Source organism: Neofelis nebulosa, chromosome 1 (assembly GCF_028018385.1).
Source record: "Neofelis nebulosa isolate mNeoNeb1 chromosome 1, mNeoNeb1.pri, whole genome shotgun sequence".
Lineage (NCBI taxonomy): Eukaryota > Metazoa > Chordata > Mammalia > Carnivora > Felidae > Neofelis > Neofelis nebulosa.
Genome location: NC_080782.1, coordinates 138468118 through 138540206, shown reverse-complemented (window position 1 = coordinate 138540206; position 72089 = coordinate 138468118).

The following is a 72089-nucleotide window of genomic DNA, read 5'->3' as shown; positions in this document are numbered from 1 at the left end:
TCTTAGGCAAGTTTTGCAATTTTATATTCCCATCAACAGTTCTAAGACTGCCCATTTTCGCATACCTGGTCTGTCACTGAGCTTAGTTACCCTTTCATATCTTTTCTACAGTTGTGTTACCTGCTTTCCTCTCCCTAAAAAAAAATAGACAACTTGCTTTTTTTCATGTATTTCATTGTGACTGAGGTTGGTATCTTTGAAAATGTTGGTCATTAAAAACCAAACAAAACATGTTCTTGATCATTTTATGAGGTACAATATTTTTGTCCTTGGTTTTGTTTTTTAATTGGCAGAGGTTCTTATCAGGGCCCTGGGTGGCTTAATAATTCATTGATTTCTGCTCAGGTCATGATCACATGGTTTGTGAATTCGAGTCATGAGGCTCCGCGATGACAGTGCAGAGCCTGCTTGGGATTCTCTCTCTTCCCCCCCTCACCCCCCACTCATGCTCGCATGCTCTCTCTTTCAAAGTAAATTAAAAAAAACTTAAAAAAATTAGAGTTCCTTATGGATTTACAGAATTAAGCAGTGCAGATATGTTGTTAGCTCATGTTCATGTATCCTTGAGCTTTTTGTCATACTTAGAGCTGCTGTGTGTGTGTGTGTGTGTGTGTGTGTATCCATGCTGTTCAAGACTTTGATCTTTTTATGTAATTTAAATGCATTATTTGTAGAGATTCTTCTTTTCATTTAATTCTTAGAAAGGGCTGTGTCACACCTCATTCATTCATTCATTTACATTTTATATCAATATTTTCAATGGTTTTACTTGGATTTAAAATAATATTAAATCTGGAAATAATTCTTATGGTAAAGATCCTTGGAATTTGAAAGATAACGGAGTAATTTTTTATATATTTTTTCTTCATTGATATATTAGGGAGGAAAGCCTTTAGAGTTGTGCCTCTAAATGTGGTTTTAGCATAGGTTCTTGGCAGATGCACTTAATTGGGTCGGGGAATCTCCCTTCAGCTCCTATGGACTTAAAATTTTTCTCACAAGTGGATGTTGACTTTTGTCAAATGGTCTTCGTCCATCTGTTGAGAAAATAATGTCATTGTTCTCTTGTGTTCTCTTACTGTAATGAGTTACCTTCATAGTTGAAAAGTTAAGCCCAACTTGGATTCCTGGGATAAAATTCACTAGGTTATATTCTATTAACTGATGTATTGCTTAATCAAATTTGCTCATGTTAAGGGTTTTTACATCTTTGCTTATGAGGTAGTATGGTCTGTAGTTTCTTCCTCTTTAGAAATGTCTTCGTCTGACTTTGGTATCTAGCTAATGCTGGCATTATGAATATTGGTAAACATATTTTTACATTTATTTTCTGAAATACTGTGAGTGAGGTTGATATGATTTCTCAAATATTTGATAGAAATCACTAGGGAAACCATCTTAGCCATTTTTTGTTGTTGTTGTTGTTGCGTGAATGTTTTCATTTAATAAAGAGCTACTCATATTTTCAGTTTCTTCTGTGTCAGTTTTGGTAAGGTGTGTTTTTTAAAGAAATTAGCCTAATTCACAAATTAGCACTGGCTTAATTTTTTTTCCTTTTCATACATGCTGGATTTGTGGTGATGTGTCTCTTTCATGCTGAACATTGTTATTTTGATTTTTCACCTTCTTTCCTTCATCAGTCATTCTAGGGGAATATAATTTTATTAGTCATTTTAAAGAACCAATATTGGCTTTGTTATTTTTTTTTCCCATTGACTGTTTTTTTCTTTCATTTATCTCTTCCACTTCCATTTAATTTGTTCGTGTTTTTTTCTGTTTTCTTAGGATGGGTCTTATTTGAAACTTGTTTTTAAAACCATAAGCTTCACTCAATGTACTGTTTTTGTTGAATCCCACAAATGAGCACATAATGTTTCCATTGCTTTTCATCTCAACATATAATCTAATTTTGCTTGTGATTTCTTCATTGACCTATGGGTTGTTTAGAAATATGTACCTTGATTTCCACATACTTGGAACTATGCTAGAATGCCCTTGCTACTATTTTCTAATTTACTTTCATTGTTGTTGGAGATCATATTCTGCCAGATAGCAAATGATGATTATTGGAGTTTTTATGCTCAGGACACGGTTGAACTTGAGTCTACCATATGCTCTTGAAAAGAAGGTTGCTGTATGTAGTGTTACATAAATGTCATTTACAGTATTGTTGGTTGATAATTTTGTTTAAATCTTTGGTAACTTCTGTACTTTTCTGATCAATATTGAACTATAATTGTGGATTTTTCTGTCTCTTCATTTTTGTCATTTTTTGCTTTATGTAGTTGAATCTGTTAGTAGGTGCATATACATTTAGATTTATTTTTTTCTTGATATATTATCTTTCATCAGTAAAATACCAGCATTATCAGATATCCTCTTGTTATCTTTAGTAATACTCTTTGCCCTTTTTTTGTAATGCTCTTTGTCTTAAGTCTACTTTATCAATACTTTATCAATAGTCACACTAGTTTTATTATGCTTACTATTTGCATGGAATATTCTCTCCAACATTTTATTTAACAACTCTCTGCATCTTTAGAGAATGTCTTTTATAGAGAGGATAATAGGTAGGTCTTTTTTGTTCTTTATCCATTTTAACATTCTCTGCTTTTAAATGGAATATGTAGTTTAGTTATATTTTAGGCAATTATTGAGATTTATGATTTTAAACTATTTGATTCTTGTTGGTATTTTGTTTTTATTTTAGTCCTGATTGGTTAATTGACTCCATTTTATTTTTTCTAACTTTTTGGCTATACTTCTTGGTAAGTTCCCATTGCTTTATTTCAAGATTAACATATGTATAATTATTATGATTTACTTAAAATTAATATTGTACTATTTTACTTAAAGAACCATACAATAGTATAATTATGTTCACATCTATCCATTGTGCAGTTAATGACATATTTTAATTCTACATCTAATATGATCTCTCACAATACAATATTATTATTTTTCTCTCAAACCTTTGCGTTTAATACAATTCAAAAATGGAAAAAATAGATAATCTTTTATGTTTTCCAATATGCTTATATTTCCAGTGCTCTTGTTTCCTTCCTGTGGGTCTGAATGTCAGCCTGGCATCACATCCCTTCAGCCTGAAGAGATATCTTTACCTTTTCTTGTGGTTTAGGTCTACTGAGAACCAATTTTCTGTTTCTGTTTTAAAATGGTCTCATTTAACTTTGATTTTTGAAGGTTATTTTTGCTGCATATGCATGTATGAGTTTACACATTTTTTTTCAACACTTCAAAGTTGTTATTACGCTGTTTTTTTTTCACCTCCATCATTTGGATGACAAATAGCATGCCTGTCTATATTCTGTTGCAAGTAATTTCTTTTATCTTCTCAGATTTTAAAATTTTATCTTAAAAGATAAAGAAAATATGTGCCTATGTCATAGGTTTTTTGTTTTTACTGTTTGAGGCTTGATGAATTTCTTAAATCTGAAGGTTGATATTTTTAATTGAACTTTCCATATTCTCAGCCATTATTTTCTCATAAGATTGTTTATATTACCTTTTGGTTTTTCTGGGACAACAATGAAATGTACCAAACTGCCATTGTCCCAGAAACCTCAGAGTCTTTGCTTATTGTCTTCCATCCTTTAACCTCTGTTCTTCATATTGAGTAATTTTTAGTGATCTGTCATCAAATTTATTGACTCTGTAATATGCAGTCTCTTACCCTCTATTAACCTTTTTAGTTAACTTTTTACATCAATTTATTTCTTTTTTTATGGTTTCTGTTTCTCTGCTGATATTTCCTTTCTGTTAGCTCATTATGTCTTTAACTCCTTGATAGTACTAGCTATTAAGCCCCTTTCTACTAATTCTAACCTCTATGTCATCTGGAAGTCTGTTTCTATTGACGATTTTCCCCCTTTAATGTAAAATTTATTTTTTACAGCTCTTGTCAGATTACAGAAAAATTGAGAGGAAGTATAGGGAGTTGCCATAGATCCATGCCCTACACATTTGCAGCCTCCCTCACTATGAATATCTTGCATCAAAGCCTTAAATCTATTGCAGTTGGTGTACCTGCCTTGACACATGACTAACACCTGAAGTTCATTAGGGTTCATTTCTAATATTCTACTTTTTGGGAATTTGAACAAATGTATAATGACATGTATCCATTACTGTAGTGTTATACAGGGTAGTTTCAGAACCCTAAAAATCCTCTATGTTCCTTCTCTTCATCCTTTCCCCAACCCCACCCCCTAGCAATCCCTAAACATTTTTACCCTCTCTGTAGTCTTGATTTTCTTCAGAATGTCATATAGTTGGAATTACGTCGCCTATAGCCTTTTCACATTGGTTTCTTTCATTTAGTAACAGGCATTTAAGTTTCCTCCATGTATTTTCATGGCTTGATAATTCATTTCTTTTTAGAGATGACTATTTCATTGTCATGCTGTACCATAATTTGTCCAATGAGCTACTGAAGAGCAGCTTGGCGGCTTCCACAAGTTTTGAGAATTATGAATGAAAGTGTTACAATGTTTATGGAAAGTCTTTCATGTGGACATAAGTTTTCATTTCATTTGAGTATGTACCAAGGAGCACAATTACTAGATCATATGGTATGAGTATGTTTAGCTTTGTAAGAAACCACCAACATGTATTCCAAAGTGGCCATACAATTTTGCAATCCCATCAGCAATGAACAAGAGTATCTGTTGCTCCCTTTCCTTGATAGCATTTGGGGCATCTTGGTGTGGATTTTGGCCATTCTGATAGGTGTGTAGTGATATTTCACTGTTGTCTTAATGTCTATTTTCCTTATGACTTACAATGTGGAGCACCTCCTATGCTTATTTGCCATCTGTATGTCTTTTTTGATGGGTTGTCTGTTACGGCTTTGGTCAGTTTTTTGAATTAGATTTTTATTTTCTTACTGTTTGAAAAATTCTTGGTATATTTTGGATTGCAGTCTTTTTTTCAGATGTGTTTTTACAAATATTTTTCTCTTGTATGCAGCTTCTCGTTCTCTTGAGATTGTCTTTTGCAGAGAAGTATAAATTTTAATTTACACTTACTAATTCGTTCATGGAATTCTTTCATGGAATATGCCTTTGGTGTTGTATATAAAAAGTCCTTGCTAAATCCAAGTTTATCTAGATTTTCTCCTATGTTCTCTTATAGAAGTTTTATAGCTTTAGGGCACCTGAGTGGTTCAGTTGGTTAGGCATCCGACTTCGGCTCAGGTCATGATCTCATGGCTGGTGAGTTTGGGCTTGCATTGGACTCTGTGCTAAGAACTCAGAGCCTCAAGCTTGCTTCACATTCTGTCTCTGTCTCTCTCTGCCCCTCCCTGCTCATGTGCTGTCTGTCTATCTGTATCTCTCTCAAAACAAATGAACATTAAAAAATAAAAAAAAAATTTATAGCTTTGCATTTTACAGTGAGGTCTATGATCCATTTTGAGCTCATTTTTCTGAAATGTGTAAGGTCTTTGTCTAAATTGATAATTTTCCTCTTCACTCCCTTCCTTCCTGCCTTCCTTCTTTTCTTTCACATGAGAATCTCCAGTTGGTTCAGCATCATGGCTTCAAAATAGGATCTTAGAGCCCCTGGCTGGTTCAGTTGGTTGAACATCACACGCTTGATTTCCACTCACAGTGGTGAAGTCAAGTCCTGCATTGGGATCTGCACTGAGCTTGATTTTTCTCATCAGTTTTTTAGTATTCCTTACATAGACCTTGTATGTATTTTGTTAGAAATATACCTCAGTATTTAATTTTTTGGGGTGCTAATGTAAATAGTATTTTTTTATTTTACATTTCAGTTGTTCATTGTTGGTATATAGGAAAGTGGATGACTTTTGTATATTAATCTTCTAACCTGAAAACTTGCTGTAATCCCTTAATTTCCACATTTTATTTTTCTTAATTCTTTGGTATTTCCTACATGTATGATGAATGTTGTCTGCAAATAAAGACAGTTTTATTTCTTCTTTTCTTATCTGTATGCCTTTTATTTCTTGTTCTTGTCTGATTACATCAACTAGCATTTCAAGTACAGTGTTGAAGTGGAGTAATGAGAGGGATATCCTTGCCTTGGTCTTAGTATGAATAGGAAAACTTCCATTTTCCTACCATTAACTGTGATGCTAGCTGTAGATTTTTTTTTCTTTGTATATGTTATTGACAAAGTTGAGGAAGTTCTCTTTTATACTTAGTTTGCTGAGAGTTTTTATAATGGGTATTGGATTTAGTGAAATGCTATTTCTGTACATATTGATAGTATCATGCAGTTTTTCTCCTTTAGTCTGTTCATGTGAAGAATGACATTAACTGACATTAATTTTTAATTTTGAGCCAGGCTTGCGTACATGGGATAATTCTCACTTGGTTATGATGTATAATTTTTTAACACATTGTTGGATTTGATTGACCAATATTTTGTTGAGGATTTTTACGTTTATGTTCATTAGAAATAATGGTCTGTAGTTTTCTTAGTTTTCTTTTAGTATCTTGGTCAGGTTTGGTATTAGGATAATGCTGGGCTTATAGAATGACTGAGGAAATATTCCCACTGCTTCAATCTCTAAAAGAGATGGTAGAGAATTTGTATAATTTCTTAAATTTTTTATAGATAAAACCAGTGATGCCTCTGAGCCAAGTGCTTTCTCTTTTGGAAAGTTATTATTGATTTAATTTCATTAATTGATACAAGCCTATTTATATTGTCTGTTTCTTCTTGTGTCAATTTTGGCACATTTTATCTTTCAGGGAATTTATTTCATCTAGGTTGCTAAATTTGGTACATAGACTCGCTCATAGTAACTTTTTAGTATGAATGAGACCTGTAGTGATGTCCCCTCTTTCATTTTTGATTTTAATAATTTGTGTCACCTCTTTTTCTCTTAATCTGGCTGTAGGCCTATCAATTTTACTGATTTTTGTTTTTAAAGAACTAGATTTTGGTGTCATTGATATTTTTCCCCTAATGAGTTTTTGTTTTCGATGTTGTAGACTTCTCTAATTCTTATTATTTGTTCTGCTTGTACTTAGGAGTTGATTTGTTCTTCTTTTGCTAGTTTCCTAAGATTGAAGCTTAGATTATTGATTTAAAATTTTTGTCTTTTCTAATATATGCATTCAGTGCCATAACTTTCCCACTAAACACAGCTTTCACTGAATTCCACAAATTTTGGTAAGTTGTATTTTTATTATCATATTTTAGGTTTTAAAATTTCTCATGAAATTGCTTCTTGACCCATGTTTTATTTAGAAGTGTGTTTAGTCTCCAAGTATTTGGGGATTTTTCCAGCTATCTTTCTGTTACTAATTTCTGCTTTAATTCTCTTGTGCTCTGAAAAGCAGACATAGTATAGTTCCTATTCTTTTAAAGTTGTCAAAGTGTGTTGTATGGCCCAGAATGCGGTTTATCTTGGTGAACATTCCAACTGAGCTTGAGAAGAAGGTGTGTTGTGATGATTTTTGGGTGGAGTGCTATATCAATGACAGTTACATCCAGTTGATTGATTATGCTGTTAAGTTCAACTCTGTCCTTACTGATTTTCTGCCCACTGGATTTGTCTATTTCTGATTGAGTGTATTGAAGTCTCCAACTATCATAGTATACTCATTTATTTTTCCTTGCAATTCTATCAGTTGTTGCCTCATGTATTTTGACACTCTGTTGTTAGGCACATACACATTAAAGATTGATAGGTCCTCTTGGAGAATTGACCCCTTTATCATTATATCATGCCATCTGTATCCCACATAACTTGCCCTGTTTTGAAATCTGCTGTGTTAAAGTACTGTAGCTACTCATGCTGTCTTTTAATTAGTGTTATCATAGTATGTATTTTTCCATCCCTACTTTTAATCTATATGTGTCTTTTATATTTAAAAAGGATTTCTTACAGATGGCATGTAGTTAGGTCTTATTATTTGATTCACCTAATAATCTTTTAATTGGTGTATTTATACATTGGCATTTGAGGCAATTGTGAATATTGTTGCATAATGTACTGACTGAAAGGAACATTTGTAAACAGGCTTTTAGTAATTATATTGTCCTATGACAATGTCTAGGGTTTTTAGGGCATCAGTGGCCCTGGGCTCTGGACTCCACAAGTGCCTGTCAGTTTTTTCCCAGACTTAGGTGGAACCAAATGACTAGAGGGTGCTGGAGCTTGGTAATTCCCTTCCTCCATGCAGAAGGTAGAGGGATTTTCCTTGCATATTTTCTTTAACACGTGTAGAAGGCTAGAGCCAGCTGGAGTTGGGTGTTTTCTTCCCCTAGGTTAGTTAGCCTCTGACAAAACTCCAAAAGGTTCTTCTCTGGTAGATAGTTTATTTTAAGGGAAGGTCTTATTAAGAGTTACAAAAAACTCTGGTATATTTAAAAATGACTTCTCCCCCCTTCTTCTGCCAGAAGCCCAAGAAGATTTTTCTTGAATATTTACTGTGAAAACCTGGTAGGGTTCCAGGACATAAAACTCACTGTGGGAGCCCCCCACCCCCTGATTTTTATTTTTTTAAATCCTCAGTCTTGTCTACACTCAGTCTCTGGAGATTCATTAATTATAGTTGAGTTTTCCCTTCCTCAGCACTGGCTCCCATGAAGATTTCTATTTGTGGGTTTTCTGCTCTAGTAAGTTGTGATTCTGTATATCCATGTTTGTCTGTCCTATATTCAGGACAGCAGTTTGTCCTATGACCTCGCTTTGGTGATGGATCTAAGAAGCGTTGTTGATTTTTTCAGTCTGCTCAGCTTTTTACTTGTTAGGATGGAGTAGAGACTTTTAGGTTCTCCACACACTAGCCTGGAAACAGGAAGTCCTCTGTTGACTATTTTATTTCTTAATTTTGCGCCTTATTTTCTTTTCTATTTCTATCCAGTAGTTTTTTTAGTACAAGCTGGAAATTATAATCGTACATTTAAGGGAGAGATGTTGAGTTTTCTTCATGCAGGCAGTCGAATTCCTAGCACGTCTTCTTGGCCTTTTTAGGTGTTGTTTTGTGATATGCTTGTGTGTGTCCATTTGGGTTTTGCTCTTGATCGTAAATCCCAGTCCTACTGTAGACTGTGGTCATGACTCATGCATGACCTTTTGTGGTCTCAAATGCACATCTACCATGGTCAGGGAGTTCTTTCTATTCTGGTGTGGCCAGAACTTGAACATGTTCTAGTTCAACTAGAACTGCAGAACTTCATGCTACTTTGCTTGGGCGGCATTTCTTGTCCCATGGTCCAGAAAGGGATCTAAAGCAGGAAAACAAGGTAACAGGGGGTTCACCTGGTCTCTCTTCTCAGAGATCACAACTTTGGGCTGCCTGTTGGTGGATTCCTAAGAACAATTGCCTCATAGATGATGGTTTTACTCTTGTTCAGTGAGAGGGTATGGTTGATACCTTCTCTTCCGTCTTAGGTGAACGCAGAAGACTCACATATTAGCTTTACCGTGTCTTAATACCTGTTACAAAGGCATTTCTCTGTGTTCTCCCAAACATTATCATCACTTTGGTTTTTTTGTGTGTGGATATTATATGTATTACTCTGGGTAACTTTGCTGTGTTGGGACACATTCTATTGGGACTTGATTGGGACAGTATTAAATTTAGGCTTAATTTAGGGATAATCCACATTTTTTCCAATATACTGTAAACTCTAAGAAAAAGTATATCTTTACATTAAATCCAATTTCCTTTTATGTTCCTCACTTTTAATAATTGTGTAAACATACATTCTACACCTGTAAGTTCATTATAAAATGTATTATTTTTGTTGCTATTGTGGATAAGCTTTATTGTATTTTGTACATCTCCATTATCTGTATGAAATAAGTAGTTTTTGTATTTTAACTCTAACCAATTCTTTTGATTTCTCATTTCCCCCCTAGTTTTCTAGCTTATCATCTTAACCATCTAGGTTTAAGCAATATTTTTAACTCCACATTTCAAATATACTTTAACTTATTTATCTTGTCTGATTATAGTAGATAGTTCTTCCAGAATATTGTTATCTAAAGGCATTCTTGGGGTGCCTGGGTGGCTCAGTCAGTTAAGTGCCAGACTTCGGCTCAGGTCATGGTCTTAAGGTTCGAGGATTGCATCTGGCTCTCTGCCATCAGCACGGAGCCCACATGGGATCCTTTGTACCTCTCTGTCTCTGCCCTTCCCCTGCTTATGTGCTCTCTCTCTCTTTCAAAAATAAAATAAACATTAAAAAAATTAAAACATTCTTCCTATCACCAATTTAAAAAAAAAACTTTTAATGTTTTTATTTATTTATTTATTTTTATTTATTTATTTTTAACGTTTATTTATTTTTGAGACCGAGAGAGGCAGAGCATGAACAGGGGAGGGGCTGAGAGAGAGGGAGACACAGAATCCGAAGCAGTCTCCAGGCTCCCAGCCGTCAGCCCAGAGCCCGACGCGGGGCTCTAACTCACGGACCATGAGATCATGACCTGAGCCGAAGTCAAGTGGGACGCTTAATGGAATGAGCCACCCAGGCGCCCCTGTTTTTATTTATTTTTGAGAGAGTGAGTGTGCATGAGTGGGGGAGGGACAGAGAGACAGGGAGACACAGAATCTGAAGCAGGCTCCAGGCTCTAAGCTGTCAGCACATAGTCAGATATGGGGCTCAAACTGGTGAGCAGTGAAATCATGACCTGAGCCAAAGGTGGACGCTTCACCGACTGAGCCGCCCAGGCGTCCCGATTAGTATCACCAAAGTTAATGGTATTTCAAGTGTAAGTATCATGATACCTTAAATGACTGAGTTATATATATGTCCTTTCTATTAATTTTTAAGTTAAAATTTGACAACTGTTACATCTAATATTTTTTGGTCACCATAAATATTGTTCTCTAGTTTTTCTTCACTGAATTATTAATTTGGTGATTAGTACAATTAGACATTCTAACACTGATCTCTCTTGCATTTTTAGTAAACCTCACTAGATTAACCTAGCTTTTTTTTTTTTTAAATTGCTGACTTTATGCTTTCTTAGCTAAATATTTGTTCATAAGTAGATTTTTGACCAAAAATATACAAACAAGTTTCATTTGTTACCTTTTTGTTTGCTAACTTTTCCAGATTTTAGATTAATGATAGCCTGATTTATTTTCTGTAACAGTTAAAATGACATGGGCAGTTTTTTTTTTCCTTTTGATTTACTGACAGAAATCAACTTGGGCTTATTTGTTGTTGGTGATGATGGTGAAGAATGGAGAAGACGACTCTTTGACAGTTTGCAGTTTCCCCTTGTTTACTATTGTTTGAGCTTTCTAACCTTTTTTAAAATTTTTTTTTAACATTTATTTATTTTTCAGACAGAGACAGAGCATGAACAGGGGAGGGGCAGAGAGAGAGGGAGACATAGAACCGGAAGCAGGCTCCAGGCTCTGAGCCATCAGCCCAGAGCCCGATGCGGGGCTCGAACTCACGGACCGCGAGATCGTGACCTGAGCCGAAGTCGGATGCTTAACCGACTGAGCCACCCAGGCGCCCCGCTTTCTAACCTTTTTAAATAAGTTTTTGAAACTCACAGTTTCCTTAAAATGATTCATTTCATCCAAGATTTGAATACAATAGCATATGCGTAAGCAATATATTACCTTGTGGTACCATGTTTTGTATTTTTTTTTTTAAAGGAAAGAAGTAAATGATGTTTCTTGTAGATAAAAAATCAGAAAATACCGACTATAGAGAATCATGTAGATCCTAATTCTTAATTTCATGACCCAGAAATGACCTCTGTTGCTACATTAGGCATATTTCTTACCAAATTTCATTCTTTAAAATTTGTACTGTGTACCTGTGTAGTTTGCACTGCTTCTAGGAAAGGGGTGATGAGTGGGTTGAACAGAGATCATTCGGTTTCCTTTTTTCTGGTGTTCTGAGAGCTGGAGAAGGATGTGAGAGTGTATAGTTCTAGCCCATGTCAAAGGAGCCCCGGGAAATTGAAAACAGTGCTCTCGTACATGGATTGGAGAAATAGATGGACAGCGGGGATTTTTAAATCTAAGAAAGCAAACTTAGAGATATGATCTTGTTCAGGAAAAAGTCTCTGTGGTGCAGGATAGAAAAAAAAAACAACAAGGCAAATGAATTCAAGAGGTAGAACCACTGTATGACAAAGAGGGGAGGCATTTCTGAACGGTGTATAAATTCCGATGGAGAAAGTATTAGTACATCTTCTGAGCTGATGTACATGGAAGAGTCAGATTCTTGGCTTTATCGTAGTGGGTTTTGCGTTTTGTACGTGCCTCTTCCAGGCAGTGACAGAGCTCCTTTTGTTCAAGTTTTCCAAGGAAATACTTTCAGGTAATCTTGGAGATTGAGATTGAGGACTTGGAGTCACTTGCCTATTTTTAGCTCTTGGGTTTATAGTGTTTTTGTCTTTCCGAGTGCAGGGTCAAGTGCCATTGTAGACTCCCATTTGCTGTTTTAATGACTTCAGCTGGATTTCCACTTCTTGAGTTTGATACATTTTCTTTAACATATTGAGAGTCAGTGAGATGAGGTACTGAGGAGGGAGAAGCAAATGTGTGATGCCCATCGGTGACTATACTAGCTAAAGCTCAGAGGAAACAGGATTGGCAAAGACGTTTCCCTTAGTTTCTTTGAGCCCCAATTCTTCCTCAACAACTGAGGATACCCAGTCTGTTGTCTTAGGATTCGAGCTTCAGCTTCCACAAAGAGTATGAACTAAACTTCTATGCCGCAACTATTTATTTAGTACCTTCTATATTTGGGCTGTGCCTGCCCTGGCACTTGATGCAAGAATAATAAATGAGGGGCGCCTGAATGGCTCAGCTGGTTAAGCATCTGGCTTCGGCTCAGGTCATGATCTCACGGTTTGTGAGTTGGAGCCCCGAGTGGGGCTCTGTGCTGACAGCTCAGAGCCTAGAACCTGCTTCGGATTCTGTGTCTCCGTCTCTCTCTGTCCCTCCCCCAATCATGCTCTGTCTGCCTGTCTCTCTCTAAAAAATAAATAAACATTAAGAATAATAAATAAGACAAAAATCCCTGTGCTGAAGGGGAAAGAAGAGTCTGCTGGGGGAACTTAGGGTTCGTGATTTACTAATACTCGAGGACAGGAAAAGACAGTGTCCATTTCAGCAAAGATCAATATAATACACATTGTTTAGAAGACAGGGAAATACAGAGAAGTATAAAGAAAAAAAAAAGGGGGGGGGGACATCCAATGTACCACGTTGAAATAAATGCTTTTACTATGTGGTCATCATCGTTCCATGAATCTATGGACACACAAAATAGAAAGTAAGATGGGGAGATACAGGCAGAAAGATGAAGAGGCCCAAGTAGTCTGAAATGTGAACAATAAAATTCCTGAACTTAATTTTATTTGAATGTAAGTGAAAACTGTAAAACAAGAATGACAGCAAAAGAACTGATGAAACTTGATTTTTTTTTTTTTCCATTGCAAATGGTTGTATCAATTCCAATAGATCTCGCTAGGGATAAGATGCAAGATTATGTAAATTCAGAAATTTGAGTCCTTTTTTTCACCCTTTGTCTGTTTCAGATTTAGTCAGGGCTAGTTGATTGTTTATTACAAAAATTAGAATATTTTCTTATGAAACCTTTACCATTTTATTGTCCCTTTTCTTTCCCTGCTCCTAACTTTTGATGTATTTTATAATTACCCTGCCAAGGTCCCTCCCTTCTATAAAAACAGTTGCCACAAGTGTTGAGTCTGAGTCTTCTATTGAATGCTCACTGAAATCTATATTGATGCTAATCTATACAGAATGCCATATTGGTGGTCATTATTGGTCCTTTTACATTTTCCAATTTGTCTGCTTTGACTTATCTCTTGAATGAATGGGTACAAGATCCATAGAAAATCCCGTTAAAGGCGTCAGAGAGCTCTCAGGCAGCCAAGACCTATAGGGCAAGACCCTAGATCAAATGAGTTGCAGAAAAGGGAGACCTATGCTCAGTAGTTGTCCTGTTGAGGCATTTGCTAAGTTCTTCAAGTGCAGGAGGTGAGAGGCTAGGTTGAATTAAATTTTTGAAATTCTCACTCTGCCAAGGGGGCGGGGACCCATAAACTGGGGAACATAACCTGAAAAGGAGGAGGAAACCTAGTAAACACTAAACACTCCCAGTCATTGTTGAGATCTCCGAAGAGCCACATGCTAGAAGTGAAGGCAAACCAGAGGCCAAAAGATGTGAAGCAGCTAGGTGAGCCCAGTCCCTGATTATATTAAAATAAAAGGCTCCCTTTCACCTGCTCAGGAGAGGCTAGGGTGAGCTCACCTGGAAGCAAGGTAATTTCTAGAGCTATTCTTTTCCATTTGTATTTCATGTGTCTTTCCTATGCAGTGTTAATCTGTTAATCACAAATTGCCACATGTACCAAAAACCTAGAAAACAAATTATAAAAATAGGTTCATAGTTGTCCCAGATGATGGAAGTCTCAAGCACAGACATTACCATAACTGTGATTAATACGTTCAGAAAAATAGATGACAAGATGGAGAATGTATTAAAAAAGGAGAGGAATGTATTAAAAAAATCAAATGGAAATGTAAACACTAAAAATACCTCCAAGAAAGGAACAATCTATAATCTTGGAATTTGAGATCTGAATCAATCCTCTCTTGTCTTTCATGGAAAGCCCTTTTATTCCTTTTTTTAACCTATTTCCTTTCTTTTTTTTTTTTTTCACAGTGGTCACTCTCACTCTTCTCTATGAAAATGAATGTAAGTATTCTCCAGTATATTTCAAGCATATTAATATTACATTTGTATAATGTAATATGTAATCAGTACTAAGCATATTACATTTATGAAAGTTCATTCTGTTATGGAAGAAAATTAAACATTTTGCATGATGCGACTGAACATATGGTTGAGAGATACTTGGTTAAAAAATTGTGTTTAACAATCTTGAAGTAAATGCTAACATTAGGAAGCCTTTTCTTCCTTCATTCAAGTGGTTATATAATTTATTTCTTAAAACCATAATTTGGAACGTAAACCTCATGAAGGTGACACAGTACCCCACTGAGGCAAATAGCAAAGAACTGGGAATTACCAATTCTAAATTTGTTGAAGATCATACTCCGTTCTTTCTGGTGTCTGATAAATTGTTATTTGTAAAGACAAATAGTAGGTGATGATGCTGGAGCATGTGACTGTTGCTAATGTTGATTTCTGTAGTCATCACCCCAAAGTTTCTTTGACCCCTTACTTGTAATTCATGCAGTCGGTCAACATTTACTGAGTATTGACTATGGTATGGTCCTCGGTTTTGAAAAATTTTGAAGCGAGTGGTAGAGGCAAACACTTTTTGCTTGAAAATGGGCAGCAAAGGTGTTAAGTGTGAGTGTGGACAGGAGTTGCCTCATCTTACTGAAGCTGAGTGTGGATGAGGAGAAGGAGTCTTCAGAGAAGTCTTAAAAGTGGAGGAAAGGTGTAAGGAGTCTAAGGGGAGTCCCCCAAGCAGAAGAGGGACATGAATAAAGAACAGAACGATGGTGGTTTCGTTGTGGTTTTTCTGAAGAATGCTAGATACGGTCACTCCTCCCTTAATGACCATACAAGGGTCTCACAGAGTCCCCCAGGTTTCTCTAAACTTGGCCTGCACTGGTTTCGTGAAGATGGGGCTCGGGTCCCCATCTGGGGACCAACTGAGCTCTGTCCTATACAGCTGCACCTTCCATCATCTAGTCATAGAGTCTGTGCATGGACCTCTCTTAATACTCCCAGAGGGTGCCTCCCCATGAAGCTCAACTCAGGGATGATGAAGTGTTAGGGGGCAAGATGCTTTCATTCCACCCCCAAGGCCCCCAGCACTGAACTGGGCATTCCTAGAAGTTAGGACAACACAACGCAAGACTACTGAGGGGGAAAAACAAGAATCGGGTAGTACAAACGCAAGAATGTACACTCTGGAACTTCAGAAACGCCGAAAAGCGTAGGAAATCAGATTTCCAGAGTTTCCATTACGGTAGCTCTGGAGCAAGGCTGACAGTCTGTTCCCAGGTGATACTGATGCTGCCTTAGACAAAATAAGTTTCCCTTGCCTGTAAACACAAGAGACTGGATTAAAAAAGATAATAATACTCTGATAGCCCATCTCGGCTGATGTGAAATCTTAAAACTTACATGATATTAAGGCTTAATTGGGTAAAGTAAGGTATTAGACAATGAATGGTAAACCTTGAGCATTCTTGATAGGTGGGATATAAAATGGCTCAAAATTCAGAAGCTTTCAAACTTAAAACCTTCTTAAAAGTCAAGAACAATGAAGGCTACTTTGTGAAGGAAAAAACAACCCAAATAGACTTGAAAATTGAATACTTCTAGTATATTTTTTCTCCTGTGTTCAGTATCTTCTTAATACCTATACATTTAGAAACAAACTGTCTTACGATTGGTAGCTGTGGCCATTTTTGGATGGCTAATCTCCCTCAGTCAAGCTCATCTGAAACAAATAATTGTGCGTGTCTATAATGTCTATGGCTCTGGTTCTGAGCTCTTGCTGAACCCTGGATGCACCTGAGGGAATCTGGATTTAATGCATCTGTGGTCCAGGCATTAGTATTCTTTTTATAACTCCCCAGGTCCTTCCAAAGTGTACCATGGGTTGAGAATGACTGGTGTAGTCATTGAGCTAGTATAACCTATATTTTAGGGGTGAAGATATTACTAATTGTTTTGCCATAAAGCCCACATCAACTAATGTCTGTATGAGGGTTTTACATTTTACATATGTTTCAAGGAACCCACATTCCCCAACTTTGGTAAACAACACTTTGAAATAATGCTGTGCTCCATTTATTGCCAGTTGGTACAGAAATCATATTTATCTTTCTAATGAGTTTCACTACATATGCAGATTAGGAACAGTTTTTTTAAATTACAAGTCAGGGCAATGAGGAAACCAGATAGAGCCCGTTCCAGCAACGTGACAAAAATGATGGAACTTTTCAGAAACTTGCTGGCAGGAAATCCACTGCCAAAGAGCCACAGATCATGTTAACGCCTTGTTGGCTGTCATCCTGTTAGTTAAATTGAAGGGAGCTTTTGATTCAGGGTACAGTCCAACCTAGATCAAAGTAGAAATGACTTCTGACACTTGGGGTTTGTTTAAGAAAGGTTAGTCACTCATAGGCTTGACTGGCCAGAAGGATGTAAATTACTTGTTAAAATAGCTTCCCATTTAGAATCCTAAGGATTGCAAGAAAAATCTCACCAATTAACGGTTTGTGTTAGTTGGTAAATTCAGGATCTATTTTACTCAGTCCCCCAGATTTAGCTAATGCAAGTACAAGGTGTTGAATTAAATGTAAAGTTCATCGAGACAACACATACTTTTTAGTATAGTTAAAATGTTGAATATGGCAAGGGGCTTACTTATGCTAAAAAGTTATTCATGTTTTCAACTTGAAATGCACATTTAACTGGGCATTCTGTGTTTTATCTTGCCAGTTTAATTTTTTTTTCATATTTGTTTACTTTTGAGAGAGCATGAGTGGGGGAGGGGCAGAGAGCGGGGGAGATGATCTGAAGCAGGCTCCAGGCTCTGAGCTATTAGTGCAGAGCCTGATATAGGACTCAAGCCCACATACTGTGAGATCATGACTTGAGCTGTAGTCGGATGCTTAACCGACTGAGCCACCCAGGCACCCCTTATCTTGCCAGTTGAAATCTTACTACATCCTCTGGGAGGTTTTGGCAGGACTGAGTAACAAGAACTCTCTAGAAACTCGTATCTTGGAAACATTAGCTCTGACCTTCACTGACCTCTTCTTCCCCTGGTCAGTTATTACCGCAAAGTAGACTCCTCTGCTTTCCTATTGTAAAGTTAGGAAAATAATAAGAAAGGGGGGGGGGTTAGACACACCCAATACATCCCACAAACAGAGCTAAGTAGAAATCTCTTTATAATTGTCCAGTAAGTTTGTCCTCCTCATTGATCAAGCGTTCCCCAAACTTGACCTTCCCCTTTGCTTTCCCAACCTAGACCCCATGATTCCCCTTTTAAACCTCATTGTCACCAGTGGTGTCAACTCATTCATTCTCATGGTCCATCGACTCCAGGACTCTTCCTGGGGAAGGGAGGGAGTTGGAATGTTAGAATGACCTGGCGAACTTTTTCTAAGTAGACTTGCCTGCTCTCCTTTGCTGCCTCTGCACAGAAAAGTCCTGGTCTGGAGTCAGTGGATGTGAGAAAGCCAGGCTGTTGCTCTCAAATCTTGATAGGGAAAAACAAAACGAAACAAACAATCATCTATGTCTGATTTGCCTTTTTGGCAGTTGTGATTTGCAAGAAGAAGGTGCAAACAATTCTACCAGGAAATACATAGTTCTCTGGTGTCCCTTCTTGGCTCTCATTACTTGTAAAAGGGAATTACATTGTGCACTTGAAAATAATATAATGTTATGTGTCAGTTAAAAAGGTGTGTGTGTGTGGGGGGGGGTAGTTTTGCCTTGTGTTATCTGATTGGCCGCAATTGTCTGTATTCAGAGTGCTTGGAACAGATGATGTGATGCTCCCAGCCTTCCGGGGGCTGGCTGAGTATATCTCATGGGTGTGGCGTTGCTGATGCCTGCGCACGTGGTCACCCCAGACCAAGAAATGCTGTGAAACAGGTTCAAAATCATGGCCACGAGATAAAAATTGGAGACTCCAACTCGAGAAGCCTAATGTGTGGAGCAAGCTCAGATTACCACATGTTCAGCTTTGGGCACATATTTAAATTTAAAAGGCAAAACTAGATTGCAGTCTGCTCCTCGTTTTTATTGTCAGGATTTTTTTTTTTCTTTTCCCTTAGAACAGTAGAAATTTTTGTTAAATACTGAAGGGGTCCAGCATTCTAAAAAAATAAGTTGCTTTTAAAACCACGTATTTTCTTGGATATCTTACGTACTCGGAGTTATCGCATGGAACTGTGCCTGGCTCACGACATGTGGAAACGGATTGACTCTTGGTTGAGCTAAATGCAGTTTGAAGCTCAAAAAAAAAAAAAAAAGAAAAGACGTTTGGTGGTACTTGTCAGACAAGCTCGTGGATTATGTAGAAACGCTTAGTTCCAATGCAGTTTTCTCCTGGGCGGAGCGAAAGAAATGATTGACAGCACCGTCCTGTTTCAGTCACGGAGCTGGTCATTTGGTGTAGATAAACGTCTCCGGGATTCTTGAGCAGTAGTGTGCGAGGCCCAGGGCGGGCTCTGCAGAGCTGAGACTGGCATGGGCTAGTCCTTGGGAACAGGAAAGGGCAGCAGAACGGATCAGCAAGGTCTTCAGGCACATTGGACTTGCCCTCTTTGGAAAGCGGGCTCATGGCTGGTGCTTGTTGACGTGATGCCCAAAACACCTCATTATTGCAGTATGATTGAGGTCGTGCCCCCGAGTCACTTAATTCTAGTCCCCGGTTGTAACTGAAAGGAAAACGCCCCGCGTGAGTTGTCTTGAGAAACAAAAGCCCGTTTCAGCTCTCCGTCCCACAGAGCCCGTGACCGCCAAGCCGTCGTGCCAAGGTAATTGTCTGTGGTTAATAATGCTGACACCGGAGGTCGGAGCTTGCCCTCCAGGTGTGTTACAGCATCTCTGGACAAGAGGGCTGGGTCCTCGCAGGTGGGTCTGGCCGAGGGGCCTCGAGGCACTTAGACTGTATGTGACGTTGAGGCAGCTAGTTGCATGGAGGAGACGTGGAAGGAGTCGTGGGCCCTGCGTTTCCCACAGCAGTTTTGCAAAGCCTGGTAAGTGCTGCTGTGGCTCAGGGGTCCTTGCGCCCAACTGGATACAAACAAGGCCTCTGCAAGGGCCCGAGAATGTTTGTCGCCGGTGCTGGGTGGTCAAGATGATGGCGGAGGGGCTTCCGGGAGTTCAGAGGCTAAGACAGAAAGCTGCATGTGTGCGCAAGTTTCAAAAATGGGTCCTACCGATAATGGATCTTTGAAAACTGATCTTGGTCTTTGAAAAAAAAAAAAAATTCGTATAGGAAGACACTTGAGTCCAATTTGCTCGAGTTGTTTGAGGTAGTTGAGGGCAACACTATGAGAGGAAAAATTAATGGAAGGAAGGTTCACTTAAATACGTATTCACTAGGGAGTGGCTCCAGGAGCCTCCCGACTAGGGATTGGGGGCTATTTTGTAGGACTACAAAATTCTTAATTTCCAGGGAAAGATTTCGCTATTTCTCATGATACACATTACCATTATCCTTATCAACAACACTGGAAACTAAGAGAGAAAGAAACCCTGTTCCATATGCAAAGAAGTTTTGTAAGGAAATGATGAAGGTCAAATGTATCAGTTTGCCAGAAGAAGCCAAGATAAAGGTCATACTATGTAACTCATGATTTAGTATGGCATTCTTTGGAAATCTCTTGTTACAAAAAATGTTTAATGCTTAGTTATTTTTGAGAGAGAAGGAGACAGAGACGGCATGCAGGCGAGTGTGAGCAGGGGAGGGGCAGCGGGAGAGGGAGACACAGAATCCGAAGCAGACTCCAGGCTCCGAGCTGTCAGCACAGAGCCCGACATGGGGCTTGAACTCAGGAAGCAGGGGATCACAACCTGGGCCAAAGTCGGGCGCTTAAGTGACGGAGCCACCCAGGTGCGCCTCATATGGCATGTTTAATGTGTATTATGTGATCTTCTGTCTTCCAGGGAAGCTTCATAATGTACAGTCATAAATTTGTGTCTTGTTATCTATAGATGAGTGCATACACAAGGAGTATGTGTGCACATTGCACACATATATACACACACACAAACACACACAGCAGTGTTTACACTTGAGTTGTGGCTTACTTTGGGGTGATAATTCAAGAGTCAGCAAGTGAAGCCGAAGTCCATTATAGGCTTATCCTTGGAAATGTTCGAAGTCACTCAAAGACACTAGGCACACTTTGGCTTTTATAGTAACACTCACGCAGGCTGAAGCTGTAAAGTGCACAGAACAAGCCAGACTGAAGAAAATATCTTCATGCTGACATTTGGATGTTCAAACTGTTCCCCTTGGCATGAATGGCAGGCATCGAAAAGAGCTTTCAAGTCCCTAGTGAGGTGATGGGTGAATGACTTTAAGGGATTTCTTCCTTCTGGCAGAGTTGACTCTATTTTGTCTTAATAGTAAGCTTCTGGACTAATAATAGTTATTATTATTTCTGTAAGGATGAGGCTTAAAAGAGACAATGGTATCTCAACTTACTGGCGTTAGATTCCAAAATCTGGGCAAAAGGTCAAGGAATATGTGGTACAGTGGCTCGGTTGAGAAAATAAACTTTGAGTTAAGTTCGTTTGACTTTGGAAGTAATTTTCTCTGCATTGTATATACCCGCACGTACTCTGTGTTGGCATGTGAACGGAAGGCGGTTTTTATCTCCCTAAGTCAGTAGCCTTTGATTGACTGGTTGACCTGATTCACCACACGACTGACTTGTAGAGATGGTGACAGCCATCTCAGTCTCTCTTCCTATGTTCGGTGGGCGTGGCGTGGGTTAGGGTGTGTGTGTGTCGGGGGGGGGATGCAGTATGTGAGTGTCTCAAGATACCTTGTACACACCTGTCTCAGAGTTGGAGGCCAAGGAGGATAAAGGCGTGTCTGGAATGTCCTATCCACCGTGGGAGTAGGCCCAGCCGCCGGACAGGAAGACAAAGGAACTTGGTATGAAAAGTCACCTCGAGAGAGAAAGGAGTCCGGCAGCGGGAACATGGCGTGTCACAGTTAAGAAAGGCTTGGTTGTGGCACTATCGGGGAAAAGTGACTTTTCACTCAGGTCTGTCTCATAGCCTGGCCCTTTGTGGATCTTTTTTCTGATTCCTTTCGAGAACAGGGTAGGCTCTTGTACCACAAATCCTAGAAGAGACCGCAGCCCGAATGGCACTGCCTTGGTAACCCTCTAATAGAGGACCACTCGAAAGACAGAAGGGGACAGAAGCCATGACCTTTTGGCGCCATGATGCCTGACCCAGCAGTCAAAGTACCAGCAGGATAGGAATTTCTGAGAAGCACATAGGAGGAGGCCTTGTCTGGGGACTCTAAGAAATGCGTGAGTGCATAAAGCAGAAGAAATTTGAGTTATTACTGTTAATAATAACAGTGACCACACCTGACCCCACAGGTTGGGGAGGTAGAGAGAAATTCAGTTTTCACCTCTATTATTGTACTTCACACAGAATTAGAACTACTTACTTACCCTTCTGCTTCCCCTCCTAGGCTTTGAGGCCCTGCAGACCAGGGGCTATATTGTATTCATCATGGTTTTTCCAGAACCTGACCTTTGATCCCCATAAGTAGGTGTTCACTGAATGGTAGGTGGGTTTTTGGTGTTTTTGGTTTTTTTTTTTATTAATGTCTTTTTTTCTAGCTAAAAGACCGATTTCTACGCTTGTATTTGTTGGTGATTCTAGAAATGTCTGACCCAGCATCTTAGTTGGGGAAGAAGAGGAGAAGCCTGGGTCGTGACTTGGCTTCCGAATTTCTAGCCTCTTCCTTCACAGGCTGTCAGACAGGAATACAGAGCTTCCTGCCTGAGGCCCGACTGCTGAATTAGACTTTGGGGCAGGAACCTCCAACTGTCCCTTTAGATGAGAGCAGGTCCTGTTTGTCCTCCAGAGGTCGGACAAAGGAGAGAAGAGCATTTCAGCTGGAGGCTTTGAAAGGCCGACAATGAGCGGAGCACAATGCGCGCCTCAGTTGATTGAGCCTCAGTGAATGCCCTGGTGCTTCTAGACTGTAACCTATACATCTGCCTGACTGGGGGGAGGGGCCGGGCGCTGAGGCCGAGCGGAGGGATTAAGGCTGTAAAAATAGAGCCAGTGTGAGAGACTTGGAGAGAGGGATGTTCGCAGTGACCCGGCTCAGCCACTTAGGCAGCTCTGCCACATTCCTCAGAACAAACAGCTATTACAGTCCGAGCGCACAAAGCCTGTAGCAGGCCTGGTAATGACAAGCACTGTCAGCACACTGTAATTAACACGGGGTGGTGTAATTTATAAGGAATGTACTATAGAGTGTAATGCCAACACAGGGCGAGTGGGGGGGGGGCAGATATCTGCCGTTAGCCTGCAAAATCAAAAGTAGCTTCATCCCTTGATGCGAGCATCTTGCCTCCCAAAGGCGCTTTAATTTATTTCATAACTCACAAAAGCCTTTGTCACACCGAGTCACTTTGGGCGCAAGGCAGGAGGAAGCCTTGGAGGTGACCCTTCACCTCCCCTCCCCCTCCCATATTAATCAAGAAGGAAAGTCTCAGCAGACTGTCTTTACTGTACATAATTAAGCAGTTCTGAATGCTCAGTGAAACTCCAATGTGATGGCACCGAGCCTGGTAATATGACAGTTAATGGGATGAGACCAGCACTTACTCTCTTACTCTGCTTCTATAATAAGCAAAGGTTTTTTTTTTTTTGTTTTTTTTTGTTTTTGTTTTTTTTTTGCTTTCCAACTGAGGGCAGGAAGAGAAGGGCGCAGTCACAGAAGATGAAAACAATGACAACACGGGGTTCCTGGGCACCTCCGTCTGCCTTTTATGATTGTCTCCGAAAAGGAAAGTGCACCCTAACTGGAAGAAATTACCTCTTAATTATCCTTGTTCCGTGGCTGTGATAAGCAAAGGCTTTTACTTCTGCATAGCTGCGGATTGGTGGGAGAGCCATTCCCAGAAAATAGCTCTAATGGGAAGGTTTATAGCTCTCTGCTCTTCTCTCTGCCTCCTGCAAGCATGGAAGCTGGCTGAAATACCGCCTTAATCCTCCTCTTTTGGTGATGAGGATGTTTAAGAAAATGATGTGTTACTGTGCTTTTAGAGGATGGTTCACATAAGTAGGTGTCCTAAAGGACCAGTTGCTAGGTCTGTGGCTTTCTTCTGCTGAAGCCCCCCACCCCCTGCCCCACATCGCATCCCTTTCCTTCCCTTAAGGAAAAAAAGTGGGTAAAATTACCTCTGAAGCAAGACAAATGCTGTGACAGAAATCAATGGTTATTTTTAGCCACATAACTTGGTTCGCAAATTAAAAATGCTCGTTGGCTCTGTCCGTGGAACAATGTGGTACCTAGCAAAACAAAACCACGCTCTTCGTGCTGAAATGATCCTGCAGAAGAGAAAGCATATCACACGCTCATCTGCGAGGCATCCGTGCGGCCCCGTACCCTCTTGTGTTAGGAGACGTTCCCTGGGATAAAGAGTAAAACCCAGTGCCCTCATTCAGCAGCCGTCCAAGTGACTACTCTGAATCACTTCCATGTGAGCATAGGAGATGTACACGCCTAAGTGTGTCTGTAGAGAGATCCCGAAAAGGCTTGTCTTACTATTTGGGTTTCCAGAAAGGAAGCGGGGCGGTGGCCTGACAGACTAGGATTTGCAGAAAGCAGAGATTGGGGTGTGGGGTTGTCTCTGAGGCTTTGCTGGCCTTCTGTGCTTCTTTTAGAAAGTGCTTGGATTTCCTGAAGAAGAAATGATAAAGCCTTTCAGTGATGGGAGCCTTTCAAATGCAGGGAAGTCATCTGAAGGCCGCTTGACCAGCATCCGAAATTCTCTTGTTTTGGGGATTGTGTTCTCAGATGAGAGATTTAGAGATAGCATTTGGCTCCTCAAAGTGTTTTCTCCCAGTATGGTTGGGAATGCAGGTGTTTTGCTTGAGAAACTGGGGCTGGAAGCCGTGAGAACCCCTCTGCTTTGGATAGGTAACAATTCGGAGAACTGAAAACCTTCGCTTCCTTTCCATAAGGCTGAACAGAAGCCCTTTCATTCCCATGCATCATATATTATTTCGGATGCAGAAACCTTTTAATTTCAGAAACCTCAGCATATGTTATCTTGCTCCAGAACGGCAAAGGGGGGCTTAAAATATATTCACGCATTTCAAATGCTTGCTTTCCAAACAATATATACGTTTCCACTCACGTGGCACGTGTTTCGGCAATTTTGGACGTTTTTGTTTTCTTCTCCTTCATCTTCCCGTTGCTCTAAAGTGCGCGAGCACGAAGCACACGTAAAAAGAATTCAAGAGCATTTTGTAATTCTTGAGAGGTTAATTGCACTATTTATAGACCCAACTGTAAAGCAAAACTCCTCAGCGTGACCCTTCGGGGCCCCCATGGTAATGGCGATGTCAGTGGAGCCCTGACCAGTCGTGAATTACTGTCTGTGATACTGAGAACACTGACAGTTCAATCACAGCACTGTTTCAATAGAGAACTCCATATATTTAAAGCGCTGATACTGTTTTCCCTCTAAATGACAGTCTTGACAGATGGGCCAAAAGCACTGCAGACGTTTGAACAAGGAAATAGAGAGGGAGCCGCTGGAAGCTGGGCTTCATGCAGCCAGCCGAGAATGATGAATAGAGTGTGATTGTGTCTGACAGGTAGTAATATAACTATTCATTCACCACAGAACACCTGGAGCACACTCTATTAAATGGTACAAGATGGAGAGATTCTGTGACAAGAATAGGAAGCGTGGATCCCAGGCTGAGTTGAGGCCCCGCGATGGGAAAGGTCAGGGGTCAAGCAAGAGAAACTGCCTCCGAGAAGCCTGTAATTAAATTATTTGCTTACCAAAGTGTTTCTAATGTTTTGCTAACATGTGGCCAGGATCATTACTTCGGCATGTCTGAACACTTGGAGTAAGAACGAGTTCCCCGGCTCTCCCTGGGACTCTCTCTCCCTCCTCGACAACCCCGGTTGTTTCTGAGCTCGTCTGAAGCCTCCCGCGCTTTTTTCCTCTCTTGCTGCTGGCGTGGCTGCTGCTCCGAGTAATGGTGCAAGAAAACTTAGGGAAAGGTTGATGAGCGCAAGGGTCCTCATCGCGGTGATATGATAAGGGATCTCCTCTCTGTTGACCCCGGTACAGTTGGGCTTGGTCCGGGGCCTGGAGGCCAGCCCGTGTCAATCACATGACGGGTGGACGTTCTCCTGGGTGCCAGGCAGGAGGGGCCGATCTAACAGAGGGAGAAGCCTGCAGTCTGCAAACGTTGCCTTTTGCCTCGTATGTCAGCGAGAACTGTGACTGTTTGCCCAGCAAAGGGGGAGGAGGGGCGGTGGGTTCTGAGGGAGTAGGACTGTTTTCGGAACACGGGACCTTTCCTGCAGCCTTCCAATGTGTCTACACCTGCCTTCGTACTAGTTTCTAAGGACCGGGTCTGACTGTCACATTCTGCGGGCTTTATTCCCAGGAAGCATCGGATCACAAAACATGGTTGAGTAGACGCTCAAACTTGGCATTTTGACTTCTCTGTGAGCGTGCTACATAATAAGACATGAATCCAGAAGGAACGTAAAATGGCAGCGTTCAGATAGTGCTGTGCTTTGTAATGTGTGCCCATGTGTGAGCGTATGGACCCACAGAATCTGTGATCAGAGCCCCCTTCATCAGCCTAGCTTGTTCCCAAGAGCCTTGAGAAAGCAGACACTTGGTGGTGGCTCTTAACACGGGCGAATGTTCATCAACTGCCGCCTGCAATTAGTTTTGCTTGTCACTTTCCTTATTCACAGGATCCCATGATGGCCGGGAAGGCTAGAGCGTTGCCATCGCGTGCTATTTGGCGGGTCCCTCTGGGAGCGGAGATGCTGGTCACTTTTGTCTTTGCACATTCCAGGCTCTCTTCTTGTCTTTGTGGCTGCTTTGGCTGGTATGACGATGACTCCGTGACAGCAGGGTCACTGCCTGCGTAGAAAGCTCTGGGCGCCCGACTTGACCATTGCAGATTTCCCTTTCTCATGAAAATCACATTTTTAAGAGGTGGAGTTCTCTTTCCCAGCCTACTGCAGTGTGAAAGCAGGGGTTTAACGCTCGGAGAAGGATTTTGCATGTGACCTCTCTGGGGAGCTAAGGAAAACAAGTAAACCAAGGCCCCTGAGAAGTCCCCATCCCCCCAACCCCCAAAGCCCTTCTCTGTCCCTCCTTCACACCCTCGTTTTCCAACTGGTCTTGTTCAGCTATTTCCAAACGCCTTTGGTATTGATTTATGGATATGTGTATTTCTGCATTTTCATCTGTATCTACACATCTGGATGTGTTTTATCTGACTCATCTCATGAAAGAATATTTAACAGCCGTGAGCTCTCTTCCAGGCTCCAAAGAATGACTTTTGGGAATTGGGCAAATGTGCAAAATCCTATTTGGCAAGTCTCTTATGAGACCCCAAATGAAAACTTAAAGTCTCTCTCTTTTTTTTTTTTTTCCCACCTCTCCCTGAGATTTCTCGTCCCTATTAGTCATCGTTGTGGGCATTTAATGCATAGACCTCTTCTAAGCATAAAACAAAACGTTTCTCCCAACGTTGCTTGACGGCCTTCTTTTTCAGTGAGGCCTGCTGCATTTACTAAATGGAGCACAGTCATTGTGTGGCCTTGTACCTAATGCCTATCCTTTTTCACTCCAGTTGAGAGCCTGCACAATGCTTTGTGCTGCCAATAAGGGGAAAGAAACTGTTTTGCAAAATAAGCAAATTGGATTATCCAGTGTGTAAATAGGCACTCTGCCTCCCCACATCCACCCCCCATCCCGGTGTAAATCAGGAAAAGCAATTTACTTGTACAGAGAAAATCCACGCTGCTGCCCACACCTCCCCCGTCTGGGCGAGCACTGGGAGTTCATTATAGGTGAGGAAAAGGAATTTGTTAGCACCCATACAATGGGAGACAGTAATTAACTAATTTGCTTCCATTTTTTGCAGTTTAAATATCGGTACCGTGAAAAACATTCTTTGGAATAACCCCAATTTTTTCATGTCGTATCGGTATTAAGACAATAAAATGAAAAACTGGGTATCTCGATTCTTCAGGCTCCGTTAGAGAAAAAAAGCAATATGCCAGTTTGCCCAATAATTTATAATTTGTAATTAGGAAGAGTCAGACTTGTGTAGCACAAAGATGACTTACACTCGATTTCTTTGGAGAAACAGTGGGTCGAGGAAGCCGTGGGGTAAACTGGGCGTTACTTGAAATGAGAAGCCACGTCGCTTCCTTTGTGCCCCGAGGAACGTCGCTAATTTTCAAGTGCTGTTTTCGTCTTGCTAGAGTAAACCTGAAAGGTAGTCAAAAGTAATATTAGCAATGTAATAGTCTCGGACACCATGCTGATTAGGGCTCCTTTAATCATTGTTAAGAAGGTAGAGTTGCAGAATAGCAGAGCTAGAAAGTTCACACTTGGTCCTGTTCTTCCTCTCAAGGTGAATGTGGCAAAGACCACAGTCCGAGCTTTGCCCGGTGGCTGGACCGTGAGTGGCCAGGTCTCCTCCTGTCTGTCGAGGGTCTGCTCTACTCCCTGCAGCGAGAAAGACATAAGGCATAAATACCACCCTGTTCAGAGAAATGTCACCCAGAATCCGAGAGATGGTGCGGTGGAGGTGTGCAATGTTTGGTCAGGAGTTAGAACAGGCATATGTAGACTAGGACTCCTGCTTCCTCACACCTGCTTCTTTCTTTAACCGTGTCACAGGTGGACGTTGGTTTTTTTGGTCTTTCTTTTCTTCCGTTCTCTTAGTCTAGTTGTCGGTCCTGGGCAGCTAAACATAGAAAAACGAGAGGAACAATGTCTGAAACTCTCTGAGGAGGAAAGCTACAGTTTCTCAACGGGGATTCAAAAAAAAAAAAAAAAAAAGAAAGAAAAAAACCAAACAAACAAGCTGGGGGAGCAGATGTCGAAAACAGCACTCATCTTGGTGTTCTTATTTAGGGCACATGGCTGCCTTGTTGCAGAAATGAGCCCAGCCGCCTATCGCAGCTCTAACTAAGGATTATCGGTGTGGGGGAAATTGCGAATGCTCCTTGGCCACCTCTGTCGTGGTGCGGGGCCTCATGTTGGATGTTGGGAGCGTTGTTCATAAGCGCGGATTGTCACCGGTGCCCACGTTTCTAACAAAGTGGTGTTGGGTAGCACTCTGTGCACCGAGGGCAGCAGCCTGGGAAACAAACCGCAGTGTCCCCAGGCAGAATGAAGTCAGGATTATAAAAACAAACTGAGCAGACAGCCAATAAAAAGGCAAAGTCGCATCTTCCCATAGTTTTAATTTAGGGAGCCAAATGACAGGGGACAAACTAAGAAACCAAACAAAACGGGCTTAATGAGGCATTTTGCGTAATACTGTATTTTAAAGTGCAAACGGCATGCTTGTAATGGAGAAATTAAAAAATACTGGTGAAAGTGCATTGTGCTAAAGGCTGCAGGTAAATATTAGGCTTGGAAATGAAAAGCTGCATTTTGGCAAAGTGTTACTGATGGGAATTTTCTCTGCAAGTACCATCTTAGGACACATCTACAGGATTTTTTTTCCGTACGACAGAGGCTTGCAGTCCCCGTGTCAGGATCCGCCTTGCCTGGGCATCAGACTTCAATTAGATAATGACCATGGCAGGGAGTGACTAGCTGGGGAGTCATTCTTTCATCTTCCTCCGTACATGACACAGTGTGACGGGTGTTTCTGACGCTCCCTGCACATTGAATTAGGTCATTGCCACGTTTGTCGGCCTTTGAGAGCGTCTGTGCGTTTACATGTGATGATTTCACCACCCCTTTCTCTCTCCAGCCCGTCCTCTCAAACAGCGTCTATTGTTCCAGAGCCCATATTGTAGGGGGATTGGAATTTATGTCCGCGGATTATAAGCGAGGGACACCACCGTAGTCCATAATCGGCTCATTAGCATTCTGCTCATGGGAGCCAGTGTGAGTACAATTTTCAATGGCCTAATGTGACAGGTAATCATAAATTAGTATTTGCTTTAAAACAACAGCACAGTACACAGCCTGCATGCTTAAGGAGAATGACTCCGTGAGTGGCGCAGCTCTGTAATGAAGTGGGAGCTCATTAAACAGATGCTCTGTACTTCACCAAGCTGCAGAGGCAGCAAACAAACCAAATGGAAACGTTGCAACGGCACACTGCAGTCACCCAGGACAAGTTCAGGTTCATTAGCCGTGGCACCCTCTACAGGAATTAGTCACAGTAATAATTAAATAGTTGCTTGCTAATTTATCATTTTACATTTGTGACTGCATTTGCATAATGTGTTGTGTGGTCCCCCCCCCCCCCCCCCCGGCATCTCTAGTTGTATTAAAATGCCTTCATGTGTGGGTAGAACCTGAAAACTGCGGGATGGGGAAGAAAAAAAAAAAAGGACATCGGAAGTGGCATGTATTTGGTCGTTTGTTGGTGAGAACCTTGCTGTTGGCTTCTGATACAAGAGCTGGTGCCTCTGTCATAATACTGGCCTTGTGTCATTTTAATGGTCTGCACTTAGGAGGCCATCCTGGGAGGAGCTGAAGCCCCAGACTTGTCTTTAAGCATCTAGGTGGCGAGCTGGGTGACGTGGGAGCTCAGCAGCTAATATCGCTAAATTAACCTGCTGCCAGAGAGAGTTTGGTGTGTAACTCTGTCATTTCAGTGTCCAAAAATAACAAAGCCGTGGAGGGAGACTTAATGCCAGGCAGAGGTCAGGAATAGCTTCTCCGTGGGTTCCCCGGGGCTGTTTGGGGATGATCTGTCCTTCTTTGAGAAACGAAGTCATATGGTCTCTTTTATGTGGTTCAGAGCCACTGAAAGCCCATGCAAAGGACTGCATTTTGCTAGTTAAGAGCCATTGAAGTTTTTAAAAGGGAACTACTAAAAACCATGGTGGTGTGCACTAAAATGTCCGTGAGGCCACAGGATTCAGGGGCCGGGAGGGAGGCGGTTGCAGGGGGGTGGTTAGGGCTTGGGAGGGGTGGGGAGAGTGAAATCAAAGCTGGAAGGCTACTTCTTAGATACTGTGGTTGTGTTTGGGTTGGTTGATGATGTGGTGATAAATAATTCAGTGGAACAACATGGAACAAGGACGATTTTTCAAGGTTTTAATTAATTATCCCTTATTGTTACCAATAGGAGGTCCCTTTGTAATGTAAAATAAATCACTGAATGCTTTCTTGGTATTTTCATTCTCTGCTTTCTCAGAAAACTTTGGTTTCAGTAGCAGCATATAAAGTGCGTTTTGGGAAGTGAGGGTGATTTCGAAACGCCAGGGCTCCGTGGACCCTGAGAGACAGAAACCAGTCCTGGCGCTAACCCCAAAGGCAATTTTCACCTCCTCACTTATGTTTGGTCAAAGGGGTGGTGCAGCCAGAGAGCATTTATTCCTTTGTCCTCTCTTCATCTTTGTTGTGGCCATTTGGAAACCTAATGTTTTTAGCAGCGCCAACCAATTAGGGATTCTGAGACGTGAGAGTCTTTGGATGAGCGTACGAGGGTAAAATCTCCCTTTTTGGTGTGCTGCAAAAGAAGGGGACGATGGTCGGAAAACACGAGTGGCCAATTAAACACGGAGATGTGTAAACTGAGGAGAGACGAGATGCACATTATGTTCATGACAGAACAAACAGGAAATGCAAACTGCCATTCAGTGTGTTGGCAAGGGCCATTAGAGCTTTCTCAAGAAATCAAAACATACGCCTGGTTGTAAAGAGCCTCAGAATATGCATGTTGCCTTGTGTCGCTTCAGCAAATTTAGAGTAGTTGAACATTAATCTTGAAAAGATGGCAAATTCAGTATAGCGGTCATTCAAGCATTTTATCTGTCGAGTGGCATCGTCTCCTTCCAGAAACCGTCCTTCCTTTGTTTGGGCAGGATACGAGCAGATGGCTCCATGGCCTAAGCCCCAGGAGTGGGTACGCTCCTTCCGCTGGTCCCCAGAGGGTTCCATTCTTCAGGCCGCAGTGATTGGCTCCCATATGGCCACGTGAACCAATTAGAGGCCAGTGAGAACCTTTGCTGAGAATTTGGCCAGACTTCAGCAAAGACGACTCCATTTCCTTGGGCACTGCAAGCTATAAAGTTTTAAGCTGCCACAGGCTATCCTTGACACTGTCTAGCGAGAGCTTGTCTAGGAATGAATCCAACGTGAAGAAAAACCAAAAGGAGAGAACGAAGAGGGAGCCAATGTTTTCCCTTCTCGCGTAAGCTATTTTGCGACTGTCGTTGAGGACTTGTTACTGCAAACGTCGTGACTAACACACTTACTCACACCTTCATTCTATGTTGGTAACCAAGGCACAGTTGGTGGAAACGCAGAGTCCATTAACTCGGAGCCCTGTTCCTTTTTCTCTTGGACCCGAAGGAACATATTTCAGATTAGTTCCGTGATCTCAGTGAGTCCTTGTAAGTAAGTCGCGACTGTTGATACTATTAAAATTACTTAGTGTCAGAGTAATGAGTAAAAAGACCTATGGCCATACTAATGAAGATGTAATATCTGAAGAAGCACCCGCTTGGATTCATTTTCAGAAAACGCAATCTTCCCTGTCCGTAGCTCAAACTCCTCTTCAAACTGGCTTTTAGCCTCTTCAGGCTATCTCCTTCTCCTTAACCTCTCAGTCTGATGAACTCAGCTCAAAGCCGTCTTCCTGAGGAAGACTTCCCCAACTCCACAGCCTTTGGGGAGCCAATCCAGCCACTGTACCGCTCATCATTTCCTTCAGAGATCTGATGACACACTTGTTGCTTTACATGTTCTCCCACTGTGCTTATTTGGCTCATGTGAGTTCCCTCTACCACTAGAATTCAGTGGGTGGAGGGCAATTATGGTATTGTTTTTCCCCGCCACTGTATCCCCAGACCTGAAACACACGCTGTGCAGGTAAATCAGGGTTCATTTAATAACTATATACACACAGTTATACATATAGTTTTATACCTATTCATTCTATGAAACGAATAGTTATTAAATGAAGAGTTGTGGTAGAAGAAGGAATAAAAATACCTTAAGTCTCTGTCCCTGGTCCCTGGCTCAGACTTGCTGAAACCTTTGGAATTTTCTGAGAAGTATCTTTGGGTGTTCATAAGGAGACATTTTTTTTTTTTTTTCAACGTTTTTTATTTTTATTTTTGGGACAGAGAGAGACAGAGCATGAACGGGGGAGGGGCAGAGAGAGAGGGAGACACAAAATCGGAAACAGGCTCCAGGCTCCGAGCCATCAGCCCAGAGCCTGACGCGGGGCTCGAACTCACGGACCGCGAGATCGTGACCTGGCTGAAGTCGGACGCTCAACCGACTGCGCCACCCAGGCGCCCCTCATAAGGAGACATTTTTGATCACACCTGAGCTTACATTAATGAGATGACTGAAGGTATGGTTCCTAGGTAGTTTCAGAATGGGGCTCATCACCAGAAGGCCTGAGTGGTAAGAGAGATGGAACTTGTAGTCCCATCCACCTACCTCCAGGAGGTAGGGAGAGGATCTGGATTAAGATCTGGATTAAGCTCAAAAACTTTTGAGTGAGATTTTATGAGCTTCTGAATTGACGACCACATCCATGTATTGAAAGGGGTGGTGCGTACAACTCCACAGAGATGGAAGTTCCTGGAGCTTTCCAGACCTCACCCTATGTACCTCTTCATCTGGTTCTTCATTTGTGAAGAACCTTACTGGTTTATTATAAACCAGTAAGCACAAGTAACATGTCTTCCTGAGTTTTGTAGGCTGTTCTAGCCAAGTACTGAACTTGAGAACAGGGTCATGGGAACCCGCCATTTAACACCAGTGCGTCGGAAGGTGGTCCTGGACTTGTGGGAGCAGCTTTGTCAGACTAATTCTTAACCATTTAAGTCTGCGCTGTGAGTAGTATCCTCATGGAATTAAACTGTTAGATAGCCTTTTGGGGTCCAAGAATTGAAGAATTGGCTGCTGTAAGAGAAGACACCCCCAAGAGCCTGATCACATAGAATTTCTAGATAAAGTTGAAGAAGCTGCAATTAATGTTTTATGAAGCAAGTTTTACATTTCTCAAAGCAATTCAAATTTGGCTAATAACAGCCCTGTGATAATGTTGATCTACGAATGCCAAAGTTTTCATTAATATGCGACTTTGAGATACTGACGGGTGATGCCAGTGATAGTTAGCTGATGATAGTTTTCTGTGAGATGGATCAACCATCATCTCAGAGGCAAGAAAGCTTGAGTAATGCTACTAGCTCAGCCTGGGGCTAGGGGAATATTCTAGGATGTAGAACTGGCATTGCTCTGAGTGTTTAATCAGTGAATTTTTTAAAAGGCCAGTTCAAATAACTCCTCTTTGCTCCCTAAGAACGTATATAAAGTTACTTGAAATGGAGCCAAAGAATAACTTACTTTGACTGTTGGGTTGAAAGAACAGGCAAGGGGCTTGGAAGGTCCAAAATGTGTTTTCAATTTCAGCTTAATTCCATCAATGCTGTCATTTTTAGTTTCACATTCATAACATTTGGATGAATATTGCCTTGCTAGAACTTAACAGATGTTGGGAAAATAAGTTGGCTTTTAGCAAAAATGTAAACTAAAGATAATCAGTGACTACACAGTGTTGTCTTCTCTTTGTGTCTGTCTCTACCACCAATGGAGAACTAGGCACTAACAGAACAGAGTTACCATTCCGTCTAGATTTAAAAAATGTAACTGGAGGGCATAAAATCCCTTCTCTACCTTGCCTGAAAATGTTGTTTCTGAGGACACTCCAGTGGCTGTCCCATTCACTCAACATTGCGGTTAAGTCTTTTGTCTTTCCCTAGTTCAGGACCCTTCAATCATAATACATCAAGGGGAGTTTTAGCGCTCTAAGCATCATAATGGGAGTAGTGAGCTAGCATCTGAGAACTAAAGAATTAAGGACCAAATAGCACAGCACCATTTGCATGGATAGAATCAAGTATTATTTTATCTTAAAAGAGGGTCTCCAGTCCCTGCCAAACTTCCTTAGCTCTAATTTAGAGCCCATACGAGAGCACAGGAGAACAATAGAACATGGTCACAACTCATACCTTGAATAGCCACATATGACTAAGGATAAAAATACATTCATTATTCTCAGTCTGGTGAGATGTTTTCATATTTAATCACCTCCAAATGCTTTTTACCCCCATACAGACTACCCTTATTGGTCTCATAAAAACTGTATAATATGGCAATAACTACCACTTCCGACAGATCTAAACTTTCATAGCTGACATTTAATCCATAGACTGTGAATTCAGTTACCGTTGCCAGATATAAATTAGTACATGGAAGGAAGGCAGAGCATCTTTAACTGGTCACTTAGTAGCACTGAGCCCGGGCCAGCATTTAATCCTCCCGTGTTGGGGAAAAACATTTTCATTGAAGAATATGCATGAGTATGTGACAGACTTTTCTACACTGGGAATTTTGGAAGAAGACAACTATACTTGACATCATTAAAAATATTCATTTACTGGTCAATGATTTTATAGGTCTGCAGCTGTGTCCTACTTGGAAACCTTGTTCTGCTTTTATCACAGAAATTCCTGAAAGGGTCTGTATAGGTGGGTGGTATGTTGGTTCATGTCTAGTAATGCATTTCAAAACATGCACAAACCCATGTGCAAGACAAGCCATTATTGCCTACAATTTCTTCTCTGCAATCTGGAATATTTTCCTGATGCTCACACCCAGCAATTGCTTTTACCTACATTTTTGCCTAATACCTAGTTATGTTTTCCTTTATAAGTGCAATATTTGCTTACTAACCTGGTGATAAACTTGCCTATATTTCCATGTGTTGGACTTGTTTTCTGCACTTTGGAAATGATCACTTTCCAAAGTGATCACTTTTTGTTTTTTTAGTGTTTATTTTTGAGAGAGTGCAAGTTGGGGAGGGGTGGAGAGAAGGGGACAGCGGGTCCAGAGCAGGGTCTGTGCTGACAGCAGTAAGCCTGACGTGGGGCTTGAACCCACGAACCATGATATCATGACCTGAGCCGAAGTCGTACGCTCCACTGACTGAGCCACCCAGGTGTCCCAGGTGTGTTCAGTTTTATATTAATCAGCTATGATGCCAATGCAAGCAGTTGGAATTTCTGATTCTCTTAATTGTACTCATTACAGATTATGGATTTCCCTCAGTGGACAATTGTATTTTAAGACCATGTTGAAAAATAACTAGGACAACTAATTCTGTTGGATTCCTGCCTACAGTGAATTATGAGAGGAGAATGATGAGAGTAACTATGAAAATACCTAGGTTGATTCTGTTTCTTGAAGTCCTGTTTGTCTTCACCTTAAAAAAGGAAACCGACATCTCCCTCATTCAGGGTTGACATTTTTCTCCATATGAAATATGTGTGTGTGCGCACACACATACACACAAACACATACACATTGATAATGCATTATTGAGCTAGGTAGCAATATAGAACTTCTTCGCTTCGATACCGTATTACTGCTCTCCCTGTTTACTTTTGTAGGTTGACTTATATGCGAATATTTTCCAGAGGAAAATCAATGTCTTTCTTTGGCCAAGTTTTTTATTGTCAATTCTTGTTCCTAAAAAAGCCACGAATTACCTGATGTCCTGAAAAAGCAGATGGAGCTTTTGGTCTTAAGGTGTCATCTCAAAGACCCTAGCCAATCAATTTTGTGCTACCCAATTTATCTGCCTTCAAAGGGTGAAGGACTGAGTTGAAGCTTTTGAGATTGGAATCTCTGGTTCCAGGGAAACTTGAGTATTTTGACCCTGAGGTCTCTACTACTAAGCCAATCCTCTAGCATCTGACAGTTCATATTTGTTGAATTCCATAACCTTGATCCTGGTCCTGTTCCCCTGTGAAATGTGTCATCATTTTTTTGGCTCCTGAAATGCACAGCATACAAGGCAAAATATATCTACTTCTCAGCAGTCAAGCCACAGGGATTCCGAAGCTTGTGTGACAGAAATGGCATCTTTCAGGAGTTGAATGTGTCTACATTAATAGCTTTCACATAAGCAAGTCTGCCTCACCTCCCAGTACGTGCCACAGGAAGAGTAACAGTTCTTGGTGATTTCCATATCCACATCCATTCAAGTGACCTTTTCAAGTACTGCTGCTTATTGTTGCATTTAAAGAACTCTGCATATATTTGGTTTACCACTCCTTTACCAGATACGTGGTTTACAAATATTTTCTCCTAGTCTGTCCTCTTATTTTTACAGAGGATACATGTTTAATGTTAATGAAGTGCAACTTACTATTGTTTTTCTTATTTTCATAGCTAGGTTTTTGGTATTCTAGCTCAAAGCTTACCTCCAAACCCAAGGTCACCTAGATTTCTCCCTGTGCTATCCTCTAGAATTTTTAGAGTTTTAAATTCTACATTTAGGTCTCTGCTCTGATCTATTTTGAATGAAACGGTGTGAAAGGTATGAGGGCTGTTTCTAAATTCTTCTTTTCCTTATTTTTTGCATGCATATGGACGTCTAATTGTTCTAGCACCATTTGTTGAAAAGACTAGCTTTCCTCCAATGGATTCCATTTGCTCGTTTGTTAAAGATCAGTTGTCTATATTTGTGCATATCGATTACTGGGCTTTCTATTTTGTTCCATTGATCAGTTTATCTATTACTTCATTATCATGCTGTCTTGACCACTGTAGCTTTATAGTAAGTCTTGATGTTAGGTAGCATCATCACTTTTCTGACTTTTGTTCTTTTCCTTCAGTATTGTGTTAGCTATACTGGCCCTTCCCTACCGCCCCACCCCACCCCTCCCCCGCCTAATATAAACTTTAGACTCAGTCTGACGATGTCTACAAAATAATTTTCTGGGATTTTGATTGTCACCACACTGAATCTGTATATTCATTTGGAGAGGATCAGCATCTTAACATTATTGAGCCTTTCTATACATGAACATGGCATCTCTCTCCATTTACTTCATTCTTTGGTTTCTTTTATTAGAGTTTCTTAGGTTTCTTCATATAGATCTTGGACATAATTTGTTAGATTTATACCTAAGCATTTCGTTTGCTAGTGCTACTGTAAATGATACTGTGCTCTTAGTTTCACATTCTACCTGTTCATCACTGATAGTTGGGAAAGCTGTTTACATGTAAGTATTTACAATATAATTTGATATACTAGCCTTGTATCCAGCGGCTTTGCTGTAATTAATAGTTCCATGAAGTTTATATCTGTTTTTGTGTTCTTGTTGTTGTTGATTTTTTTTAGGATTTCCTACATAGATAGTCATGTCATCTGTGAACAAAGACAGTTGTATTTCTTCCTTCCCAGTCTGAAAATACAATTTCCCTTGTATTTCTTTTCTTGCCTAAATATGTTAGCTAGGACTTCCATTATGATGGATAGGAATGATGAGAAGAGGCATCCTTTCTTTGTTCTCAAATTTAGGGTAAAAGCACCTAATTTCTTGCCATTACATATGATGGTAGATGCGGATTTTTTTTTTTTTGTAGATGTTCTTTATAAAGTGGAGCAAGTTCGCCTCTGTTCCTAGTTATTGACCATTTTTATCATGAGAATTTTTATCATGAGGGTTGGATTTTGTCATAGGCTTTTTCTGCGTTTATTTATATGACCATAGGATTTTTCTTCTTGAGTCTGTTGCTGTGATGGATTACATTTACTGATTTTTGCATACTGAACCAGCCTTACATGTCATCCAACATTTTAATGAATTTAAAAACCCTCTTTGTTTTGTTGACTTCCAAACGTACGTCACTAGACTAGATGCACATCCTGTCACTCATCTCCTAACATTTCCTAAACTAAACTCCAGATCTTACTTAACAAAAATGCTTCCCCCATAGTCTTTTTCACGTCACTAATTGCAAATCCTTTTCTTCCCTTGCCTCTTCCAGAAAGGACCGTTCCTGGTTCTTCTATAGTGGAACTCAGGACTGTAGTCATTAACATTTCTGTGCTTTTGAAACATGCTTCCACGGTGGAATTGGCACTCTGGGATAGAGACATAGAAAAGGCAGGGGAAGAAGGTATGCCTCAACTCTAAGTCTATTCTCTGATGGCATCAATGATCAAAAGAGGAATTGTAGAGGTAGAAAGACAGTGATACTAGAGTCATTAAGGGAGCACAAAGTTCAAAAACAGAAGTTTTACCTAGAGATCCAGGGTTCTTATTTCCTGGGTAAACCAATCAGGCTGATCCCAGCAGAAATTTTCTGCATGAGGTCACGACTGAAGATAGTCCATGGTGAGAAAGTGGTAATTCAGGAGACCATATGTCTCTTAGGACAGTCTCAGTTTGTACAGGTTGTATTTCAATTATTTACTTTCAGTGCCTTATTTCATTTTTCATGGGGCCCAATTTGAATGATGGGTTATTCGGTTACTTCAAATCCAGAGGACATTAGAAAATTGGATAGTTTGCATCAGGGAAGATCTAAACCATCTTCCTGTTCATATTGGATCTTTGGGTTGGTAGCTTAGAGGAATCAGTGGGACCAGGTTGTATCGTAAGCTTCCTAGTACAGAAACCTCACATTTTGGGTGGTGGGATATGGAGATGTTACTAGAAAAAGAAAAACAATGGACATGTACTTAATGGGATTGTTTCTGAATCTGAGAATTCAGTCATATTATAGAGAGCTTAATCGGGAGGAGGACAGCCAGGAGGAGCCTCAGGTCTCCTTAAGGGGTCTTGTCTCCAGCTTAAGAATCTGTTTGATGAGAAATGAGAAGGGAGGGACAATGAGAATAGTAGTCAGTCTATCTCTGCTGACTTTTGTGGCTTCTGCAGGCCCACAAACTATACATAGGCAAATATCAGCCTAGAAGGCATAAGGACCCCAGGAGTTTGAGAGAAAGATATCTGTGGCCTCTGTTAATTAAGTCACTTGTGAGAGTGCGACCATATACCCCATTTTCAAACTTGAGTTTTTAGTGCTGATACAGTTTTAGGAGTATGTATATTGTTTACATATGGCATATATACAATATACATCTAGTGTGTATACAATACATGAGTAAACAAATGTGTATAGTATACATACAAAACACAAATATACACAATATATACAAATACAGAATACAAAATATAAATTCACAAATACAGTCCACATACAATATACAATATATATATATATATACTATATATATAGTACTATACAATACACACATATATACTATATATACACACATATATACTATATATACACACATATATACTGTATATACACATATATATACTATATATACAAATATATACTATATATATACTATATATACAAATATATACTATATATATACATATATACTATATATATAGTATATATACACTATATATGTATATATACTACATATATACTATATACACATATATACTATATATACATATATACTATAGATATACATATATACACATATATATATGCTATATATATGTGTATATATGTGTGTGTATATATATATATACATATTTACACATATATATGTAGTACATATATGGATGGCATGTCCTCTTAAATATGTCTGATAAAAGTTATGAAATATCTTAAACTATATTAATAGAGGCCCCAGGCCTCAGGACAGTTCTGAATGGCTGCATTAGGGGAACAAAATATTAGAATTTACTACTGATTGAGGTTAAGAAACAGCTTTATTGAGAAAGTTGTGGAATTAAAAAAAAAGGTGAAAGTTCAGAGAAGACGAGATTCTTGTCCCTTCCGGAAGTCTGGCCCATGGAGGAGGGGCCAAGGGGTGGATAATGATAGAAGGGAACAGTGCACAACCCCCAGAGGATGGGACTCATTGGCTTCCACACTTGTCATGGGAGTGATGTGCCGCCTCCGACCATTCAGGGTGACCAAGAGCCTCCTCCCTAAAAACCTTTCCACCAGAAGCCTCAGGGTTAGTGCCTACAGGATGGAGGGAGTGTGTCTAGGATTAACAAGTACTTAACAGCATCACAAAGCTAGGGGAGAGTCTTCCCAAGCAAGGGATGATCTCACCTCACCGTTCAGTCAGCAGAAGTATCCTTACAGAGGGTAAGAATGTGATGATCTGAGGCAAGAAGCAGGTAGAGACAAACAGGAAAGTCTGGATATAAATATATCTTAAAGGGGGGCGCTCTGCTAGGCAGGATGGGTGAACAGAAATTCTGTTCTTCCATGCTTAACCCTGCCTGCTGAGCTGGGGCAGGGGTTGAGGGGGTGGAGGGGCAGAGTTCCCAGCAGGGGAGGCTGCAGCCAGCCCTGGCTGGTGGGAGCTGACTGGACACATCCCTTCCCAACTCCACATTCAGTGGGATCATAAAGGTAGCCTGAAATCATAGAAGTATTTAGTATTTATCTCACAGAAATAGGCAAATGATGTGAATCAGAGCTTGTTTCTTACGAATTCTTCTAGAGAACCGGATGTTAAGTATTTACCAGCACACCATTGGGTCCTAGGAGTGTTTGGTAACAGAAGTCAGAAATTCACATGTTGAATTGTGTCATGTTTTATAGTGAGCTCTTTCACATCTGTCAACTTGCTTTGTTGAGAGAGAGACCGTTGTGACCTTACGCCAGAGTGACTGAAGGAGGTCTGTCTCATTAGACTACCACGGCCCAGTATTAGATTCTGAGTCTCCATCAGGCATTTCTGCCCTGGGGATGTGCTCAAACTCCAAAATAACCCTGTTATGAACTTGAGTGCCCTGGGCATTCTATTGTTTGGGAACTGCCAGATGATATATCTGGAGGTGAAGAAGGTGTTGCCCTTCCTGAACTTGACTACACGTCAGCAAATCCGCAGTTGGTAGGCAGTCAGGTTATGCCAGTCTTTCAGGGATCATTCCTAAATTGGAAGTAAGGATCTCAACCCCAAATGTATATTGACTGTGCGCATAGCCACTAACTGTACTTTTGATACTGTTGTTTAAATAATGAAAAAAAAATGACTGCTATTTATAAATTAAAGACTGACATGGACAGTAAAAAGAAACGCTTAACTTTCTTAGCACAAGTCCGTGGCACCCAGGATAAACTCATATTTTCACGCAATGGGGAGCATATGTGTTTGATTTAAGAAGAAAATGCCTTCCTCTGTTGATGGCGAGGCGAACTCACTTGTTGAAAAATATGTTTAGCTGAATGGCACTTGAAGGAGGCAGTTAGCCTGTGGCATCTGATGAGGGCGGCATGTGGCTGAATGCAGGCCTGAGACGTGTATGTCGTGTTTCATATAAGTGTATGTCGTGGAATGAGCAAGAGGAAGGTGGCTAGTTTACGTAGGGACCCCACATAATTCGATAGCAGATTGGTAAGGAATCATTTTAGGCAATTTGCTTTTCAACTGAGTCATCAGAACACGCAGTAATTGTTAACGGAGGCTCCTGGGGCTCTGGGCTTTGTCGCTGATTTTACCATCATATGTGTCCTTGGAGTGGCCTGGGAGTAATCAAGGTTTTCTGAGATTTCTTACACCAAGAATCCTCCAGTGCTGGAGAGGGGGTGGTGTCAAGGTTGGCGACCCTCCGTCAGTTCAGCCTGCCATGAGGCCCCATGCAATTCTTCCAAACTCAGCAGGGTGTGAGGGAACCTGTGGTAGAAGCAAATGGAAGCTAAGCTCTGTTGCCAAGTACCTGCATGCATTTATATATTAGGTTATTTATCTTTAGAAAATGCTTTCAGGAAGTTAAACAATACATACGAGATTCAATCCACTTAAAATAGGAAAGAATAACGATGCACTGAGAACAATAAGGGTGGGGAGTATGAGTGAGTCGTAGCTTACATCCGTGTTCTGGACGCTCACCAGAGATGGAACACATACTCACTCTTGGGCTCTCCCAGAAACCGGCACTGAAGGCCACACACGATCGGCTCTACGTCTTAGGGTGTCCTTAACAGGAAAACAAACCTGGTACTCAGGAAAAAACAGAGCTCTTCCTGCCTCTAAGAAAGATTGCTCTTCTGAGGCCCCTTAAAGACAAGGGACTTTGGAGAATACCAAGCAGAATCCTCACCAGCATCTCCAGGGAAAATTGCTGGAAGGTGTCGGGAGGCATCTCACTCCCAGTGTCCGTCCGTGTGAGCTGATGGCATTGCCCCAAAATGGAATTGAGGAAAAAAAATACATGGGTAAGTCCAGTGTGATGCAGACACATGGCTTTCTGATGCCGTAGCTTAATGCAGGAGCAGACTTGAGAGTTTTTAGCAACTGGACAGACAGAATGGATAGACTGATTACCTTTAGATGATTTCCAGAAATAATATATCGCGCAGATGAAATTTGGATATAGTGGGATGGTAAACCCAACATTAACTTCTCTCACGGATATCTGGATTATAGAGATTTTAAATGTAGTATTGCTTTTAATTGTGTCTTACTAGCAGCCCTTGGAGTTATACTGTATTATTCCCATTTTATAGAAGAGTGAATTGGGATGCAAATTTGATCCTTTGCTTAAGTGCATTCTGATAATAAGAGCAAATGACACTGAGTTTACGTCTTTTTACCCCAGTGCTTGTTTCTTTGCTTTTTTGTGTTTTTTTTTTAATTTTATTTTATTCCAGTATAGTTAACATACAGTGTTATATTAGTTTCAAGTGTGCAATACAGTGATTCAATAATTCTATACATTACCCACTGTTTATCACAAGTGCATTCCTTAATCTCCAACACTTATTGAACCTGTCTCCCCATCCACCCCCCCCTCTAGTAACTGTCAGTTTCTTCTCTATAGTTAGGAGTATATTTCTTGGTTTTCTTCTCTCTTTTTTCCCTTTGCCCCTTTGTTTTGTTTCTTAAATTCCACATATGAATGAAATCATACGGTATTTGTCTTTCTCTGACTGACTTACTTGGCTTAGCACAATACTGTCTAGATGCATGTATGCTGTTGCAAATGGGAGAAATTCATTCTTTTTGAAGGTTGAGTAATATTCCATGATATATGGATATGTTTATGTATCACATAATACATACATTTTGTATCACATATATGTGTGATACATATATGTAATGCATATATTATGTGATATATATATATATATATCCATATATCATGGATACATATATATTATATATCACCTCTTCTTTATCCATTCATCTATGGACGGACACTTGGGCTGCTTCCATAATTTGGCTATTGCAAATAATGCTGCTATAAATAAGGGTGCGTGTATCCCTTTGATTGAGTGCTTTTGTATTTTTTGTGTAAAATACCCAGTAGTGTGATGCATGGATCGTAAGATAATTCTATTTTTAACTTTTTGAGGAACCTCCATATTGTTTTCCAGAGTGGCTGCACCAGTTTGCATTTCCACCAGCAGTGTAAGAGTGTTCCTTTTTCTCCATGTTCTTGCCAATGCTTGTTTCTTGTGTTTTTGATTTTAGCCATTTTGACAGGTGAGAGGCAGTAACTCATGGTAGTTTTGATCTGCATTTCCTTGATGATGAGTGATGTTGAGCATCTTTTTAAGAAGCATCTGTTGGCCATATGGACATCTCCTTTGGAGAAACTTCTGTTCATGTCTTCTCCCCATTTTTAATTGGATTGTTGGCTTTTGGGTATTGAATTATGTAAGTTCTTCATACAGTTTGGATACTAACCCTTTAAAGGATAAGTTATTTGCAACTATCTTCTTCTATTCAGTAGTTTGTCGTTTAGCTTTGTTCATTGTTTCCTTGGCTGTGCAGAAGCTTTTCATTCTGATGTAGTCCCAATAGTTTATTTTTGCTTTTGCCTTGCTTGCCTCAGGAGATGTATCTGGAAAAAGGCTGCAGAGAAATTTCTGCCAGTGTTCTTTTCTAGGATTTTTATGGTTTCCAGTTTCACATTTAGGCTTCTAACCGTTTTGAATTGATTTTTGTGCATGGTGTAAGAAAGTGGTCCAGTTTCATTCTTTTGCATGTAGCTGACCACTTTTCCCAGCACTGTTTGTTGAAGAGACTGTCTTTTTCCCATTGGATCGTCTTTTCTGCTTTGTCGAAGATTAATTGGCCATATACTTGTGAATTTATTTCTAGGTTTTCTTTTCTGTTCCATTGATCTTCGTGTCTCTCTTGGTGCCAGTACCATACTGTTTGGATGACTCCAGCTTTGTAACGTAACTTGAAGTCTGGAATTGTGATGCCTCCAGCTTTGCTTTTCTGTTTGAAGATTGCTTTGGCTATTTGGGGTCTTTAGTGGTTCCATACAAATTTTAGAATTGTTTGTTCTAGCTCTGTGAAAAATACTGGTGTTATTTTGATAGGGATTGCATTAAATCGGTAGATTGCTTGGGGTAGTATAGCCATTTTAACAATATTTGTTCTTTCAGTCCATGAAGATGATTCCAAATGTCTTGCCTTTTCCTTGTGTCCTCTTCAATTTCTTTCATCAGTGTTTAATAGTTTTCAGATTATAGGTCTTTCACCTCTTTGGTCAGATTTATTCCTAGGCATTTTGTTATTTTTGGTGTAACTATAAATGGGATCGTTTTCTTAATTTCTCTTCTGCTTCATTATTAATGTACAGAAATGCAACAGATTTTTGCACATTGATTTTGTATCCTGTGACCTTATTGAATTCATTGATCAGTTCTAGTAGGTTTTTGGGTGGAGGCTTTAGGGTTTTCTATATACGGTATCATGTCATCTACAAATAGAGAAAGTTTTACTTCTTCTCTACCAAATTGGATGCCTTTTATAAATATTTGTTGTCTAATTGCTGCGTCTAGGAGTTTCAGTACTATATTCATTAACAGTGGTGACAGTGGACATCCCTGTCTGGTTCTTGACTGTAGAGGGAAAGCTGTTAGCTGTGGGTTTTTCAGAGATGACCTTTATGATATTGAGGTATGTTCCCTCTAAACCTACTTTGTTGAAGGCTTTTATCACGAATGGATGTATTTTGTCAGACTCTTTTTCTGCATCTATTGAAATTATCGTATGATTTTTATCGTTTTTCTTGTTGATATGAGGTATCACATTGATTGACCTGTGAATATGGTACCACCCCTTGCACCCTGGGAATCAATCTCACTTAATGTTGGTGAATGATTTTTTTAAATGTATTGCTGTATTCAGTTTGCTAGTACTTTGTTGCGGATTTTTGCATCTATGTTGTTCAGAGATATTGGCCTATAGGTCTCTTTTATTGTGGCCTCTTTTTCTGGTTTTGGTATGGAGGTGATGCTGGCACCATAGAATGAATTTAGAACTTTTTTTCCTATTCTACCTTTTTGGAATAGTTTCAGAAGAGTATGAACTCTTCTTTAAACGTCTGGTAGAATTGACCTGTGAAGCCATCTGATCCTGGACTTTTGTTTAATGGGAGTTTTTTTTTTTTTTTTTTTTTTTTTGATGACTGATTCACTCGCCTTGCTGTATTTTGTCTGTTCAATTTTTATGTATCTTCCTGCGTCAGTTTTCAGTTTGGGTATGTTTCTAAGACTTTATTCATTTTTTCTAGATTGCCTAATTTGTTGGCATATAGTTTTCCATAATACTCTGTTAAAATTGTTTCTATTTCTGTGGTGTTGGTTGTTACTTCTCTTCTTTAATTTGTGCTTTTAATGGAGTCCTTTCTCTCTTTTATGAGTCTGGCTAGAGGTTTATTAATTTTGTTGATCTTTGAAAAGAACAGGTCCCAGTTTCATTTATCTGTTCCGTTGTTTTTTTTTTCTTCATTCTATATCATTTATTTTCTGCTCTAATCTTTATTACTTCCTTGTTCTGATTTTTATTTTCTGCTCTAATCTTTATTACTTCTTTCTGCTGATTTTGAGGGTTTTTTTTGTTTTTTTGTTTTGTTTTTGTTTTTGTTTTTTGGCTCCTCTGGATGTAAGGTTAGGTTGTTAGAGATTTTTCTTGCTTCTTCTTGATATAGGGTGGTATTGCTATAAATTTCCCTCTTAAACTTAAAACAGGTTTTACTGCATCTCAAAGGTTTTCTACTGTTGTGTTGTCATTTTCATTTGTTTCCACATACATTTTCATTTCTTCTTTGATTACTTGGTTGACCCATTCATTGTTTACCAGCATGTTATTTAACCTCCACATATTGGTGGTCCTTCCAGAAGTTTTTCTTGTGGTTGATTTTTAGTTTTATAGTGTTGTGGTTGGAAAGGATGCATGGTATGACTTGGATCTTTTTAAATTTGTTGAGGTTTTTTTCTTTTATTTTTACTTTGAAAGAAAGAGAGAGGGAGCATGTGCATATGAGTGGGGGAGTGGCAGAGAGAGAGGGAGAGAGAGAATCCCAAGCAGGCTTGCAGTGTCAGAGCAGAGCCTGATGCAGGGCTCAAACCCATGAACTACGAGATCATGACCTGAGCCGAAATCAAAAGTTGGATGCGTAACCAGCTGAATCACTCAGGTGCCCTTGTTGAGGTTTGTTTTGTGGCTAATATGTGATCTATTCTGGAGAATGTTCTGCATGCCTTTGAAAAGAATGTGTATGCTGCTGTTTTAGGAAGGAAAATTCTGAATATATCTTTTAAATCCAACTGGCCCAGTGTATCATTTAAAGTCACTATATCCTTGCAGATTTTCTGTTTGGAAGATATGTCCATCGATTTTAAGTGGGGTGTTAATGTCCTCTACTGTTACTGTATTGCTCTTGATTAGTTCCTTTATGTTGTTATTAACTGTTTTATGTGTGTGACTATCTCAGTTGGGATGCATGAATATTTACAACTGTTAAATCTTGTTTCTTTTTACAGATTTTGTTTTAAAGTCTATTTTTTTCTGATGTAAGTATTGTTATTCTATTTTCCCCCACATCTGTTTGCATGATAAATGTTCCATTTGCAGACTCATTTAGGTCTGAAATGAGTCTCTTGTAGGCAGCATATAGATGGGTCTTATTTTCTTATCTACTCTTGTCACTCCATGGTTTTTGATTGGAGCATTTAGTCCATTTACATTCAAGCTAACTATTGGTAGATAGATATTTATTGCCATTTTATTACTTATTTTATGGTGGTTTTTGTGGTTTTGCTCTGATCGTTCTCTTTTTCTCTTTCATGGTTTGCTGGTTTTCTTTAGTGATAACCCTTGGATTTCTTACTCTTTATTTTTTGTATATTGGTTACAGTTTTTGTTTTGTGGTTACCATTTGGTTTATATATAACATCTTCTACCCATAGCAGTCTATATTAAGCTGATGGTTTGATTTTAAACTCATTCTTTACTCTCCTCTCCCATGATTCAGATATTTGGTATCATATTTGACATTATTTTATTTTGTGCTTTTCTTGACTTATTTTATAGGTTTATTATTATTATTATTATTATTATTATTATTATTTGGCTTTTGTGATTCCTATTTTTTTAATGTTACTTATGGTTTTTATTTCCACCACACAGTCCCCCTTAACATTTCTTGTATGGTTGGTTTAGTGGTCATGAATTCCTTTAACTCTGTTTGTCTGGGGAACTATCTTTCCTTCTATTCTAAATGATAGCCTTGCTGCTTAGAGCACCCTTGGCTGCAGATTTTTCTCTTTCGGCACGTTGCATGTAGCTGACCAATTTTCCCAGCTAAATTGTCTTCTTGTCTCTTGCAACCTTCAAAATTCTTTTCTATCACTATCTATCTATCTATCTATCTATATATGTACATATATATAGTATATATATATATACTATATATATGTACTATATATATGTATATACATATATACGCATATATATATATACACACATATATATATTTATATATATACATACATGCCATTTTAATTACTGTGTATCTTGGTGTGGACCTCCTTAGGTTGAATTTGTTGGAGGATCTCTGTGCCTTCTGAATTCTGATCTCTGTTTCCCTCCCCAAATTCAGGAAGTTTTCAGCTGTCATTTCTTCAAACACATTTTCTCCTTCTGGGATCCCTATAATGCAAATATTATTACACTTGATGGAGTCACTGAGTTCTCTAAGACTATTCTCATTACACGGTATTTGTCACCTGTTCAGCTTGATTGCTTTCCATTACTGTATCCTCCAGGTCATGGATACTTCCTGTGGCCTCCTGCTTACTCCATCTATTATGTTTTTAATGTCATTTATCGAGTTCATCTCTGTTATTTTTTAATCTCTTGGTCACGGGTCTCGTTGATGTACTCCACACTTTTCTAAAGTTCAGTGAGTATCTTTACAATCATGACTGTAAATTCTGTATGAGGAATATGACTTGTTTCTATTTTGCTCAGATCTGCTCAATATTGTCCTGTTCTTTCATTTGGGATATACTCCTCTGTTTTCTCGTTGTTATCTACCTCTCTGTGTTGGTTTCTGTGTGTTAGGACAGTCACCTATGTCTTCTTCTCTTGAAAGTAACGGCTTTATGAAGAAGAGGTCCTGTAGGGCAGTGTCCCCTGTTCACTAGAACCTGGCACTTCGGGGGAATCTCCTGCGTGTATCACTTGAGTCCTGCTGTTGAGTCTGAGTCAGATGTCTATACTGACACTGCCTGTTGACGCTATGCTTGCTTTCCCTGGTGTTAGTGAGACCCAGGAAGGCCAGCTCGGAGGAGAGTGACCACAGGAGGGTGGGGCCCTTTACTAGCAGGTTAGGTAGTGAGTGTCTGTGCAGCATTGCCTCCCACAGGTGGCTCTGGTTTATGCAGGGGGGCAGAAAAATGGTGCCCGTCAGCATCTTCGTTACCAGAGAAGTCCCCTAACATGCTCCAAAATCGGAATAAACAGATCTTGCTCCCATTTGCACCAGGCATTGTGCAAACCGTCACTTCTTTGTTGCCTCCTGATGGGCTGCACCGTCTACTGCCCATTTCTTGACAAGTGAGCCTTGTGTTCCTGCTTCCCTAGTATTTGATGACTGAGGGAGGGGAAACAACCCCAAAACCAGCATTATGAGACCCTGCTCACTCTGGTCTTCTCCAGTCCTAGTACTGGACCCGCTGTGCCTCTCAGAAGGGATATCTGGCAGAGTCTGGACTTGTGACTATCCCCAAAGATACACTATGTCTTAAACATTTTTGTTAGATAACCCTTATTATAAACCTGTATACCCACATATATGAAAATTGAGTATCTTCAAACTTGTTCAGGATGACCTTTGGCAAAGGCAGAGGGTAGGGAAAACGGGCAAGTAAAAGTTAACAGTTGGAAAACCTCCACTCTGGACAGCTTTCTTCAAAGTGAAGTTACTCCACAAAAGGCAATTTCTTTTCTGCAGGACTTTTCGGAGCATTTAGAAGGCTAAGATATTTGTGAGATGCCATGAGCACTGCACCCTAAGAAGCTCCGTAAATGTACTGTACACAGGGCCTTTATTTGTATCCGATATCCAGGATCCTATAGGGCCAGCCCTGGGCTTGGTTAATTTGGGAGATGTTACTCCACATGAGTGATTCTCGATTGGAGCTGCCTAGGAAGTCTTTAAACGTACTGATGATTGAGTCCCAAACCAGAATAGTTACACTGGAATTTCCGTGGTGAGAAGAGCATTGCTGTTTTTTGTTTTGTTTTGTTCTGTTCTGTTTTCAGAAATTCTTCAAATGATTCTAATGCATAGCAGTGTTGAGAGCCCACAGTCTAGAGACACTAGGTCTCCAGTAATTTGAAGACCTATTTAACCCTGGATCTTTAAGAATTTCTGCCTTTCTAATAGGAGCGACCAGGTAGAAAACTGATGTCTTGATCAATATAATTCTCTTAAACTCTACTTAACTTGGTGTCTTTTGAGCTACCATTGCCTCTTTGCCTTCCAGCCCACATCCCCAAAGATTAGTCTATAACGACTTGTCTTGTAATAGTGCTCATTCACTCCTAGATCAAGTGAACTCTGGCTTGTGTTCATTACTTTCCTAAAGTAATGCCGATTAAGTTAGCAAGTAATAACCATCTTGCCCAGGGCAAGCCCAAATTGTTGTAACTCTTTGATGTTATAAATCTGAGATTTATACTGCAACATTCTAAGTTTGTCTACATCACTTTCTCCCTTGCTTAGTCTCTTGCCCCTGAATTGAACATTAGTGCAATAGAGTTTTATGAAATTTTTTAGATATTTGGAAATGCTATCATTAATTCAAGTTCTGTCATTTTACTTCTGATTAGACACGTTTGGCAGTTTGCACTACCATAGAGTTCCCTACCTCTGAGCCATTGCTTTTCGCCAAGAGCCCCAACAAGTTGGCTTAGCACGAAAATACATTTTTAGGAGAAATTTTGGTTTTCAAATGTTGCTAATGGTTATCTTTAATCAAAGTCTGGACCACAAAGGCGTAACGCAGGAGGAAAACGGGAATTTTTAATACACATGCTATGCCAAGAGCACATGGGTTGTTCTGGAAGACCAACTCAACACAGGACCTAGTTTGAATCTGAATGCCATGAAAGAAAAGAAAAAGGTCATGAATACATCTGTGACTTTCTTCTCCACATAAAACAATGTACATTGTGTATCTCATGCTTTGAGGTATTCACTATAATATCCGCTTGTGAAACAGCACCAGGCAAGATACCCTCTAAAAACCAAAAATGCTTGTCAATTGCATTTGGGTTCCACTTTGGGATAATGGGAACCCAACAGAAAAAGAAAATTAATAAGCATGCCATCTGAGATCATTGACCGTACACATGAAATCCAAAAATCTAGGTAGATGAAAATTGAGAGTTTACTAAATATGTGACCAAAGAGAAGGAGAATGGAGTGAATCATGGTATTAGATTTCCTTTTATAAGAGACTTGGAAGAAATAAATTGAGTTCTTAGGGGATGTAATCCTGTCAGTCATAGAGGTTGGAGTGATCTTGGCTTATAATATGTCCAAGGACTCTAGCGTCAGAACAATAGAGAGAAACAATAAAAAAAAGCAGACAGAACATGACAGGAAAAGGGCAGTACATAACCTGTGCTGAGAATAGAAACCCCGTGTGAGAAAGCTGTGAATGGTAAATGTGAATCACGATCTGCCTGAGAAAACTCTCATTCTCATAAGCTTTGAAAAAGGACTTAAACTCGAAAGGCCAATTAAGAGACAGAGAGTTGAGTTGTCAGTTGAGAGCAAACTAGACTTAAATAAGCCCAAATACACAAAGTTCCTTCTGAAAAGAATCTCTCAGCCGGCTGACCTGGAGAAAGGGACTGTATAAAATGACACATGAAGGCTAAGTGAAAGTGATAGCAAACATCTTCTCTGGGCCATTCAAGTTGGCTGGGAAACGGAAAGGTGGGTACAGGGAGTGGGAGGTGATATGGGGCATGAGCAGTACATGACTCAGGCCAGCGGACTGAGGAGGAGTGTCTGGAATGTTACACGTGAAAGCAGAGGGCTTGGCTTTCCCATCAATGCCGAATGAGTTGAACAGCATCGGGACTTCTCTATTGTAGTGTTCTACTATGGGGCGGATTGTGTTTTTCAAATTCGTATGTTGAAGCCTTAGCCTCCACTGTCTTGAATGTGACCTTATTTGAAAATAGTGTGGTTGCCAGAGTAGCTAGTCAAGGTGAGGTCATACTGGAGTAGGATGGACCCCAATCCAATATGACTGGTGTTGTTATTAAAAGGGGGAAGTTGGACAGAGACACACACAGAAGGAGAATGTCATCTGAAGGCTGGAGTTGTCCTAGGACAAGGCTGGCAATTACCAGAAGCTAGGAGACAGATCTGGAACAAACGTCTTCCTAGAGCCTTCAGAGGGAGCATGGCCTTGCCAACATCTTGCTTTTGGACTTCTGGCCCCTAGAATAGTCAGACATTAAATCGCCGTAGTTAGAGCTCTTTACTTTGTGGTTATTTATCATACAAACCCTAGGAAATTATTACAGGCTCTCATGGAGTCTCCTTGTTGAGAGCTTTCTACCTCTCTGAGCAGGTGCAGAAGACAGCAGAGGTCTGAGAGGAGGCCGTGTTGGTCAGGAAGCTTCCGGGCAGCGTGGGGAGAACATGACTGGTTAGAAGGATGCTAGTTTGAGCAAAGACTGAAGAGGCTGTGTATGATGGGCATCAATCAGTATGTGAAAGGCTCTCCTGGTGAAATGGAAGCAGGTTCTCTGTAGCAAAGCCTGGGTTCTAACGAGGGTTAGAATTTCGGGGAAAACATCCCCATCGTGCACTGAACTGCTTCAGAGATGCTGAATGAGAAGAAGGTGAGAACTTTCGGCAGAAGATGTAAAAGATAAAAATCCTCTAGGTGTTTTTTTTAGTTTCTGAGATACTATTTCTTGTTATTTGCTCTAATAAACAGCACTGAATATAACAAAGAGGTTTAACAGTTAGACACTAAAAGGAAGCTAGGTGCAGATAGGGAGTACGAAGAGAATGAAGAAGGCTCATCCCCTCCGCCAAACTGCAGCCACCTATGTTCTGCACATCTGATACTCTTTGCAGTGTGACTCGAGATTTACTGTTAGATCGATTTTCCCCTCGTCTGGATGACTTTCTCCCTTCACTTCTTGCAGTTAGGATGAAACTGACACCATGGGGTTTGCTAATGATCAGGAAAGCTCTGTGGCTTTTTGCTAGAGAATCTGGGTAGCTGCCAGGATTTCCTACTTGCTGCTACTCTGCAAAGAATCTTGTGATTTTCTTTTGGAATTCTTTGCATCTAAAACATGCTCTTTTATTATTTCACGGATACCTCATTGGCAGATGTGCTAAGGTGCCAGAGGAATAGTGTAAAGAAAAAAAGCTTAAGTGATCACACAATTAAGTCGATGTGTATATATGTGTATATATACACACACACACACACACATATATATACATATACATATATATATATATATACATATATATTGCAGAAATTACATTTTTATTTTTTTAATTTTTTTATTTTTTAAAATTTACCTCCAAATTAGCATATAGTGCAACAAAGATTTCAGGAGTAGGTTTTTATTATTTATTTATTTATTTAAAAAAATATTTTTTATTACGTTTATTTTTGAGAGGCAGAGAGAGACAGAGCATGAGTGGGGGAGGGGCAGAGAGAGAGGGAGACACAGAATCCAAAGTAGGCTCCAGGCTCTGAGCTGTCGGCACAGAGTGCGACACAGGGCTCGAACTCACGAACTGTGAGATCATGACCTGAGCCGAAGTCGGACGCTTAACTGACTGAGCCACCCAGGCGCCCCAGGAGTAGGTTTTTAAATGAATAATTGACATTCAACATTGTATTAGTTGCAGGTATATAACAATGATTTGATAGTTATATACATTATGAATTGGTCACCAGAATAAGTCTCGTTAGCCTCTCTCACCCTACAAAGTTGTTAAAATACTACTGATTAAAATTCCCTATGTCTTATTTCATCACATCCCATGTCTTATTTATTTAAAAACTGGAAGATTTTACCTTTTAATCCCCTTCACCTGCTTTGCCCATCCTCCTACCCCATGCCCTTTGGCATCCACCTGTTTGTTCTTCCTACTTACACGTCTGTTGGTGTTTTGTTTGATTTCTTTTCCACATACAAATAAAATCCTATGATATTTTCTTCCTGTGACTTATTTCACTTAGCACATTACCTTCTAGGTCCATCCATGTTATCACAAATGGCAAGTTTTCTTTCTTTTTTATGGTTGAGTAGCATTTCCTTATATACACACAGCACATCTTTATCCATTCACTTACTGATGGACACTGAAGTTATTTTCATATCTCGGCTTGTATAGACAATGCTGCAATAAACAGGCATGCATGTTAAGTTTTTAAATTAGTGGTTTCATTTTCTTTGGGTAAATTCCAGTAGTGGAATTACTGGTTGATACAATTTTTGTATTTTTAACTTTCTCAGGAACCTCCCTACAGTTGTCCACAGTGGCTGTACCAGTTTGCACTCCCACCAACACTGCATGAAGGTTCCTTTTTCTTTTTTTAATTTTTTTTTTTAATGTTTATTTTTGAGACAGAGAGAGATAGAGTGAGAGCAGGGCAGGGGCAGAGAGAGAGGGAGACACAGAATCCGAAGCAGGCTCCAGGCTCCGAGCTGTCAGCACAGAGCCCGACGCGGGGCTCGAACTCACCGACCGTGAGATCATGACCTGAGCCGAAGTCGGGCCCTCAACCGACTGAGCCACCGAGGCGCCCCAAAGTTTCCTTTTTCTTTTTTTTTTTTTCAACATTTTTTATTTATTTTTGGGACAGAGAGAGACAGAGCATGAACGGGGGAGGGGCAGAGAGAGAGAGGGAGACACAGAATCGGAAACAGGCTCCAGGCTCCGAGCCATCAGCCCGGAGCCTGACGCGGGGCTCGAACTCACGGACCGCGAGATCGTGACCTGGCTGAAGTTGGACGCTTAACCAACTGCGCCACCCAGGCGCCCCCAAAGTTTCCTTTTTCTATACATCCTTGCCAACACTTAATAATTCTTGTCTTTTTTATATTGGCCATTTTTACTTTGATTTGTATTTCTTGATGATTAGTGATACTGAGCATTTTTTCATGTGTCTGTTGGCCATGCAGATTTGTTCTTCAGAAAAACATGTACTCCGGTCCTCTGCCCATTTTTAAATTGGATTACTTTTTTCTTGTATGTTTTTTGGTGTTGAGTTGTGTAAGTTCTTGATAGTTTTTGGATATCAACCCTTTATCTGATAGGTCGTTTGTGAATATCTTGTCCCATTCCATGGGTTGCCTTTTCATTTTGCTGATAGTTCAATTTGCTGTGCAAAAGATTTTTATTTTAGTGTATTTCCAATAATTTTACCTTGTGTTTCCTTTGTGAGGAGACAAATCTAGAAAAATGGTGCTAAGGCTCACATCAAAGAGGTAACTGCCTAATTATGTTTTCTTCTAGTAATTTTATGTTTTTGAAGCTCATCTTTAGACCTTGAATAAATGTTGAGTTTATCTTTGTGTATAAATTTAAGAGAGAGTTCCACTTTCATTCTTCGGCACGTAGCTGTCCATTTTTCCCAACACTTTGACACAGATTGGCTGAACACATAAATGTCGGTTTATTTCTGGACTCTCCTGTTCCAGAGATCTAGGTGTCTGTTTTGTGCCAGTACCATACTGTTTTGATTATAACACCTTCGTAGCGTATACCGAAATATGGGATTGTGATACTTCGAGCTTTGTTCTTCTCAAAATTGCTTTTGCTAATTGGGGTCTTCAGTGATTCCATGCAAATTTTAGCATATTTTTTCTAGTTTTGTGAAAAGTAATTGGCATTTTGATACAGATTGTGCTGAATCTGTAAATTGCTTTGGGTAGTATAATCATTTTAACAATACTAATTATTCCAATCCAAGAACATGGAATATCTTGCCCTTTATTTGCATCACCTTCAGTTTCTTTCAGCAATGTTTTACGGTTTTCAGAATACACATCTTTCACCTCCTTGGTTAAGTTTATCCCCAGGTATTTGATTCTTGTTGGTGCAGATGTAAATTGTTTTTTTAGCTTTCTACTTTGTTATTACTGTAGAGAAATGCAACAAATTTCTGTATATTAATTTTATATTTTGTAACTTGACTTAAATAAGCCATTACTTGTAATAGTGTTTTATTGGAGTCTTTAGGGTTTTCTATATACAGTATCATGTCGTCTGCAAATAGAGATAGTTTTACTTCTTGACCACTGTGGATGCCTTGTATTTCTTTTTTCTTACCTGATGCAGCTAGGACTTCAAACACTATGTTGAATAAAGTGGTGTGAGTGGACATCCTTATCTTGTTCCTGAGCTTAGAGGAAAAGCTCTAAGTTTCTCACTACTCAGCATGATGTTAGCTTGGGTTTGTTGTATATGGTCTTTACTCTGTTAAAGTATGGTCCCTCTAAACCCACTTTGCTGAAACATTTTATCATGAATGAATGTTGAATTTTGTCAGATGAATTTTCTGCACCTATTGAGATGATCATAGGATTTTTTTTCCTTTCTCTTATTGAGGTGAGGTATCACATTGAATGATTTGCAACTATTGAATCATCCTTGCATCAAAGGAATAAACTGCACTTGATACATATGAAGGATCCTTTTAATGTATTGTTGAATGTGGATTGCTAATATTTCATTGAGGATTTTTGCATCTGTGTTCTCAGGGATGGGATATTGGCCTGTAGTGTCCTTTTTTTTTTTGGTAGTATGTTTGTCTGTTTTTAGTATCGATGTAATTCTGGTCTTATAAAATATATTTGAAAGGTTTCTTTTCTTTGGAATAGTTGGAGAAGAGTAAGTGTTAACTGTTTCTTAAATGTTGAGCATGGGGGTGCAGATAGATTTTTGAGTTAGTGTTTTCATTTCCTTCATACAGATAGCCCAAAGTGGAATGGCTGGATCATATGATGGTTCCATTTGTAATTTTTTGATGACCTTCCGTGCTGTTTTCATAGTTGCTATACCAGTTGACATTCCCACCAAGGGAATGTAATGTGCACGAGCCTTCCCTTTCCTCCACAGCCTCTCAAACCCTTGTTATATCTTGTCTTTTTGATCCTAGTCATTCTTGTTTTTGTTTTTTTAAATAGTGTGAGGTGATAGTTCATATGGTTTTGATTGTCATTTACCTGATGATTAATGATTCTGAGCATCATTTTGTGTGTTTGTTGGCCTTCTGTATCTCTGTAGAAAAATGTCTACTCAGAACCTTTCCCCATTTTTGATTTTTTTTTTTTGCTACTGAATTATAAGTTCTTTTTACATTGTGGATATTAGCACCCTGTAAGATAGAAGATTTGCAAATACTTTCTCCTACTTGGTAGGTTGCTTTTTCATTTTTTAGGTTTCTTTTTGCTGTGCAGAAGGCTTTTAGTTTAAAAAAGCTTTCATTTTTTGCTTTTGCTGCTTTTATTTTAGGTGTTAGGTCCAAAAAAGTCACTGCCGAGAAGCCTACCAGCTATATTTTCTTCTCTGAGTTTTATGGTTTCAGGTCTTAAAGTTCAGGTCTTTGCTTCATTTTGAGTTAATTTTTATGCATGGTATAGATAGTGATTTCATTTCATTCTTTTGTATTGTATCTCTCCAGTTTTCCCAATACCCATTTATTGAAGAGACCGCCTTTTCCTCTTGTATATTTTGGGGAAATTTCTGTTTTAACTACCTTGGTGACTGATGTTGCTAAAATTCACAATTACTATTACTTAATAAATGAATGATATTCTGAGAACTTAACAAAAGCTGTTGAAGATAATAGTGGTCTGGTATTATTACATTGCCTTTCCCACTTGGAAAGAAAATATTTAGGAAAACCGATGTGAATTATAAAAGAACTAGGACAGAGATAGTTAAATATGTGGCCATCAGGCTTTACAGAAGGGTAGGTTTTTAAATGTTTATTTTTGAGACAGAGAGAGAGAGCATGTGCATGTGTGGGTGGGGCAGAGAGAGACGGAGACAGAGGATCTGAAGCAGACTCTATGCCGACAGTAAAGGGCCTGATGTGGGGCTCCAACTCACAAACCATGATATCATCCTCTAAGCCAAAGTGGGATGCTTAAATGACTGAGCCACCCAGGCATCCCTAGGGTAGTTTTAATTACTGCTTTGGTCAGCTAGGGCTGCCCTAACCAAAATTTATAGCAGGTGGCTTATAAAGGGGAAACCCATTTCCTCAAATTCCTGGAGGCTACAAGTCCAAAATCAAGGTGCCAGCATTGTTAGTTTCTGGTGACAACTTCCTTCCTGCTCTGTAGATGGCAAACTTCTTGTGTCTTTGCGTGTCAGGGCCTCATGCTCATGACATAATCTAAACCTAATTATCTCCAGTATCTGATGCCACCTCCCAATACTGTCATATTGGGGATTAAGGCTTTAACATATATATATATATATATATATATATATATATATATATATATAGACACAACTCAATCCCTAGCAATTACCAAGAATTTTGCATTCTTCTATAAGCCTAGAATTAAGTGTGGGAGACGGAATCATGTTTCTCTGGCAGATACGACTGAGATAGGAATCGTGATATGGAGAAATTGTCTGGGTGCTCTCTGTGTGATCCCATGGGTCCTTAAAAATGAGAGGGAGGCAGAAAAAAGAGTCACTACTCTACAGAAATAATAATTACCTCAACATTTATAATCATGTTTTCACTTCTCATGTATTACATTTTTTTTTTATTTTTTTTTAAATTTTTTTTTTCAACGCTTTTTATTTATTTTTGGTACAGAGAGAGACAGAGCATGAATGGGGGAGGGGCAGAGAGAGAGGGACACACAGAATCGGAAACAGGCTCCAGGCTCCGAGCCATCAGCCCAGAGCCTGACGCGGGGCTCGAACTCACGGACCGCGAGATCGTGACCTGGCTGAAGTCGGACGCTTAACCGACTGCGCCACCCAGGCGCCCCTCTCATGTATTACATTTAAGAGATCAGGTGCCCCTTAATATTTTCTTGGATTTGTCTCTATTATCGTAATATCTTACGCACACATATCCTTTACTGTTCTTTCCTAAAGCATCATAAATCTGCTGTTCATGGATTTTTTTTTTACTTCAGTACTTGCCCTCTCAGGTAGCACTGTATCTTGTCGTTGGACCTGTAGAGTTTAGGTCAACTACAAAATTTAGAGGGACCAGTAATCACTTCAAATCAGTACTGGAGTCCAGTATAGGAACCAATACTAAGTCATAAATGGCTCCACCTGGTACCTTGAGACACTCCCTCTTGGAACCCAGACATCATGACATGGGGAAGCCAAACAAGCATGAGGAGGCCATCTCTTCCCGCCTTAGTGCCAACTAAGGTCCAGCCACTACCTAGCATCAACTACCAGACATGTGAGTGAGCATGCCGTGAGATTATTTCTGTCCCCAGCCTTTGATGCGGTCCGACTGAAACCAAGTGGAGCTGAAATGAGCTGCCCTTGCTTTAAGCAGCTCATTATGTTTTGGTGTGGTTTGTTAAACACACACAGTAAGAGAAAACTGCAGTAACTTCCACATTTCTACCAAACCAGATACATTTTGCTTTATCCTCAGTATGGACTGACATCTAGCTTTGACCTAGCTTCATAGCCTGATGCCTCATCACTCATGCACTGCTTCCCACAGTATGAGTGACGGTTCCTTACATCCATCTCAGTATAGAGCCTTGTAGTATTACTTTGTTCCTCCTATGCTCATGTAAATCCTACCAATTCTTCAGGGTCCGTAATTCAGACCACACAATGACTATGTGTATTGATTTTGCCATATCCAAGAGCAATGGAAAATCAGTAGCCTAATTTTCTTTGGGGGAAACACCTCTTCCTAGCACCCTATCCAAAGGCTTTCAGTATGGTGAACTTGAGTTTCCGGTCTAAGGCGTGGAAGGGGCCCAGACTTACCCAGTTGGCATATTCCCTCTTCCTAGCCTTGTGATTATTTCAATATTGAGCACATGCCCTGAGCTGGTCAAGTGAGATGGAATCCTGGAATCTTCCCAACATGATCTTTTAGTTGTTCCTGCTGAATCATAAGGCTGTCAGCCCAGCACTGCAGTGGCCAACACAGAGTGAAAGCCTACCCGAGAATGAAGCCAACCTAGAAGAAATTAGAGCCCAGTGTCTGCTTTCTCACGCCATCACTGGAGCCCCGGGGTTCAGCCATATCACAAGATGGATCCTCACTCCACCTTACAACCTCTTAGTTTCGTAAGTCAAGCAGTTCCCTTTCTGGCTCAAAGGGAGACTGAGTTAGATTTCTATCGCTGGTTAAGTATAGAGTCCATCTTTATCCTCAATACGGTGTTTCCTGAATGCCTATTTCAGAGGCGATTCTGTATTCGGGGTCGAGACATGAACATTAGCAAGATCAGGTCCACGAGGCTTACGCACTTCCACTCCTCCTTCCGTCCCTTTAGTGGAGTTCCTTGTGACGGCGTGTGAGTACAGCACTTCTCACACACATTGCACAGTATGATTACTGCATGTGTGCCATTTTAAGCTTTGCAAAGACAGCAGTCATTCACTTGACGTGATGATTTAAAAACGCATGTAAGAGAGGGTGGGCATATAATACGTATGCAGGACTTAGTATTTTTTTCTTTCTTTCACATTGCGCCTGGCATGGGTCTTGCCCATAGGTGTTCAGTGATGTGTAGATCATCCAGTGTCTCTAAGTAATACTGCATAACATTCAGCAAACAATTATTATATGCCAGATTCAAGTACCACCTCGGGCCACTGTCCCAGTAACATGAGGAGACAGGTGCTTTTCTTCCTTGTGTACACGTGGGGGAAAACTCAACCCATTAAGACTTGGAGAGTTAAAGCTTTTGGCCATAGTCTTACAGCTAGTACCTGGCAGAGTGAGCACTCCAACTCCTGTCTCTTTCACAGCAAACACCTCCAAGCCACTACACTTGTATAAAGTGCATGGGATTTTCTGCTTGAAAAAATGTTCAAAATACCTGTTTGGAATCCAGATCAATTGGCCGGGTTAAAAAGCCTTGAAAGCATGAGACATGTCCTCTTATTCATGCAGTGGTGCTGTCCAGGCTAGAGAAGAAACTTAGCAACATTCTGGGAGGCAGATAGGGCGAGCAGAAACTTGGAAGGCACTGCCGTAAGCTAGATAGCAGGAACAAATTGCCTGAGCTTTGTTCCTCCCACATCAGCCACAGATGTGAAGCAAATGACAAGAGTAAAAATTGCCAAAGCCTTTTCTAAAAAGTGTTGCAAATTCCATGGCTGGCAGCCAGGAAAGTGTAGCGTCCCCGGTTGTCACAAGTGCATAGCAGAACAAAGACTCTCAGGCTGCAGGGAAAGATGATAGGGTGGGAAATGAAGAGCTTATGAGGAAGCAAAATAGAAAAATCTAACCAAGGATAAATGGAGATAATAGGTCCTTGAAGGTTTCTGAAGACTTGTACAGAGTTGGAATGTGTACGTGCGGTGAAATAAGCTATTTGTAGAGCTTGTGGCAAGTTTCTCTCCCTCCCCTTCAAGGAATACAACAGGCTCATGATCAAACTTCTGGTTGTTTTTTGGGAGAAGGAAGTGCATTCATAGGCAAATTGAAAAGATGGCCATAGAATCTCTTTCTGCCTTAGAGTATAATGAAAAAAGTGAACATTTATTATAAAAGCAGTCATGAAAAAGGCAGATGTTTTTCATCTTAATTTCCTGGTGGGTGTTATGCAGACCCCCTTAGCCTAGAACTGCTCCTCTGTGGCATGGTCCCTCCCCAGTCATCCCTTGTGGCCCGAGTGGGCACTGGAGATGCGGGGAAGACAGGAGGCTCATCAGCCCACTGTGCACTGTGGGAACAGCGGGGAGGTGATAGTTTCTGAACCTTGGTGACATCTGCATTTTGGATCCTTAGTTCTGACATCTGAATACAAGTCATGAAAACACCTTTCCCACTCAGTTTTTTGCTGAATGAAATGGGTAACAAATGTCCAGCCTCTGCCATTCTGATTCACGTGTGCACTTTCCCCCTAATCTGAGAGCCCCGCGAAGGCAGAGACCGGGTCTTTCTAGTTCCCTCCTGTGCCTCCAGGGCCTGGCACAAGACTGTGCTAAGTAAGTACATGTTGGATTGAATTAATGCCTGTGTTGTGTATTCAGGAAGATGCGGAATCAGTTTTCTGTTTATTCTAAAGCAGCTTGTGTCAAGCAAATGCTTTTAAAAGAATACTAAATTTGTCCTTAAGTGACCTGAAAGATCCCGGTGATACGTTAAAATGACTAATCACATTTAATGACAGAAACGGGGGGTGGGGGGTGGTATGGCAGAGAACTCCCTTCCACCAACAGTAGTCCTAATGAATATATCTAGAGACCACTGTGTTAATCAAAAAAGCACCTTCAGTGACCATCTACGTGAGGTCTTTGAAGGATGCCAGGCGGTAGGAACAAATCCTGTGAACATTGTTCTTCTTTGCATCTGTCCGGCAAAGAAAAGAAAATAACATACTGAAATTTGCTAGGCTTTGCTCAAAACCGTTGCTGTTTTGGTAACTGCCAGTCTAGTTTCAGCTTCCAGACACCTCTTCCAAAGATCCTTCCTTGGCATGAGTGATAAATACAATAGAGAGGCAGATGAGATTTACTGAGGGCTATGGTAGCACATTTGAGAGCTGGGTGGTGGGGAAAGGGAATACCAGGGAAGTAGCAATGTCCAAGTAGAGCCTGGAAGATAGGTCAGTTAACTTGTCCATGTGATTCTGTTAGAAGTCAGGTGAAGAGGGGCACCTGTGTGGCTCAGTTGGTTACGCATCTGATTCTTGATCTCGACTCAGGTCATGATCTTGAGGTTCCTGAGTTTGAGCCCCATGCTGGGCTCTGTGCTGATAGCATGGAGCCTGACTGGGATTCTCTTTCTGCCCCTCCCCCACTTGATCTTTCTCAAAAATAAACATTAAAAAAAAATTCCAGGAATGAAACTATAGTTCTTCACCAATGATGGAGCACTAAAACTTTTTGGGAGTAAGTTACTCCACAAAACTCATACTCTTTCTGCTGTACCAGCATTTTTCAATGTTTTTGTTTGTTTTATTTGGGTCTATTCCTTTCACCAGATTAAATACTTATGAGCCTATTAAGGATTATGGTAATCATACTTTCTTCTTTTGCATAATTGTTAAAAACATTCTAAGCTATTTTACTACGTGAATATATTAATGATCCTAATATAGTGTTAATCTCATAATCTTTAACTATATTTAAAAGGTATAATAACTGTTGATTTAATAAATACTGCACACTAATTTACTACCAAAAACTAGAAGAAAAATCACAATTTTGTCATAAATTTCTAAGTATTAGACCAGTTTTTATTTAGAGATTGCAATCATAATAAAATACAGATTTTGTTTAATTATGGATTATGACAAACAGTGGACCAAAACCATCTTAATTTAATATTCCAACATTTTCCCTTTTCCACTTAAAAATCAATTAATGTTGATAATTTTCAAGTTTTATTTATAAAGTACAGAAGAAGCTGGAAGGTATTAGGCTGCTATTTGTAATCATTTACCCATAAGTATGATATTCCAGATGCTGGGAGTCTGAATTCCCAATAAATAAAAAGCTAAATCAGTTATAATTGTCACAGTGCTTTCTCTTTTTAATGTTTTCTTTATTATCAGAAACTTGTTGCTGGCCTATATTATGCATCTGACCCACAGAGTTGATGGGGAGTCTCTTAAGGAACATGTCGTCGTCAGCCTTGGTTGCCGTGACAAAATACCACAGACCAGATGGCTTAAACACACAGGGATTTATTTGTCAGGGTTCTAGAGGCTGGAAGTCCAAGACCAAGGTGCCTGCAGACTGTCCCAGGTAAGGACCTCCATCCTGTGTCTTCACATGGTAGAGAGAAAAAGCTCTGTTCTCTTTTTCTTCTTTGTAAAGACATTAATGCCATCATGGGGAGAGGGTCCCTATCTAAACCTAAATACTGCCCTAAGGTTCTGTCTCCACATATCCTCACATTGGGGGTTAGGGCTTCAACCTACGGATTTGGGAGGAATACAAATCCTTGGTCCATAAGAACAGTGTTCTAGAAGTGCTTTGGCCTACCTAAGAGGGCCCCCACCTCACTCTTGGGGACTTGTTCTGGCTTTCCTCCTCCTGGGGTGAGGGATCTGCAGGGCCCAGAGGACAGGCATCCTCAGAGTCCACACCATCCCTCCCAGGTGCTACTGAGGCTCAGGACCCAGAACTGCCTGTCCAAACAGCCTGTTCATGGGATGGCACAGCCCTTTCCTTAGGGACCCTGCTCCTGACTGTGGGCTATACTGCCAGAGTAGAATCTCTGCTCAAGAGATGGCCATTGTGATTGCGGGGGAAGAACTGGCTGGAACTTGAAGTACTAGCTGGGAAGCCCTAGGCATGAATACAAGATAGAACCGAGGACAGAGAGAAGGGAGGATTGTAGAGAGCCGGCTCCAGGCCCCCATGTTTCAGAGCAAACTCTGAAAAGGACAAGAATTCTACATGCAAGCCCCGCCTTCCAGGTGATTAAGGAGATGGGAGTGTCAAGATGGGAGGGTAGACATTTTATTTCAGATGGTTGGGGGGGCAGGTGTGTTTTTCGATATCAGTAATTTGGATGCATCTTGTCTAACCATAAAGGGACTACTGGCCAAAACCATCTTGGTGGCTGGCACTGTTGAGCTGAGTAATAGGCCACCCGAGTCCGGAGTTTGCTCTTTGCTAATGGCCATACAGATTTAACTTGAGCATTGACGATTGCTTCCTGTGGAGAGGAAAATACATATAGGATAATAATTTGATTAATTTTAAAAAGTCTTCTTTCATTCCTACTGTCCCTTGTGTTCCCCTCATAGGCTGCCCCTCTGTTGTCCTTGTCATTGGAACGTCATTTGGCACTCCTGGGAAGTGAGTAGTGTTGTTCTCTATGTCTGTTTTTAAAAACTTTTTCACTTAATGTTGTTTTCAGGCTCTATTAATATTGCTCTAGGGATCAAGTTTATTGCTTCTAACTCCTACCCACTGTCCATGGAACACATGTATCTTCTTTTTCTTACCTCTGCCCCTCATTGTGGGCACCTGGATGGCTGCCCAATCTCTACGATGACTAAGAAAATACGACCACAATGAACACGTTCTTTGTGATGCTTACCAGGCTGAAAATTTCTCTGAGGTATTTCCCCAGGAGTGGCATTGTTGACAGAGCTTAAGCTAGTTTATTTCATCAAATACAGGTGGATTGCTTTCTAGAACTGCTGTACTGATTTTATTTTTAAAACATTTACAATTTTTGAGAGGGAGGCCACACATACGTGAGAGTAGGGGAGGGGCCAAGAGAGAAGGACTGAGACAACCTGAGCCCAAGTCAGACACTTACCCGACGGAGCCACCCAGGCACCCCTGCTTTACCGATTATAACTTCGAGGAGCTGTTTACCTGAGTCCTTATCTCACCAACACTTGGTAATACCTGGTTTTCAAAACGTGGCCATTCTCATGAAATCAAGTGGTCTCTATACTGCGTTTTACTCCCACTGGGGACATGAACAAAGAATCCCAGTTTCCTTTTCGAACCTTATGTTGTGGGGCTAATGTCTTTTCTTATATAGTCTCGTTGTCAGTGGAGACTGTAAAGCCTTTGGTTCACTAATGTTTTTTGGTTTATACAGCTGCTCCGTGCCCCGTATAAACAAGGTAACGGTGCGGTCTAATAATGGGAAGTGCGGACCAGGGTGGTCCTGGTGATGTGTGTGTAATTCACAAAAAGGGCACTGAGCTCTCAATATTCACCGTTTCTTCTTTTCCCCTTTTGACTTGATCCCTTTGCTTTTTGCATTTTCCTTAACACCAATTTAAAGAAATATCCATCTTACTGGATGTACAAATTCACCCTACTAATTTTTTCATTTTTACCTGATTTTTTAAGGACTTACTGAGCTTTGCCACAAGCTACTGCGTAAGAGGAAGCAGAGTAAAGGTAAGTAGTGACACAATTCTGACACAATTGGCTTTAAAGGGAACACAGTTCTGTAGCATTAAGGGAAACAATGTGCCTAGAACTTAGTCATTTACTTCTTACAGACAGGTAAGTGCTCAGATAGAAAAGCCTGATCAGTGGGTGCCTGGGTGGCTCAGTGGGTTAAGCCCTGATTTTGGCTCAGGTCACGATCTCAGGGTTCATAGGTTTGAACCCTGTGTTGGGCTCTGCGCTGACAGTGCGGACCCTGCTTGGGATTCTCCCTGTCTCGAAATAAAAGCATAATCAGCATGATGGCTCCCCAGTAAGAACTTAAAATTTTCATTAGCATCTTTCCACGCCATTTGAGGGGAGAAGGCCCCAGCATGTTCTCCAGGAAAAGGTTTGATGTTGAGTCAGAGAACTTGATGATACGGCCAAATGGTACACATATGTTTATTTATGGTCAACTCTGTTTTTTCTGGTTTTATGTACATGCCATGGGCTTTTAACTGGGTTAATAAATATGCCTGGCTTTCTTTTGTGCTCTCTGCCTTTTATGCTACTGTTTAGACAGTTGACTTTCCAGCTGTTTGTCTCCCAGAAGCAGGGCAGAGGCCTGAGGGTGGGTCAAGAAAAGAGAGTTCACGATTCTGGTAGGTCAGTGACCAATATGTCGGCAGGTATGATTTTTTTTTTTTTTTTTGAAACCTCCGAGGACTGTGCCCTGCAAGAACCCCAGCTGCAGATAATCAGGAGTTTGTAGAAGAATTCTTTTAAAAATGTGAAACTGTACTGGTAGAATGAAATTTGATCTCTGGATGTTGATAGAGCTACTTGACCTTGAGAAATAGGTTCATTATATTGAAAGTATTGTCTCCATCTCTTGCTACTTAAAACTCTATCTTGTTACGATTGATGCCAACATCCGTTTCACTGTGGCCTCTCTTGTGGGCATTCCAGAACTCCAGGGAGGAGAGCTTCATTGTAGGACAGAGGGGGACTCTTGTTCCTCATAAATGCACACCAAAGAGCCATGCGAAGGATGCTCAAAGGGATCTGCATGCCAGGATTTGGAATCTCACCTGTGCTGAGGGAGTCTGTCACACGACTCATGTGGTAGGTCACCTGCTACTTTCCTTTTGCTCAATGATAGTTTCCCACTAATCGATAGCCCCTTTTGGCCATTACGGTAACATGGAAGGGGATGGCAAAATCTAGCAAGAGAAAAACTATTCTTTCAGGCAGGTAAGAAACATCATCAATTATGGATCATATCTTACTGGGTTAAGTACATTGTTTTGATAGTCTCAGGAAACATCATTTCAATTAATATGGCTTTATGATTAGTGTGAAGAAGTTACTTTTTAAATGAAAATCTTCATGGCCTGCTAATTTTCGACAGTAACACCCACTTATTTCTTACCCGTCCTGGTTGTTCTTGTAATTTCTCATTGTGCCTATCACACAATGGGAGAAAATAGGTCTCATCCTTCAGCAAATACCTATTTAAAGTTCTGCTCATTAATAAGCACTTCTAGGAAGCAAAAAATAGCCCGAAGAAGCAAAAAGTATCGTCTGTATAGAATCTTAAGTCCATTTTTAGATCGTCAGTGAATTTATTTTCATACTGACTATAAAAGAAAAGAAGATGTTTCTGTTGGTAAATGAGAATTGCTTGGGTGTCTGAATGAAGGAGACAGGGCTTGGCTTATGTTGCCTGAGGGGACACGAACTCAGGGTAACGGGCAAGCTTCCTCCTGTGCTCTGCCCTGCCTCCATCTTGCTATGTTTCGGGGAATGTAGCAATTCCATTCTTCCTTTAATATGAATGTGTTGATCAGGCATTTCCTTGAGGGGAGGACAAGACAGGAAGCCTAGAGTGAACCGTAGAGCATAACTGACACGATCTCCTGCGCCCACTTGTTTCTTCTGCTTCTTGCCCAAGGTTTGCATGGTGGTGGCCGAAATGGACTCAAGTCCTGGATTCCGGTGTGGATTCCCATCTAATCTGTTCGATCTTCTACAAAATGAGAAGCATCATCACCTCCCAGTGTGAGTCAATCCAGCCCAACGTGATGGAAGGTAATACTACTATTAGTTAAGTCCACAAAAATATCCCTCTTACTACATTTTCCCTTGGGAATGACTGTATGTTCAGCCCAATACTATGGAACATTCCTCATCGTTGAGGCTGTGTGACATGCCAGCCCTGCGCCCCCTTAGTGGAGCTCTGATGTATCTGCTTTGGTGTCTGACAGGGTAGAGAACTTGCTGGTTATGGCTACACTGTGGTAGGACACAGTTCCTGGCCCACATGAACCTGGGTGTGCTATTAGCTAGAGATGGATAAGACGACAACACATTCTTTCATTTGAAACAAACTGAAATGGAGAAAAATTCTGATGAAATTCTAGGCACAAAGGAGGAAGCTGGTCTTTTCCCCATCTCGTGGGAATTTCTAAAGTGTATCCAGAATACCAGAATTCAGGGGACCTGAAGGCCAGCTGACTTTGAGCTGGGGTTGTGAACATACGGGGTGCTTCCAGAAAGGCGGTAGTATCTTCTTAATAGGAAGGTTTGTTTACTTTTCTAAGCATTTCATTAATAGTGCGGTAACTCGTACTGTGGATTTGGGAAAATCATTCTTATGACTATTTGATATAACTAGAAGTGGTTAGCAGGAATCAGGTTTCCTAAAATACTGATTTTCCTGCAGTTAATGAAACATTTATATGCTAACACCTGCATCAAATTAAAGTCTGGCATGTCTTTGTCTATCCAGTGTGGTCCCAGACCACCACCTGGGAGCTTGTTAGAAATGCTGATTCACAGGCCCTCCCCAAACCTACTGGTCAGAATCCATCTATTTTTTAAAGGTTTATTTTATTTCTGAGTGTGGGGGTGGGGTGGGGTAGAAGACCTCTTCTGACAGCATGAAGCCCAATGTGGGGCTTGAACTCAGGAATGGCGAGATTATGACCTGAGCCGAAGTTGGATACTCAACCAACTGAGCCACCCAGGCATCCTAGAATCCAAATTTTAACAAGATGTCTGATGGTGATCTGTCCACTGAAGTTCAAGAACACTGCCCTAGTAGACCTCACCCTCAGTTTGAAAAAGAGATGGAGAAGGCAAGAATTACTTTGGTGCTCTTGTCACAGAGGAATAATGAGAATCAGCAAAGCAGCTTAATTAGCGACTTGCTCATCTGGGTAGACCAGCACTAGCCAAAAGAAATAATGAGAGCTACATGTGTAGTGGAAAATTTATACTCAGCACATTAAATCGGGAAGAGGAAAGGATAAAATTAATAATACATCCAAAATATTACCATCTCAGAAGGTAATCAACATGAAAAAAAATTGAGGTATTCTACATGGTTTTTCATGATAAACCTTATATGCGTATTACAGTCACAGCAGTTTGTACCAGCCTGATGTCAAGTGCTCAGCAGCCCTATTTGGCCACTGGCTACCATATTGACAGTGAGGATGTATCGTATCCATCGTACTGCAGAGGGTACTGAATTGCCTAGTAGAGGGGACAGAATCAGGCTTCCCAGCCTGCATGCTGGAGATGAACACATGGATAAAATGACAACTAGACATAAAGTATCAGAAGCATAGAATGTTCTGTCAATTGATAGTTACCATTATTCAAAGGAAGGTAATGGGAAATTATAGGATATATGTATACACACACATTATATCTATATCTATATATCTACACTTTTCCTGAACAATTGGAGAGTAATTCATAGACCCAAGCAGCTGTGTCCCTGAATATATTAGTAGGTATTTCCTGAAAACATTTTCTCACGTAATTTTCACTTCAGGATTCAGTCACATTCAGTTAGTATGCTCCTATGGCTTTCTGAAATCTAGAAAATTTTCTCAGGCTTTTCTTTGGAAAAGAGTGAGTGAAAGGAGCTTGACATTTTTTAGAGAGAGAACAGTTACATTTTGAAATATACCCCCTAACTTGGTGTTTCCTCATGATTACCTTTGGGTTATCTATTTGGGAAGGTAAGCCAAATAGTTGGTAATGAAGGTACCAGTAAATAGTGGGAATCCAGTACCACCACAAGGACTGACGGGATCTTCCTGTCCTTGGATCTCTTACAGGTGTTTCCATTGCCTGGACTTAACAAGAAGAGGAAAAGCGAGGCAATGCAAGTAAGTTAGTCCTGAGCAGCCAGCCTCCTGGACCAGAGAGAACAGAATAGCACATAGACTGGATGTTGGTGGGATGCGGGAAAACAGGAAATCACTACCACACCAAGGAAAGAAAGCAGGTTGAGCTCTCCAAGCACAGGGAGCAGAATTTGCCAAAGCACTGAGGTATCAAAGGACAAAAAGTATTGAGGAGCATTGTGGACTGTATGTAGTCAGTGAGGCTAAGAAGCCAGGCGGCTGAGCCCATTTTGTTAAGCATTAGATATCAAACTAAGGACTTGGAAATTGATGCCATGGACAGACATTTTTAAGGGGAGTTACACGATCCGATTCATGTTTGAGAAAATAGCTATTAGTGGCAAGGGAGCAGAAATGCAAAAGCAGTGGAAGTCAGGGGTTTAGTGCAACAGTTGAGGGCAGATGTAAAGAAAAGAGAGACGGTAGAGACAAGGAGACAAAGAAGAGGCATTTGGGACATTTAAAACTTAGAGGGAAGGGTCTAAGATGCTTGAGGTTTAATTAATAATTAGTATTATTGATAATGGCAGCTGACAGACAGTGGGTCCCTACTCTCTGACACTAGATGAGAGACCTCATCAATCTCCAGAAGCAGGTGTTATTATCACAGTGGTAATTATAAGAAATGAAAACGTTTCGGTGGATGAGAATACCATGAATCCACGTAGAATGTCTGAAGTTGCCAGTGTGGCACAGAATGGATCTTGACCAGTCCGCCATTAGAAAATGGGATAGGGAGGCTTTGGAGACGGATGAGGACTGGTGCTGGGCACTTGGGACACATCACATTGTTGACGAAACAGCTGCAATCATAGTATATATGACACTGACTAGGATAAATACTGAATAGGAACAAATACTACCGTGTGTTAAGCAATGTTAAAGAAAATGTCAGAGATGTTAGATGGAAAGAAGAATACCGTATGTAGCCAAATTTGGTGTTGGTATAATTGGCCTATCCGAATTTACTCTCATGATAATGCTGACTTTCCAGCTGGCCCAGATTTGTAAAGGACACACAGTTTATTACCTGGAAAATAGGATTTCTGGTTCAACATGGCTACAAGATCCTGAACTCACCTCCTCCCAAGGACATGAACCTACAACCACCTAAGGAATAGTTGGCTCTAAAAAAGACCTAAATACTAGCCAAGTAGCTCCTACACATGAGGCAAAGGAGAAAACACCCACATGGAAGTAGGTAGGAGACCCTGAGGCTACCTGGCTGTGGGAGCCACTATCAGAAGGAAATTCAGTGTCCACAGCTTTTTCCTGAGGAGCTCAGGGTTTTAAATTGCCCACCAAGTGCCCCAACTCTTGAGACTAGCACCCAACTTTAAAAACCAATGGGGTTTGGGTACCTGGGTGGCTCAGTTGGTTACGCGTCCGTCTTCGGCTCAGGTCACCAATGCCCGGTTCCTGACATGGAGCCTTGTGTTGGGTTCTGTGCTCAGAGCCTGGAGCCTGCTTCAGATTCTCCCTCTCTCTGCTCCTCCCATGTTTGCACTCTTACCGATCTCAATTTCTCTAAAAAATAAAGATTAAAAAAAAAAAAAACTGATGAAGCTTACATCCGCTAAGTCCCTAAGGCTACAGAAGTAGTTCTTCAAGGGCTCCTGGGCCAGCATTCACCTGCCCCAGGACCTGTGAGGAAAGAGGCTCATGAGCTTATTTTAAAGCACCATTTTCATGCTCTATGGCTGCTTTGATTCTGTAGCACCAGGATCTACCCCCGGGAGAACTTTTACATGCATCTGGTACCCCATTTTTTATGTCTGGTGCCTTCATTTTTTGTGGCTCCCAGCCAGGAGGTACCCAGCTCTGCTGGACGGGGGTTTCCTAAGTCCCACAGGACTAAAATAATCAAAGGAAGTTCTTGGCCGGCTATAACCCGTAGGGTACTGCATCAACAGACTGAAACACACCCTTTTCATGGGAAAGAGTCCGATTTATCATGCAGCTTTGGCCTG